The 69389-nt window shown below is 44.3% G+C and overlaps 3 protein-coding genes across 4 annotated transcripts in view; 1 reads left to right on the top strand and 2 right to left on the bottom strand.

Annotated features, from left to right (window-relative positions):
* Nucleotides 1–9586: 9586 nt before the first annotated feature.
* Nucleotides 9587–38812, bottom strand: si:ch211-204c21.1 (disabled homolog 2). 2 transcript variants are annotated; one of them, XM_062543313.1, is made up of 15 exons: nucleotides 38536–38812; nucleotides 26321–26570; nucleotides 20514–20662; nucleotides 20245–20343; nucleotides 19915–20046; nucleotides 19394–19477; nucleotides 18543–18566; nucleotides 18367–18411; nucleotides 16514–16576; nucleotides 14237–14941; nucleotides 13445–13589; nucleotides 12281–12814; nucleotides 11807–11892; nucleotides 11357–11462; nucleotides 9587–11032 (listed from the first exon to the last, which is right to left on the bottom strand). In XM_062543313.1, the coding sequence occupies exons 2-14, from the start codon at nucleotides 26409–26411 to the stop codon at nucleotides 11394–11396; spliced, it is 2226 nt and encodes a 741-aa protein (XP_062399297.1). In that variant the 5' UTR covers nucleotides 26412–26570; nucleotides 38536–38812; the 3' UTR covers nucleotides 9587–11032; nucleotides 11357–11393. The 2 variants fall into 2 exon arrangements, with proteins under 2 accessions (XP_062399297.1, XP_062399298.1); XM_062543314.1 differs by lacking the exon at nucleotides 38536–38812 and adding an exon at nucleotides 37820–37937.
* Nucleotides 38813–51626: 12814 nt separating this feature from the next.
* On the bottom strand, nucleotides 51627–55395 carry LOC134089611 (sialic acid-binding Ig-like lectin 15). The gene is made up of 5 exons (XM_062544069.1): nucleotides 55334–55395; nucleotides 54864–55229; nucleotides 52525–52914; nucleotides 52306–52378; nucleotides 51627–52214 (listed from the first exon to the last, which is right to left on the bottom strand). The coding sequence occupies exons 1-5, from the start codon at nucleotides 55386–55388 to the stop codon at nucleotides 52193–52195; spliced, it is 906 nt and encodes a 301-aa protein (XP_062400053.1). The 5' UTR covers nucleotides 55389–55395; the 3' UTR covers nucleotides 51627–52192.
* Nucleotides 55396–65774: 10379 nt separating this feature from the next.
* The window catches only part of tmem8b (transmembrane protein 8B), a 110161-nt gene continuing 106546 nt past the window's right edge, over nucleotides 65775–69389 (top strand). Inside the window, exon 1 of the mRNA XM_062544068.1 lies at nucleotides 65775–65886. Within this exon, the coding sequence (XP_062400052.1) occupies nucleotides 65802–65886 (85 nt within the window). The 5' untranslated portion in view covers nucleotides 65775–65801. The remainder of the gene's footprint in view (nucleotides 65887–69389) is intronic.

Raw genomic sequence — 69389 nt, 5'->3', positions numbered from 1 at the left:
GACATCCAAAACTCTCTGCTTCAGCTCTGCAAAGCGGTTTTTGACACAAAAGGCTGGTGGCCCATAGTGCGGCAGATGGTGAAGTGGTGTGTGTTGGTGTCGACTGAGAATTACAGTGTGCTACAACTGATTGACACTGAAGAGGACCCTTGTGTCACAGCCATGTTTGCAGCCACACAAGTCCATGCGGGGAAGAAACTGGCCATTTTGTTAAGCTCTGATGTTCACTCACACAAGCAAATTGAGGAGTGGTCTGACTTCTACAAGCACCTTGGAATTTCCATCAACACCAACACAAAGCAAATGGACACATCACAGAGGGATGCTTATGACTCAGACATTGTGTATGGTGCCATGGATGACTTTGTCTCTGATTACTTTCAGTTTGGCCTAGAAGTGATGGAGACAGGAAAACCTCACCTTAGTTGTGAATTTCTCATTGAAGAAAGATGTCTCAGTGTTTCCCATAAACTGGAATTTTCAAGGCTCAAGGAAAATAATTCCTTGTCATTTGCTGCAGAGATCCTGCAAAGCCTCATGGATCATGTCCATAGTGAGGATATAGAACTGAGACACAGTTTTATTAAGACTTTTTTTGAGGTGCTCCTCACCTACCTAAACAAAGATACAGGCCCTGACAGACTCTGTAGAATCATCTCCATATCTCAAAACCTTACTAGAAAAGAACTGCCTACAAATGAGGTCTTCATTCTGAGCTTCCTTGAGAATCTTGTTGAAATGGTGACAGAAATGGAGGGTATTTCATCCCCTGCAGCCAAATGTTGTTTGGAGGCTTTATTTACCTGTGCAAGCCAAATTCAAGCCTCAGAAAAACAATTCAGAGAACTCCTCCAGATGGTTTCAAATCTTGTAGCACAAAGACGTTGGACAGCGCTAGATGTCTTACACCTCCTTTTTACATTAAGTAACCGCAGCTATGATGAAGATTATATTTCCATCATGAAGATTTTACATTTGATGGAAACATATCAGGTGTCTTCTGACTGGACAGATGAAACAAACAAATCTCTCTTTCAGGTCTTATATTCGTCTGAGAGTGGGAATCCAATTGAATATTTAGAGAACAGATTCAGAGATGAGAAGGAAAAAAACACAGACAGTCTTTTTGATGAGCTAAGAAAGATGAAAAACATTGATGAACAAACATTGGAGAAATCAAAGGGCATCGTAAATTATGTAGTAAACCTGATTGAATCTGGTAGAATGGAAAACCACAAAGATGTACAGAAAGCTCGGAATTTGTGTCGTAGTACAGACACAGAAGATCTTGGAGAAATCCTGGCAGTCTTATGTAATGCTGTACACCTCTGCAAGTTTGAAGGGAAATGGTGGCCCAGAGCCACCCAGATGATAAGCTGGTGCCTCTTGGCCTTGTCTGACACGGGCAAGCTTCTGGAGATGGGAACTGGAGAAGGGAAGTCTTGCGTCATAGCAATGTTTGCAGTGCTGCGTGCACTTAGGGGTGAAAAAGTAGACGTAGTGTCCAGCTCTTCTGTGTTATGCGAAAGGGATGCAGAAGAATGGGACAAGTTCTACCGTCACTTTAACATCACAGTTGACACAAATACAAATAAAACAACAGATGATGATAGAAAAGAATGCTACAAGAAGGATGTGGTCTACGGAACAATTGAAGCCTTCGCTGCTGATCATCTTCGGCAGATATTTGAGATGAAGGATGTGAGGCCTGATCGTGGCTTTCAGTGCATTATAATCGATGAAGTGGACTCACTGCTGCTGGATCAGGGAGTGCAACTGACCTACCTGTCCAGTCCCATGGTCTCCATGCAACACCTGAACATTATTCTGGCCATGATCTGGGCCCAAGTTAGTGAGTATGGCTTTCTGTCATCAGGACACAAGACATTTGTTCAAGGTCCACCTTCTACATTCTTCAAAGCCATATTTGACACAATTGACACAGAAGGAACTGGAATTGAGGACCCCATGGATATCTTAGCTATTGCTGAAGACTCAAATACTTTGCCAAACGGATTTACACAGGATATCCATGAAATTGAAAAAGATCAAACAAACATGAAAGAGCACCTTCTCGGGAAACTTAAAACCGTAAGTCAGAAAGTGGTAGTAGATTTTTTCAGGGCAATGGAGCAATATGTCCCTTGTGATTTTACTGTTTATACTTTAGATGGAAATGGATTGCTCTCTCTTGAAAAGCCTAGCACTTACAACAATCCGGACATTCCAGAGCATACATTTCTTGTTTTGGAGGAAGGGTTCTGTTGTACTCTCTATGACTCTGAAGAAATTCTCATCAAGCCCATTGCAGAATTAATCTCAGAGAAAATTCAATACACTCCATGTGAAAACACAAAAGATAAAATCAGCATCCCTGGATTCCTAAAAAATCTGATTGAGAAGAAAGTGTTGGTTTGGGTTCAGAATGCCTTTCTGGCAATAAGACTGAGACAAGGATGTGAATATGTTGTTGAAAATGACAGTGTCTGTCCAGTGGATTTCAGATCCACTGGCATTGTAGAAGTGAATAAGAAATGGGGTGATGGCCTACAGCAGTTTGTTGAGATGAAACATCAAATTAAATTGAGCACAATTTCAACAGTGACAAACTATGTTTCTAATGTTTCCTTCTTTGAAAAATACCATGGGCAAATATATGGATCAACAGGAACACTTGGAAGTGAAACAGACTTGCTGTTTTTGAAGGAGCTATACCCAACTCTCTCTGCCTGTAAAACACCATCTTTTAATAGGAAAAAGTTGTTTGAGGTGAAAGGTATTCTGAAAACATCAGCTGAAGAGTGGAAGGCTGAAATTAAACATGCGGTTATGTCTCAAATTTCCCCAAATTCATACAGAGGTGGAAGAGCCGCCCTGGTGATCTGTGAAACTATCAATAAAGCCAAAGAGATCAATCATGAGCTGAAAAGCATCATGTCATCAGATAAAATCCTTCTGTACTATCGCAGTGACACAAATAGTTTGAGCAATATAGATAAGGAATTGCTTCCTGGTCATGTCATTGTTGCCACAAACCTTGCTGGGCGTGGTACAGACATAAAAGTATCCAAAGAGGTGAACAACAATGGAGGATTATTTGTGATTCTGTCCTTCCTCTCTGAGAACACAAGAGTCGAACTCCAGGCATTTGGCCGAACTGCACGCAAAGGTAAGCCTGGATCTGCTCAGGTAATCATGGCCACTGATCACCTGCCGGAATCATTCGGAACAGTGTCTTCTCTGGAGGAGGCAAAGAAAACAAGGGATAAACGCACAATAGAAAAGATAAGTGACATGATGAATGATATCAGTGAGATGAAACTGCGGGAGGACCTGTTTTCAGAATACTGCAAAACCCTTGAAGACATTTACCTTAAAAAAGATGGACATGAAGAAAAAGCTTTTGTTGCCATCATGAATGAATTCTGGGGAATATGGCTACAAATTAATTCAGATGAAATTGACCAGTTGAAAAGAGACAAATTGCTTAATAGCTTGAAAGATGATTTGTCTCGTGCAGAAAGTCAATGTCAAAGTCAGACCTCACCATGTTCTAGCATTTATCATTACATCAAGTTTGGGAATATTGCACTGGATGAAGGAAACTGGGATGTCAGCTCTAGACTATTTGAAAAGGCTATGGAACAAGATCCATGTTGGGCAGCCATAGCTTTTTACAGTCATGCATACTGCACTATAGTGGAGCAGAAGGGAGATTACCTAACAAAGGCGAGGGACGATCTAAACAAAGCGCAGAAGTCTCTGAAGTACCTCAGTGAAGAATGCATGGTCTGTCTGCAGTTTGTAAAAATGGCCTCTACTGATTCAGCCAACAGAAATGTAACCAGCCTCGAAAAGCAGTTAACAACAAAGTGCAACATGATCTGTTACTTTGATCAAAACATTAGTGAGGCTATCAAGAAGCTGGATGAGATAAACGAAAGTTCAAGTGAAGCAAAAGCCAATAAATCACCTGTAGTCTCTCTGGTGTCAAGTGCTGATGAAGACCTCATACAAGAGGCCTACAATATGTACAATCGAGGTTTGAAATATGTCTTTTCTGTGGAAAAGCAGCCTGAGTTCCCATGGGGCGCTCTGGCTGTGTTCCTTCTGGGAGTTGTGCAGATTGTGGCAGGGGCTCTGCTCACTGCATTTACGTTTGGAACATTTGCTCAAATCGGCATGGGGCTTATCACTGAAGGAATATCAGACTGCATCTACGGCGCTGAGTCCATGGTGACAGGAGAATTCAGTTGGAAAGCATGGGCTATAGATAAAGCCATTTCTATTGGTATATCTCTCATTGGATTTGGAGTTGGAAAGCTAATTGCAAAGGGAATCAAAGCAACTGGTAAGTTGATCAAGGGATTCGGCAGACAACTGAAGTCAATGCCCAAGTTTCTCTCCAGGCAGGCTAAAGATGGTCTAAGTGTTGTTGCAAGGACAAATATGAAGAATGTTGTGTCACACACTGCAAAGAAAATGGTAGGAGAACTCATCACCTTGGGCCTTGGGAAGGCAGAAGAAGAAATACTGTCAAAAATACTAGATTGCATAAAAGATGAGATGAAAAAAGGAATTGCTATTGACGTGAAATCCAACATGGAAAAAGAGACTTTGACTGCATTAGTAGACTCCATTATACTCTTGCATCTTGAGGATAAACAGCAATTCCCTGATCTCCTGCAGGACAAGATTAGAAAGAAAAACCTTCTGGACATTTTCAGATACTTGGGCAACTCTGCATTACAGCCATTCTATGCAGACCTTAGTTGGCAGAACAAGCTTAACTCATCCGTCTTCTCAGTTGTCGCTAAAGTTAAATCAGAGACCAAAGGCACAGCAAAGGCCATTCTGACTGCCATCCAATCCATTCACATGATGTCACTGGCAGCAGAAGCCACCAGTACAGTGCTCAGCCTCTCGAACAAGTTTTTCTCAAACCTTCATGAGGAACTGAACACATTTAAAAAAGAAAAGCATCCGATAGAGAAAGTCAATCAAAATGAACTGTCTGACTCACAAATTAAGATGCTGAAAGAATTCAAGAGAGATTTAGCTGACAGCATCAATGCTTTGTTAGCTGATGCTTTGGTAGACGTGTTTCACCAGAAATTCTCAAGTCACATGGTTTCTCTTGTCCAAAACAAAGTAAATGGCATTGTTGCCCATTACGTAGGAACTGGCTTAAAGAGCGACAGGACAATGGAAAGACTCAGAGCTGGACAAAACAATAGTTACATTGCACACATGCCAGCAGACCCAAATTCAAAAAGTGTGAAAAAGCCAGATAAACACTCTCAGTCACATGCTGAAAGGATTAGGGACTCCAAGACACCAGGTACCATTCTCGATATAAGAATCCTGTCAGAAACTTGTGGCTTCAATGTTGTCATCCAAACAGAGGACCGCCATGGAAAACGTGTTAAAATGCAGGAGCTGAACCCAGGAACTAAACCTGCCAGTGAAACGGTGACGCTGATCTACAGACCAAAGAGTGACCAATACCCAGATGGCCATTACGATGTGCTCATCAATAATCAGACAGTAAGTGTAAACACCAAAGACAAAAGCTGCCTGTTTTATGCTTTAGCAAAGGGCCTGAAACAAGGGGCCAGTGAAGACTCAGAGATAGACTCAGAAGCAGCCCGCCTAAGATCTGTGGAAGCCGAAGCTCTCCTAAAACACCCAGGCCAATGGGAGCCTTTCATCAAACGCAAAGAGTGGACCGAAACAATCAGAGGAGGGGACTGGTACATGCTAGAGGGAGCAGAAAAACGTCAAGAAAATAGAAGAAATAAAGTGAGAGAAACTACGGCAACTATTAGGAAGTACACTGGAAAAGTGCAAATATACAAAAAGTCCAAAAAGTTAGCAAAGAACATGCCAGGGATTGGGCAAATCATGCAAGCAGACCACCAACCGCCACTAGGCAGTATTTTTCAGGCAAGGAAATGGAATAACAACAGTACATTAGCTAATGCTATGTTTATGACATCCTCATCTCCACTGGGTGGATACCTTGCACAGCAAATATACAGGCATCGTGGACCTGAACTTCCAACTGTGTATGTACCAAGTGAGATTCATAAAGAGTTCCCCAGTACAAAATTCCCAAATTTCAGGAAATTATTGGCTGTAGCCATAGGCAAAGACGATGTTGTTGCCACTTTCAAACTGACCATCCTTGGTTCAATTCCCACAGTAATGCTAGTCCCTTCCAGGGCCCTCAACACATTTAAGAGAGAAAGGAGTCGTGATAAATTGAACGTTTTCCTGGACAGTTTTCCAGAACACTCTAAAAAAATAGTAAATGAGTGGTTCAGACGCCTGGAAAACAATTGTGGTCTCATGAAACCAGAGCATGAAGAAGAAATTCTTACTTGGATTGACCAGAAAAAATATAATGATCAAAATGATCCCTACAGGAAACGAGTCTGTGACACCCTACAGGAAAGGTAATATAATATATGGTTTATAATATAATACAGTAGGTTAAATGAATGTGGGCAATGTAGTCAGAGCAGTAGTAAAATATGTTCCCAATCACACAGAATGAGAAGATATGTATTGTATGTATGGCACTGTATATTTACTAATTTGTCGTTCTTACACAGGCGTGGGATGACTGAAGAGGAGCTGACCAAAATTTTGGAGAAGCTGACGTGATAATGGGAGATTTGATGTGACGAATTGGGGATATTTGAGACAAAAGCAACCAGAATTGAAAAGTGTAGAACTCCAACCTGTAGGAGGTTTGCAAGGCAGAGCTTGCTCAATAACTGAAATGACTGCTGCTAACATTAACGCATTCTGCTTGATGTTTTGAAATAATGATCTTGATGTTTCTGTTAGAATCTAGTTTGAATGATTAGTGCATTAGGTGCTGTGTCCACCAAATGCGTTTTTTACAGCCAGAGCGCCCAAAACCTCCTCCTCTCGGCGCTTCGATAAGTGTTTATTGTTGCTAAGTTACCAAAACCAGAGACGGTTTATAACGAGAAGTGCCATTGACGAGCCCGGCGCTGTTCTAAAAGTTGAACAGATTTCAACTTTGAGCGCTCTGAGCGCTGCGACAAAAAAACGTTTTTTTCAGCCGAGGGCGCTCAGCGCTGTGAGCGCTGAGCTACATAGACTTAACATTGAAAACTGTCGCCGTCGGCGCAAAAAACGCGTTTGGTGGACACGGCACCTTATTCTGCTGATTGCAATTTCAACACATTTGTAATTATTTTTTGGTTATTCAAGTCTATGCCTTAGTGACAAAGGGACAATCCAATGACAGTGGCAAGGATGAATGTTAACAGCTATCTTTCACTTGAACGTAGTTTCATGGAATATTTTTCATGGAATATATGAAATATGTATGAGAGTGTGGTTGAACCAGGCTTATTAATTATTACTGCAAGTGCATTTGTTACGTGTAATATTTTAAACAAAATCAACCAGAATTTAGAAGCCTATAACCTGTTTTAACAAAATGTTTGTTCAAATCCAGTAGAAAGGAATAACTGCTAACATTAACGCATGCTGTCTGATGTTTTGAAGTGATGATCTTATTGTTTCTATTAGAATCTAGTTTTAGAATGTTTCTTGAATGTTTATGAAAATGTACTTACTGTAGATTTGTTGCAGAAAGGCTATTCATTATTGTGAGTGACTGACAATCAATATGTATTCGTCATTTGTCTTTAAATCGACCCCACTCACCATATGTCCATGTTTATGAACAACATACTGTATTAAAGAACGCTTGTCAGAATTTTACTGTTCTAATTGCTTATCTATCAGGATGAGCTCCCTGAGAAGAACTGTGCAACAGGAAAAAGAAAAAATACCTTAGAAGCTAGCTGGGATTTGATTTAAATGCAGACAATTGAATGTGTAAACTGGTTTGTATTTACACCCAATTAACCTTATTTCTCAAAGGAAACTGAGCTGAGCTGAGCTTTTTATCCTCAAATTATGCTCCATATATCTTGTTCAGAGCTGCAGCTGCAGGCTGCAGGCAGTTGGATGTCTTAATTGTCCATCTCCATAAAATGAATTTATCTTTGTATCAGCACTGAGCATTTGAAGGCTATTTTAACAACCTTTAATACTTGAATGAAGTACAGAATGAGAACTGTTTAGAATAATCACAGTTAAGCCTGATTCAGACTACATCTCTGGCAACTGCGCGTCGGCTGCGTTACAGTACCTGTCCGTTTTCATTTTGGTGCCCATGTGAACAGAGCTTTCATACTGCCCGCGTGACATGGATGTCTCAGGCATAAAAGCAGGCATTCTTAACACCATTTTGGCCCTGTAAACAGGAAACAATCATAATGGTTTGGTCTGAGCCAAAAACTATTTCAGCCATTTAACATGTTGCATCAGCAGCACATAGAGGGGTGTCATGATTTGTTGCTCAACACCCTTTCACTGGAATCAAGGACTCTACCTTTAAATGTTAAATATCTGTCAGTGCTGACATATCAGTTAGGAGGTCAGTTGTACAGTAGGTAATGTGGTCTTCAAGTGTTACTGTAGGTAAAATATTGTAATTCTGAGTTCATAAATGTGCAACATCGTAATCACAAGTTGGAAATTAGTGGCCTATTAGCCTGCTTGATTTGCATTGAGCTCAATGAGCATCAAACAGGCTAATAGGCCTACTGGAAAAAACACCATGCCAATCTCTAGCTATGGTGAAGGGTATGTGATGATGTGGGGCTATTTTAATTCCAACGGCCAAGGGAACTTTATCAGGATGCATAATTTTTGGAATTGAGACATTAAGATCAAATGTCAAATGATGATTTTATATTCCTATTTTTAGCCAACTTTAGCATGGTATCAAATACATTTTCTCCCCACTGTACATGTTATTATGAGTAGTATGGGAGCACTCATGGTGTTTTAATACTCTGAGCAACACTTATTATTTGGACAGTACAAGGGCATCAAAGTTAGCCTGGCTATCCCTAGACCAAGCTCAATCTTTTGAGATTGATCATTTGTCTGGGGCGTCTGCACTGTATTTGTACTGCACAAGAGACATGATCAATGGGTAGTTCAAATGACTGTGCGCTTGCATAGTCCTTCAACCAATCAGACCAAAGATCCGGGTGCACCAAATGGATCAGCCAATTTGTGACAGAAACAAAAGAGATCAATGCGCCTGAGCTGCAGGGCGAAATCCAATCGCCAGCAGATCGGTCTGGGTTTACCTAGTGTACATCAAAGTTGGAATAACGACATCTCATCTAGGAAAATCAGATCTTTCGAGGAGCATGTGAAGCAGCATAACATACGCTACAACACTGGCCCCTGCTGTTACAATGCTGAATGCTTACAGTGTCAGGGCTGCTCATTTTGATTGACGCAGTGCATGCTACGTCGATGACTGCTGATGACTCAATGAGCAATGGTAGTAGTTACGGTATTGCCCAGCAGATGTCACTGTTGAAAAAGCAAAGCAGCAGTCTCTAGTATCTTGATAGTGATATGATTCACACAAGTAAAACTGTTCCGCTTATGATAATTAAAGCAATGGTAGGAATATAAATTACTTAGGTGAAAAGCCATAGAGTAGTCCAATATGTAAGGCAAAGCCAATGATACATTTAATGAATTCCATTACAGATCAAAAATGTCAAATTCATAGTCCATTCAACTAACTACAATTCCAGTTTATTGCAAGGACTATAGGACTTGATTCTCTTCAGTTACACAGCATCCAAAATAAAGGGTAGTGCACAACAGAGTAAATATATACTTTTATATATATATATATATAATATATACACACACGCACACACACACACACACACTGACATACACACACGCATACAAACATCTTCACTTACAAAATTAACTGCAAGAGAGAATACTTCATTTGTCAGTCAAGGCATCCATTTTCATTTTTTTTTTTCTTTTGAAATTTGCAACACCATGGTGAAAACATCTCATTTCCATGACAGCCAAACACGGCTCCCTATCGCTCTGCCGCACCTCTTTAACAATCGAGAATATGTAACATGGCGGCACAGGAGAGAGAAACGTGCAGTCTGGCTCTGCTCTCAGATGAACCCATCTCTTTAAGACCAACCGATTATTTCTACAGGATACATGGAATACAGTGAGTGGGATCGACTTAAAAATGAAGCAGAAGATATGAACGGAAAACACTGTGTGTGACACCACTGCTCCGTGTGAAGGGCTGTTTTGGTCAAACGAGACAAATGTGACAGAGGCCGAGGCAAGAGAGGCTCACAAGGCTGATAGAGATGGCCCTCGCTCACGCCGATTACCATCTCCATAGGAGTGATAACACCAGGCCCTTCCACTGTTTAAAACCACGAGCACCTGGGTGAACTATAGTAATGCGCTTTGTGTTGTGACATCATGGTCTTCCTCACACAGACTTACAATGTTACTCAAGAAATTTCCAGAATCACTCAAAGGCTTAAGCTAAAGATACACGTAATTGATAGAAGACTTGCTGAGAAAAACAAGTAAAAATAATACTGCATTTCAAAAGTTATTTTAGAAAAAAAAAAAAAAAAAATCTTTCACAACACATTGAATACTGGAACATGATTTTACACAAGTCCTCCTGAACAAACGATTTCCCATCTCCATCTTGGGTTTGTGCTTCATACTATGGCTAGTGGCAGTTGAATTCCATACCCGAAAAGTTCCTTTGATAACGATCACAGTCTCAGGTACTGCACTTTTCTTTCTTTCTTTTTTTTTTCGTCCAGTCTCGAGACAGGAATTTAAAGCAGTCTACCGGAGCTCATTTTTGGCCATGCTATTCCCAGGCGCAGTGCTAGTCCACCAGATCTCTGTAAAGCATACTGGAGCCTCTGCCAGGGGAGAGATGGACAGCATGGAGGCATGGGGGGGGGGGGGGGGGGGGGAGAGAGGTGTGCTGGGGAGTAAGGAGGGGTGGGGACTGAGATGGAGCCTGCTGGACATCAAAAGCCTGCTTTGAGGCAGGGGTGCACATCATGGGTGAACTCTGGACCTCTAGAGGGTGAAGCACCTGAAGGGATCATAAACATAAAAACAACAACACTGTCAGTAATCACTAAGGGCTACTATGCATCAGATTAATGGCACGTTATGTGCAATGATGGAGAATTTTATGAGGACGAATACAAAAAATGCATTTCGTTAAATGTTGCAGTTGGTAAGCAAGAGATGTACGTACGCTAGAACATTGATTCAATGTGCTGATACTGTACATGTACGGTATGAAATACCTATAAAAGGTGTATGTGCTGTATATGTATATGTATATGTATATGTATATGTATGTATCTGCATGTATATAAAGGCAAAGTTTCCTATACTGTACAGTACTTACAGTACTTGGGCTCTGTTGACCGGAGTTCAGGTGCTAGTCATGCAAAGGGATTTCCGAAGGGGTCTCTAAAGGCGTCTGGCCCTCCAGACTTGATGGCGGGTGCACTCTAACAACATCAGAAGGGGGAAATGTTAGTCACTAGCAATTGGGGAGCGCAGTGAGCCACACTGTGCCATTCAACATCGCTCTGTGTACTGATAAATTTGTCAAGTCACACACAGTCTCTCAATTTATAGCTGCCTCCCTACAAAGAGCTAGACCGATATTATATCTAGACTGACTGACTGACCAAATGATTCAAACGTCTTTTGATTGTCCTCATTAGGATTGTAATGTGACAACACTGAACTACAATTAGACACAGACATGGAATATTCCGTGACCTTCTCAGGTTTCCACATACTGTAAGCAAAGCAGAGAGCAAGAGAGAGCACACTGTTCTGTACTCACAGTCATGGGTGCAGAGGATCCAAAGAGACCAGCTCCAAAGGGATTGTCAAAAGGGGCCTGACCTATGGTCTGGGCTTTCATCGGTTCTGTCATAAGAAATATAAGAAACTCATTGAATTCCACATACGAAAATACTCTAATAACTTGACAAGGTTCTTGTGGAATGTCCTAAGATTCAAGGTGAATCGCGTTTAAGTGTTGGAACTGACATTACACTTGCACAGATGCATACACAGGTGCATATTTCGCATTTTAGAAATTTACAGTAAAGGAATTGCATTTTTCATTGCAATAACCAAAATCAAGGAATACGTACAACCTCATAAAACATGCACAGGGAACAACAAAATAATTTAAATCTTTAATTTATGGATGAATCTGTAGTTTACAAGACATCTTGCGTTAGCATGGTAAGGGCTCCAGATACTAGCCCTTCTGCAGAAGAAGCGCTGAGCTTAAAAGTTTCCCGCTCACCCTTCCTAGCAGGAACGGCAGGAGGCTTGGCCATCTGGAAGTCCTTGAACATGTCCTTCACGGGCACGTCTCTGTTCACTTTGTCCCCGAGAGGGTCCAAATCCAGGAAGGCTTTGCTGTCCACCTTGGGCGCTGCCCGCGGTGGCACCTCAGGGGGCGGGGGGCTGGAGGTGGGCGGCCCACTGCCCAGTCCTCCTAGGCCCGGGGAGGGCATGGGGAACACGGAGGACTGGAAGGGGTTCCCCACCGGGGCAGGCTGGGCCCAAGTCCCATTGGAGACCGGGGCGCTGGGCTGGACCCAGGATGGAGGGCTGCTTGCAGGGGGGAAGGTCGAGCCGAAGGCTGCTGGAGCAGCCCCCCAGGCGGGCACGGGGACAGGGGCCGGGGGGAAGGCAGCAGGCTGGGGGAAGGGGCTGTTGGCGAGGAGCTGGGGAACAGCGGGGCCAGCAGGCGGAAAGATGGTGGACAGAGGCTGGCTCCAGGGAGCTGAGCTTGGAACCGGAGCTGGAGGAGGGGGCCCGAGAGTCAACCCTCCTGAGAAGGAGAAACAGAAAAAGAAATGTAATGAAAATCAAATGTCTTCATGTGATCAACCCATTGACTTTTCACTGGATTCTGTCAAGTGACAGTTATTGACAACTACCATTACTCTGTCTTGTTACTTATGACCAGGGCATGAAGTTAACTTTTTTGGCCACCAGCCATTGTGGCGGGTGGATTTTGAAATCCACCAGCCACTGTGTTCTTTTACCAGCCAAATTTTTTTGTGTCCAAAATAAAAATGAACAAAATATACATAGCCTAAGCACAGCTCATTACTGGAGTAACGTGCAAAACCTCTTTTGAATGGCATCAGTGTAGACAGGCATATCAGTCAAGACAATCACCCGATCTTAGGCTACATGGTGTTACAGTGTATCTCTGTAAACATTGTTGCGAGTCTCGTTTTAACAGTGTTTTTCAGTGTTTCGTTGTTTTATTGGCTACCCGCCAATGTGGCAGGTAGGTTGAAAGTTTCACCTGCCAATCACAAAAGTTACCCGCATTTGGCTAGTTGGCGGGTGCCAATTTCATGCCCTGCTTATGACTATGAGTATTGTTTTACAACTTCTCTATTTCCATTAGACTGTGTTCAGTGGGAGTCTGAAGGTGTCGGAGCCTCACCAAGAGCAGCCATAGTGTCCGAGGTGCTCACTGGACTCTTGCTGAAGAGGGATGCAGGGAGCACTTCTGGCTGAGGCGGAGATGGCACCTCTGTGTGACTGGGTGATGCAAATGGATCTGTACCAGATTTTTCATTTGTAGGAGACTGCCCATGAAACAAAAACAGATTTATGAAAAACATATTAGAATACATGTAAAAATATATGAAGATTAAAAGTTCAAAATAGCTAATGGAATTGGCACAAATGCATTTTTTGTAAGCGTCAAAATGTAATTAAGTGACGTTATTAATAGTTTCCTGATAGAGCTAGAGAGAGCTAGCGTAATGAAGAAGTCGAGCACAGCCCCGGTCAACCCAAGCCTTACCTTTAGGAGATAAATCACTGAAGCAGTAAAGTGAGAGACAAAATGCATTAGCAAAGCATGACTGAGCACAGTGATTTCAGAAAGAAGAATGTTAGGGGACGCTGACCAAAGATGGAGGTCAAGTGCACATCAGCAGACTTGAGTAACGCTCTCATTTCATGCTGGACAGAGACAGACATACATTCTCCACACACTGAGAGGAGCTCATCCGCAGTGACATATGGAGTATTTGCATCTAGCTTAAACCAGACAGCGCCCCACACACACGTCATCCATTAAAACATAAATAAACACACACGGCTGAGCATAGACAGAGACTCAGATGCGCTCCCATCCTCTCTCTCTCTCTCTCTCTCTCTCTCTCTCTCTCTCTCTCTCTCTCTCTCTCTCTCTCTCTCTCTCTCTCTCTCTCTCTCTCATTCTCACCTTCACACTCCTCCTCCCCCGCCCACCCTTGGCATTCATCGGAGGAGGGCTGATGATGACCGAGTCCTTGGCTTGAGCGGTGTTGACGGCGGCGACAGCGGGCTCAGCTTTGACCCCGTTCGGCACGGGCTGCCCCTGGTCGGCCGCCTCCCCGAAGGGGTTGGGGACGGCCGCGGCGTGGTGACCGTTCTGCTCCGGCACGGGGATGGGGTGGCTCGCCACCTGGGTCCAGGCACCAGCCTCCGTCCCCGCCCTGCTGTCCAGCGGCCACTGCCCGTTGCTCAGCGGGGTCTGGACGGCCGTGCGGTGGGAGATCTGGTCGAACTGCTGGGCCAGGTAGTCCGAGTCGCCGTTCTTGCCGCCGGTGCCGTTGAAGAAGGTGGCCGAGGAGGGGCTCGGAGCTGCTGCTGCGGCGGCGATGGCGGCGGCGGAGGAGGAGGAGCACGACGACGAAGACGAGGAGGAGGAAGACAGGGAGACGGCGCGCAGGCCGTTCTGGGAGAAGGGGTCGTCGCTGAAGGGGTCCGGGCTGGGGGTGGGGAAGAAGCTGAGCTGCGAGGAGAAGGGGTTCTCAGGCGAGAGGCTGGGCGGGGGCCTGAGGACAGAGCAAGAGGAGGAGGAGGCCATGAAGGGGTTGCCCTTCACGCAGTTCTGGTTGCTGTCGATCTCAGTGGACAGATCCATCAGCAGGATGTCCTGCGGCTCCTGCAGTGGAGAGAGAGAGGGGGGAGGGGGGGGGGGCGCAGGGACAGATGGAGAAGCAGGGAATGCAAGAAGAGGAAAGAGGGAGCACGTGAGGAGTACAGAGGAGAGGAAGGAGAGAGAGAAATGACGAAACAACAAAAAAGTTAAACGGTAAAAAGGAAAAGTGAGAGAGAGAAAGAGGAAGCAGGAAGAAGAAAGAAAGGAAAGGGAGAACAAGAAAGACCGGAAGGAAGGGATGAGCGGATGGGGAAGGAAAGGTGACATTGAGAGAGGGAGGGAGAAATAGAAATTAGTTGGGATTCTCTCCTTCCTCTCGGGCTTACAATAAGCTACCCACATGACGCACAGGAATGGCATGTCACATGCAATGAAGTCGCAAAGCCCTGGTGGATATTATGTCTGACGTGTGATGCATGTCGTTTGCTGATGAGCGATGAGGTCCACAGCAGTCCAAATACAGGGTGCAGTCAATGACTTTGATTGGAACAGATGATGTGCTCACAGTACACGCACTGATGGATGATTGCACTTGTTTGTCAGTTAGTTTACCTGGGCGTGATTGCTCAGTCATTGCCATTCAAAGCAGGGGAGAGGTAGAATAACAGGATTACAAAACCATTTCAACGCAAAACAAAACCAGACATCTCTCTCTGTCTACAGTACAAACACTGATGCTCACTGTGGCTATCATGAAGAACTTGGCTAGGCTACTGATCAGCACTTATCGATACAAAATACAGACCACGACTATTTTATCCCTTTGAGATACTGAAAAATACAGAGTGGAGGCAAAACACGTCCCTTGGTAATGCAATGATAAAATACCAGGGTGTGCTCTGACACATTATTTTTTCCATGTCAGTGAGTAGAAAACAGGATATTCTAAGACACAGTCCCTCTACAGTCTCTCTTCTGCATAGGCTCTTGTTATACTAAAGTCATAGCATGGGGGGGGGGGGGGGGGTTCCTCACTTATGTCTCCAACAGCCTCCGCTGAATGTTGCCTCATAGAAACAACACATACAGTTTTGGTCTGTTGGCGTCTGTCCAAGTCTGTTACTCCCCTAGACCTCATTTCCTTGAGCCAGGCCCAGACTAGATGGCTTTGGCTCGGCACAGACACAACAAATGCACACACAGACACACACACACACACACACACACACACACACACTCAGAGACATCTGCTCACAGACTGGCAAGGGCTGCTTGCATTAACAGACTTTCCTGCACTGACGTCAAACCGTAACCACCCAACCAGCCACACATACAACTAAATCTCTAGCTTCAACAGGGCCTTGTTAACTGCAGTGGGAGGTTTAGCTTGACCCTGGTTAGCAGAAGCATTAATAGCATCCTACCACACACACATACCCAAGTATGTTATCATGGGTCAGATAGGGACACTTATACAGAGGTAGTGATGTGTCACGGTGACCTGAGCTAAGACTTGCTGTAGAACACACATTCATCTGAATCAGACTAGCATAGTGTATGTGTGCTTGTGTGTGTGTGTGTGTGTGTGTGTTTGTCTTCAGACTGTGTACTCTTATACTTGGCAACAGGACTCACTGAGGGGGAATGCAAATCTGGTGGGGTTGACATGTCTCCAAACAAGTCCAGTTGTTCCATGCCCTGAAAGAGAGAGAGAGAGAGAGAGAGAGAGAGAGAGAGAGAAAGAAAGAAAGAAAAACAGAAAGAGAGAGAGAAAGATGAGATGCCAGAGCTTTAACATCAAATAGTTGTACAAGCATTCCTAGCCCCTATAGCTCTGCCAAAGAATAATTCTGTTATTATTGATGTGGAATGTAATGTTTTTCTCATGAGTTTGGTCATCACATATTCTGTTTTCTCTCAGTTTGCCATCTGAAAGAGAGAAAGCAGGCAAAACAGAGAGAGAGAGAGAGAGAGAAAGAGAGAGATGGGGAGAAAGAGAGACAGACAGAGATGGAGAGGAAGAGAGAAAGAAAGAAAAAGAAACAGACATACACAGAGAGAGAGAGAGAACGTGTGTGTGTGTGTGAGAGAGAGAACGTGTGTGTGTGAGTGCGAGTGTGAGTGTGTGTGAGTGTGAGAGAGAGAGAACGTGTGTGTGTGTGTGTGTGTGTGTGTGAGTGAGTGTGAGTGTGTGTGTGAGAGAGAGAGAGAGAGTGTGTGAGTGAGAGAACCCTCTGTGCTGGTGTGCAGTGTAGCAGTAGGACACGGTCAGCGGGGGGGCTTGGCTATAGCGCTACGGCGAGCGGAGCGGAGCGGCGACATGGCCGATGGCTGCAGACGGTATGCGACTCGTCTCGCTCACTTCCTGTCTGCTAACCTCATTACTCTGCCCCCAGGGGTGGGGACGGGGGAAGTCGCTGACACAGCAGTGGACAAAATCACTATGGGGCACACAACCAACCGCCGCACCCAAATCCACACCAAGGACACAGTCCTCCTTATACACATCGGTATCTATCTTGTGATACTACTAAGGCACTCATCTAAGCATTAAACTGCACATTTAAAACTCCTCTCCAAACACCAGAGGGCACTGTAGGGTACTAAACAGCCAGTGTCGAAGCTGAACTCAAAGGGCAACAATTCAACTGATACGGTGTTGGTGAGGGGACATGTGTGCATGGTGAGTGTGAGAGAGTAACAGCACTACACAATATCTGCAGTGCCACATGGCTTGAAAGTGCTGTCGCAAACCTTGACCCATTGATACCAAGAAAACTTCAAAAAGGGTTTTAGGCTTTAGGAAGTTTTAAACATTCTGTCTGTCCATCTGCATGGTGTGGCATGACCGAACCGGTGACTCGGGCCAACAAAGACTGACCTCTCAGCTTGGAGTTGTTAAAGTGTACGGTTTCGCAGTGCTGAATCACAACGACCCTGACCTGTTTGGAGCTGACTGGACTGCTGACACAGTTGCACACAGGCTAGGGAGAGACTGTATGTTCATCACACATCAATGTTTCTATTTCTGATTTGTCAGAACCCCCCCCCCCCCTCCACCACAGTTGTCAGTCCAATGTTCAGCTAATACCAATACATGTTATGATATTCTCCCTGCTGGTTCTCCCTTCATGTTCTCCACTAGAGTTCTACCCCAGTGACATGAAACGAAGGCTGCTTTGTTGGTGATGTTGTTTCTGGTTGCTAAGGCTCTCTGGCTGGCCGCGCAGGTTGTTGTGCTTAACAGTTGTTGGTTACAGGCGGCCCATGCTACACTGCGGAGGAGAGTCTGGGCACAGCGTGTGGTGGCGCGCGCTGAGGCGCTCTTGAGCCAACTGAGCATGGCTGTGGTTACCGGCGTCATATTGTGTTGTATTGATTTATCTTCGTCGTGGATTGGCCACTGTGGAAAGTCCCCGCAAATAGCACAAAGAACCTTTCCTGTAAGTAGGCTAACTGAAATAATACACAAACAGGGAGACACCTACCTTCATCTTGTCACCTTGGTTGCCATTAGTTGAGTCAGTGCCATTCTGAGAAGACACACAAAGCAATATGTCTAATTAGTCAACCACTCCATGGAATTTGTTTCCACTGACAAATGATAATGTGTTTATTTTTAACTGATTGCAATAACAGTGACAATAACACGATTTATACATACCTCCACTACCTTATTTGTTTCATCCTGTAAATTAAAAAAACAAAGCAACATATTAAAACAGATTTCATCATCATCAAACATCTCAGGATTGAGCCTTATGCAACGAACAAACACTCCGGCTGGCTTTCTGTGCTTCATGAGAAGTGATGAGTCTCTAGATCTTTTCACTAAATTACAATGCGTTTGTGTGTGTCTGTGTGTGTGTGTGCGCGCGCATGTGTGTGTGTGTGTATATGTGTGTGTGTTTGACATAATAGCACATAAACAGACACTGGAGCCTAGCGAAGCCGACTCACCTTTGGTGACAGTGTTTATAAGATCTAATTACAGTGCACTGCAGGGCCTGGCAGACTAGCACCTCAGAGAGGCTGAGAGAGGGAGGGATGTCCCCGCACAGGGGCAGGGACTGAGCACGAGGGGGGATGCTGCGCTCCAGACCATAATTAACTCAATCTGATGAGAGCTGCTGCTTCCAGCACATACCCATTAATCAGGTGTGCATGGGACAAATTCAGCCCAGACACACACCCACAGGCAGACAGACGCGCACACACACACACACACACACACACAGGCAGACACAAACATAAACACAAATGCAGTCTTTCACAAAGATTAGAAGACTCTCTGTCTGTCTCTCACACTCTGAGATATTGAAACAAAACGGCAACTGGGTGAACTTTCGTGACCTGTGACTAGAATAACACAGCGTTCACAAGTACATTCACTCCCCCCCCCCCCCCCCCCCCCCACACCCCCCCCCCCCACACACACACACACACACACACCACACAGTTATTAACAGGAAGCCTCACCCACTATAGCTGTGGTTTAACCAAGATAATTCTCACCTTCTTTGAGCCCTCTGCTTCTTTTTTCTTCATGTTGAAGATTAACTGGAAGAGGTCCTTCAAGTCAATAACAAGAGGCTCCGCCTAGAGAGAGCACAGAAACCATCAGTGTACTTGTCAGGGAGTGGGATAAGATAAGGCCTTCATTGGCATGGCAATTCAGTCAATAAAGGCAGACAAATGGACAAAAAAGGCAGAGGGGCTAATAAGCAACATTTACAGTTTCCCAGATTCGTTAAGAAGCGAGAAGAAGTGCTAAAAACTTCTTAGGAACATTCTTAGAAAGCTCCTAAGAAGTTCTTAGCACTTAAGAGCTTCTTAACGAATCTGGGAAACACGGCCAAAGTCTGTATGAAGCCTGATGAAATATGTGGAAATAAAATGCCTTTTTCTTGCATGATATTTTACTGTTGTATATCTTTATTTGGGTAGAAAATGACCCAAATGATGTGTAAAATGAGTGTGAGTTGCAGCGGTCTTCAAACATGAATCCCCCCTAAGCAAACCAACAGTATCCTGACCTGCTGAGCCGTTTTAAGGGCGAAGAACTGATGCTGGCCCTCGGCACCACACACATATCCGAAGGCCCGGTTGTCCGTCACATCCCGCGCGATGAAGGAGATCTTATTGACAGCATGCTCCAGCACAGCCGCCTGGGGAGAACACACAAACAAGGTCAACCTCATGTCATCGCCCCATTTAAACAGACATTATGCTGATAATCATCAAAATCAGAGGCTGAATTGTGCCTTAAATGGCTGTCACGGACGCATGCACGCACGCACGCACGCACGTTTATTTAAGGTGACCCGAGGTGTGGATAGAGAGAGAGAGACTGAGCGCTTCCTTACCCCGGTCTTCTCGTCAGTGATGGTGATGCCCGCCAGGGAGATGTTGACCCACACTCGCTGCTTGTGTTTGCCCTGGGAGCGGGCCGCTGCGGCCTTACCCTGTCCACAGCGGGGCAGAGGACAAACACCGATCACTCTACGGTTCACACATATCTTACCATTCAAAGGGACTGGGGCTTTGTTTATTGAATATGCGCTTGTGTGTGAAAGTGCCTCAAAATGTATCAACTCCCTTACAGACAAGTGTGAGCCTTTGACCTTTGACCTACCTTCAGCTTCATCATGGAGTCCTGACTCATCTTGTCCCCTCTGGCTTCAGGTACATCGTCGACACCGATCAGCTTGGCCTTGTACCGCACCCCATCCCCTTTGAACCTGGCGAGAAGGTACTCATCCGTCTTCTCTGGACTGGCTACACCTGGAGAAACAGTCATGGAAGAGAAAGAGTGAGGGAACAAGAAGGAAAGGAGAGAAAGAGGGAGGAAAGGGTGGGAGAGAGGAAGAGAGAGAGATGAATAACTCAAACACTTGGTTTCCTAGAAGAAAACTTGGCACTAGCCCTCCTCTGACCACAACACATTAAACACCCCCCCACCCCACACACACACACACACACACACACACACACACACACGGCCAAGACAACTCTTTCCACATCCCAGCTACTTCCAATCTGGCCAAAAAAAATCTATGACTCATAGAGCAGTCAGCCCAATGAGCCGCTGCATGTTTTATGAATTCACCGATTCAAACAGTGTCAGTTTAAAAGTCCAACATGGATAACTAGTCTGTCCATTACAGTGGATAAACAGGAAATGTACGGCATAGGACAGCTGAAATCCACTGGGGGAAACAGGAAAGCTGGATTTAAACGCATTATTCGTCTTGACGCTGAACGCATTCTTCTTAGGAGCTTAGCTTCAGTCCAGACAAGCTCTCGCCGAGTGGCCCTGCGAGCTGGAGTGTTCAGGGTGGCCATGAAGGTGTAAATTCCGAGGCTGACCATTAAACCTAATGTTCCGCACCACAGCCTCTCCTGTTCGTTTCTATAGCAACAACCAAGATGAGTATTTGGTGCTCGATTCTTTTTTTATGGCCTCTTTTTTTTCCAGAGAGGAGAAAATAACAACAGAGTCCAAAACAAAAGCAGTCCATTACCAACCCTGCCTTCACTGTTATTGTGTTCAGACACATACACATAGACACACACACACACACACAAATATGAAAATAGGAGAGCACTCGTATCCAAGGAATCACAAACAACACCCTCTCTGAGGAGAGCTCAGTAAATGCAGCAAGGGGATGATGGACAAGAGTGGGCTTGAGTACTGGGAGGGGGGAAAAAAAACTCTTGCCATGGAGCAGTCTCTATGGCTCCACCGTAGTGGCCTACCTCTGGGTATTAGCCCCCCTGCCCCCCCCTCACACACACACACTCCAAGCACATGGTGTTCGGTTCAGGGGGAAATTACCCAATGACTGAAAATGTCACCGAGTTACACCATCCTGCAGTTGAGGTGGGGAGTATTGGGGGGGGGGGGGGGGCAGTTGGTGACGCATGGTGCCACAAGTAAGAAAAAAAAATGAACCAACTCCTCCCTCCATCCGAATCAACATTCATGAACATGAAAGCCCCATATTGAAGTAGGTGGGAGTCAGGCCATTCTTCAACACTTTTTATCCCTGCTTCCTCTTGCCATATATAACCCTTTCTATGACTTCACATTCTTTTCCTCCATCTCTCCCTCTCTACGTATGCATTTTCAATCCCCTGTGTCTGTCTCTTCCTTATCTCTCTCGCTCACCCTCTCCCTCCCTCCTTCCCTCCGTCCCTCGCACACTCACTCACTCCCTCTCTCTCTCCTCCTTTCATACGGCACTCGGCTCCAGGAGGCTGGCAGCAGCCATGCTCAGCTGACCGTGTGGCAGGGCTCCCTGCTCGGACACGGGCCCTGTGATCCCCTGGGCCCGGGCTGGATAGAGGAGGAGGAGAGAATGCGTATAGGGCTGGTACTGAGGGGGCTGGCAGGAGCCCAGGCCTGCAGGCCTGCTCTGGCTGAGGGATGCCATTGACATTCCCGACATGCACAAGTCCGAACAGGCTGGAGGTTCCCCCCACCCCACACCACCCCACACCACACCACACCACACCACCCACTCACCCACCCTCACTTACCCCTCCAACCCCCCCCCCCCCCCCACCCGACCACCCCACTCCCCATTGAGCCCCAGCAGACAACTGCAACCTCTCGGAGCCGCACACTTCCAAACACAGCCCCACTGCCTGGTTACCTCCCCAACAATCCCCACAACAAACAAACAAACACGCACACACACACACGCACACACACGCAATGGCCAAGGCACCAAATCAGCAACTGGCGTCTCCAACCATCATGACTTGTGGGCATCCTTAGCGGAGACGGAATTAACTCACTTTGTTGGGAGGTGTTAATGTCTCCGGCCGCTGGAACAGAGGACAGTGTCTGCTTTGTGTTTTCTCGCCTGGAATGTGGGAGAGGTAGTGTGTGTGTGACTTCGGGCACCATTCTACCTCCTACAAAAACACATAACTTGTTTTGAGACTAATTGGACCATCAGAGGGCAATTTGTTGAGTGTGGACTATTAAAATAGAGTTGGCCTCCCCGGGAATGAGATCATAAACCAGTCAGTGCCAAGCGTTGCCTGCATGACCTCAGCCAGCATGTCCTTAACAGCTTGACCCTTGACCTCCTTGCTCCTTCAGGAGAGTCCTATTCTGGGGGCCGGTCTCGGACGTCCTGGGAAGCAGACGATATGAGGTGTGCGTTGACACTCAACACCGACAGACACTTAAAAGAGCCAATCAGCTACAAACGAGCCCCCAGAGACACAAGTCAGAGAAACAAATTCTTATCCGCTGAGTAACCAGAGACGTCTTTGGAGATTAACGGTGGATTACGTCAAAGTGACAATAAAATATATATTGACGCGGTTTTACGGCCACCGCAGGAGATCCAAATGAGAGTTCTTTGTTCTCCCTCCTTTCACTTAAAGACTCAAGTGGTTGCCTTGATGTGCCAGGGCGGTCCAGTGAGAATGCACTGCCTCCGTTAGCGCTACTCTGGCTACGAGGCTAAACACGTATTGTTGTGAAAAAAGCCTTTTCACACGGGCTCCTTTCCCCCCCCCCACACACTGTTGTGTGTTCCTGCGGTTCGGCCAACCCCAGATGCACTCTGTCAGCAGAGGCGCAGTCGGGGTCGCGCGGCTCCGAGAGCGCGTGAGAGCCGGCACCTTTTCGCTTTTCCGTGCCAGCGAGGAGCGGGAATGATAAACAGAGTGTCTCGGGGCCCAGCTGGGAAGACGGCGCAGAGACCGGGGAAGCGGCCGTAATGGAACCGCGCTGGTACGGAGCGAGCCGCGGCAAGACAAACAATACCACTGTGCACTGGGCTCAGCTTAACATAATAAATCCAGAGAAGTATTGGGTCAAGGAGGCCCCCGGAATGCTGGATACGGCCCGTTTCCCCGCCTGTTCTGGGGGGGCGGGGGGGGGGGGGGGGAGAGCGTGACCTACTTTCGGGCAGACGTCAAATGGCGTAGCACGACGTCAAGAAAAAAGAAAAATACTGAGAAACTCTGAGTCGGCTCTATGACCCCCAACTCATACATCAAGACCCCCCCCCCCCGCCGGCCCCCCCTCGCCCATAACCCCAACTCCACCTCACCCTCTCAGTCCCCCAGCCCCCAAAAACATACACGAGCTCATGACACGTCAGCCACTTACTGGAATAGTTCAATAGCACGTACAGGCCACAGATGTGTGTTGAAAAGAAAGAGAAAAACATTCCCCGCTCGCCGCGATCATTTGAACATTCTCAACTGGCCTCGTTCAGTTTTGCTTCTCCAATGGTGCTTGATTTGAATTCTTTACAGGACTCTACGGACTGCCTCAGAGGCAATTTTCAGTTCTGACAAAAAAAAAAAAAAAAACTCTGAATGTTTGAGTCTTTCCCCAGGTAGACCCTCTGTAGTTTTAACAGCCGAACCGTATTTTTCTCCTTTCTTCAAATGGCTCCCTGATTACAGCTTTCAGCTTTCCTGGTGTGCTCGAGACCGTTTTAATACTACAAAAAAAATATTTTCTCGGCTGCTTAAATGGGACGGAAAGCAGCAACATATGCACAGCGGTACAAACATACACACACGCTGTTCACAACACTTATCTCGGTTCTTTTTACACACACAATTCAGCTGGCTGGTGCATCTGTTGAGGATTACAAGTGCACACTTTCATATGCTCCCTCGTAAGGGAGAATTTATGACATTTACTCACGTTTTACTGCCTGATGTAATACCCAACCCCCAAATTCCAATCATGTGAATATTTACACTGACTTCTAAGTGATCTTGTGAAACCAGGCAAAGGATGTTGTAAGTAGATCTTATCGACAAAGCAAAGGTCTCACCCCAAACAAGGATGAGATTTTCTCTTCCTCCCTCATGCAGAGAAAGAAAAAAAAAAAACTTTTGACAGTCAGTAAAAAAAAAAAGTTCATTTCTATGCAGAGCACTGAAACAATGTGTTCTTTCATCTGGAGCACAGCAGTGTAAGGGGAGGACTCTCTGAGTGATGTACAACGGGAGGATATCGGAATTTAATTCTCCTTAGCAGAATCGTCTAATGCGGGTCCAATGTGGCCGCTCTCTCTTTTTGTTGTTTGGCTGTGCGGCTTCCCAGCTCAGCTGGGGACGTGGCCTCTGGGCTCTTCTCCCGAAGTGACCGAGGCCTGGAGGGGAACGGCAGGTCTCCTCTCGCTCCCCTCCACGGGCGCTCCGCCGCACTCCTGCCCCGCCCCTCCCCTCCCCTCCCCTCCCCTCCCTGCCCCGACACGTTTCACCTCCCCACTAATGACACGCTGACTCGACTCCGCGCTCACGGCTCTGCCCCTGACAATGAGTGACTCCACGAAAATAGACAACGCGACTCCCCGCACACAAGAGCCGCCAGCACGACAACAAAAGAGAGAGAGAGAGAGAGAGTCAGCCACCGGGAAGACTACCCATTAAAAACACACACAATTATGTAGAAACACTCTCCCAGGCTCTCTCTCTCTCTCTCACACACACACACACACACACACAGATATACGCACTAGTGTGTGTAGTGTTGCATGGGAATACACCAGGGGAACATTCAACCCATTATGTGTGTGTCAGATACATGAGGCGAAGGCTGGTCTGTCTGGGCTGAGGTTTGGTTCCAGCAGCAGCAGCAGCAGCGGGGACAGAATGTAATGTGAAAAGTGTGAGCTGAACCGGCGCCGAGAACATGACGACGGGTCCGCTCGGCTGTGATGGGAGAGAGAAGCCATGTTTAAAAATAAATGCGCTGAAATCCCCACAGCACCGAAATAAGCGACGGCGTCACAGCCCACACGCTCCCTGATACCACTGCACAGAGTCTAGGGACAGTATCTATCACTCACACACACACACACACACACAGACACACACACACAGACACAGAGAGGGAGAATGTGGGAGCGATAACTCTCATGTGGGAGAGATAACACCCACATCCATTGGCCACCGGCCACACACACAATCATGTAACCAATCACACAGTCACTTTCTGCCACAAACCCAACATTTGCAAACTCTTACACAGTGCACACACCAATAGTCACACTAACACACACAGAGACACATACAACACAGAGACACACACAACACAGAGACACATACAACACAGAGACACACACAACACAGAGACACACACAACACAGAGACACACACAACACAGAGACACACACAACACAGAGACACACACAACACAGAGACACACACACACACACAGAGAAAGACACACACAGAGAGAAAGACACACACAGAGAGAAAGACACACACACAGAGACAGACACACACACAGAGACAGACACACACACAGAGACAGACACACACACAGAGACAGACACACACTCACACACACACACACACACAGAGAAAGACACACACACAGAGACACACACAGAGACAGACACACACACACACACACACACACACAAACCCCTTTCTCAACACACATACCTTTCTTCTTCTCCTTCTTGGAGGGCGTCTTGATGGGCGGCTGCTGCTCCGTTGGAGACGGTGCACTGCTGCTCTCCACGTCAGCGGACATGACGACCAGGGGCCAGGACTTACGCCGCACCACCACGAAGAGCAGGACTGGGAGGGAGGAGGAGGAGGAGGAGGAGGAAGAGGAAGAGGATCGGGGAAACTCTGATCACGGATGGCCTTCCACAGCCACGCTCAGCACTGACACATAGCCCAACGGCACCTGCAGGAGAGAGAGAGGGATAGAGAGGGAGAGAGGGAGAGAGAGAGGGAGAGAGGGAGAGAGGGAGAGAGAGGGAGGGGGGGATATAGAGAGACCAAATGAGGAGGAAAGAGGTAGGAGGAGAGTTAGAGATAAGAAAGTGAGGTGACACCCAGAGAGAGAGAGAGATAAACAGAGAGAGATGGAGAGATAGAGAGAGGTGTAGAGAGGGAGAGCAGGAAGGAATACAGAATACAGAGAGCGTAGGTGTGAGTGGGCAGAAAAGAACAAATGCAAGAATAGAGGATGAGTGTGAGAGAAAAATGAAATGATGAGATAGGGAATGGGAAAGAGAGAAAAAAACATCAATGGAATTCAGTTGCTTGTTTGGCATTGAAAAATCAACAGAGATATTGAATAAAAAAAAAACATAGGCTTAGATGAAGAATGTACAGACCATGATTGGATTGCTGTGTAACTGAAAAGGCCTCATCACTTAAAAGCAAATGTCTGCTCGTATTTTAAAAACACACAGCCTGTGATGGGTTTTATAGTTTAGCCTGTCTCTTTAGAATGTTTCAGCTTCTAACTGGTTAAAATGTTAAGTCTCTTAGTGAGACAAAGGAGTATATGTTGTTGCAGACACTGGCATTATAAGACTTTAGAGCATGTCTACAACAAACCAAAAAAAGTTACATATCACACTACAGGTTCAAAAAATACTGCAGACTATAAAAATCTCCCAACAGTTTGAGACTCAAATAGTTCAGAGCGGGGAGCATGGGCGTATTACTCTCGTTCAACACGGCGGGCTTCTATGCTGGGCCTTCCATATTCCCAACCCACTGCATGTTACATCAATGCGGGGCAAATGACTCAACGGCGGTAACAGGAATCAAACGGGGCACTGCTAAAAACAGAAGCTGTATAAACATCCTGCCCTGGCCTCAAGTGAGCGGACAGCATTGTGAAGGTCTACACACACACACACACACACTCAACAACACATTTTCTACAACACCCTCACACACCGGCACCTAACATTCCTGAACTAGACGATTAGAGTTCGTCCAGTTTTCGCTCTTCCTTCCCAGTAGAGGGACACATGTACACTTACAGTATGTGCATTTATAGACCCTTCGACTGCACAAACAAACAGGTCCTTTCCTACGGCATTTCTGGTGGCACAGAAAACAACATCGAGTTCATAGAAACTTGGAGGGAAAAAAAAAAGAGTCGACATTTTGTCGAGCATTGCACAAAAGTCCAACTCATTTTCATTTCAAAGTAGCTGTGTTGGTCTTGAACGATTCAACCGGAAACCCCTCCAGGAACAGATTGAAAGGTCTATAAGCTGGCACATGGTGCCCGTAGAGCACAGGGGCCTCTGCCACGAGCACAATACATCACAACCTCAAGGCCCCCAATCTCCCCAACCAGCAACTCCCTTATCAGGGCCTGTAAAGCTGGATGTCACTATCGGGCTTTAGTCCAGATGTGGGAACCAGACGTGTATTGCAACATCTATCAGGGAGGCAATGCTGTGGGCAGGCTTAAAAAAAAAAGAAAAAAAAAGAAAAAAAAAACCGCACAGTACTTTGTTTACTGCTGATTGAGGTGCAGTCCAACACTAACATTTAGACACGTTGTCCTCAGACACATGCTGTTGTCATAAATCGCTGACGTCATTGTCTGTCCCCGTGAGACCGCCACAGTCTGTACAGCAACCACCATGATCTGTCTGTCTACCCCGCCCCCCCCAACCCCTTGTTTGTTTTCAATCTGGGAGAGTGAAGCAACTTGGAGCGCGTCCCAAAGATAAATATTTGGGATGTTTGCCCTACAGCGCACAGGCGAAAAACTTTTCCAAGAGCTAAAATATTTCAGCCTTGAACTACTCCCTCTAAGAGTTGGTCTTCATTAAGACCACTTCCTCCCTTGAGGTCAAAATAAATCGTTAATCAAAGCAAGCGAGATCCCCCCCACACATACACATTTATGGATGATAATGTGTCATCAGTAAATATGAGGCAAAACGGTCTTGGACACAATATGTTGGGTGTGTAGCCTATGCATGTACTGTATGTGTTGTGTGTGCATGTGTGTGTGTGTGTGTGGGGGGGGGGGGCATGTGTTAAGAGGAGTCTTATGCTCCAAAAAGCTTGAGGAAGCGGCCAGATCTTTACCCTTTAAATCCCCTTCTAAACCTGAAAGCACACACACACACACACACACACACACACACACACACGCATGCACACACAATATTTACAAACAAACAACCAACCAACCAACCGCAAAGGGGAGCTTACTGGTTGTACAGCACCCAAATAAAAGGGGGCCTTGTCTCGGCAATGACAGCGATCCACTAGCCATTACTACCCTTAAGCAAGCTCTTTAGCTTCAAACTTCAGACAATAATGTGTCTGGACGCACTGGCTTGGATTCCTAAATGTTGCATTCTTGAACGAGTCTTATATTTCTTTTTTGCTGAGAGCCATCATCATCATCATCAGCCAATGTTTTTTTCAGGGTAGACTGAGCATCAAGGTCTTTTACAGCAACGTCCTGATGTTCCCAATCATACAACAGCAACAATTATTACAAAGAGCAACAAAACAACAATAGACCATGATGTGATACAAAAGTTAAATTAAAAAAGGTCAAAGCAAAAAGACTGTTCAACAGCCATATTGTCTATAAAACCCTTACATTTGTCTAATTTCAATACCTCGGATAAATTATTCCTGTGGTGAACTGTGTCAACTGTGTCAAGAATGTTTAGTGTGGAAGGGGCTGCTCTTGAAAGCACGGGTGTTTCACCAGATATTTGTAATCAATAACTTGCTCAATCTATGTCCAACTCAGGGTAAAAACCAAACAGGTACGGCTCCGAGTTCTGACTAAGTAAACCAGTTGAAAGTGCTGCCCCTACCAGCTGGTCACCTGACCTAAACACTTCCTCTCTCAGCCCCCCTCTAATCAGCTCACGCTCCTGCCTGCACTCGCGACCCCAGGACCACCCCGCGACCTTCACCGCGCTCCGCACGCACGTGTGCCTCTGCCTCTGCCCAGCCTGCTGCGGCTTCTATTATTACAGGAGCCCTCTCCCCCACCAACACCCCACCAACACCCCCCTGCGACTGACCCACCCCCCAAGCTCCCCAAGAGTCACAACAGCTGCCCGTCCTCGTGGCAACAGCTGTGCGCCGCCGGTCAGCAAAGAGTCGAAAGCCAGGCCGCCTGGCCGCCCCCACACACGAAATAAGCCCTCACGCGCGCCAACAACCCCCCACCCCCCCCCCTTCAGAATCATGTGACCCTGCCCAAAAAAGATCACAAACTGCTATTTTTATAGCGCCCAAAATGACCGAGTGAGGAAAAGAAAAGAAGAAGAATAGAAAGACGAGAAAGGGAGAGAGAGATGGAGGGAGGAAGGGAGGGAGGCAGGGGGAGGAAGGGAAGGGCGAGGCAGGCAGGGGCGATGTGCAGAATATTTATGCTCAGGGTGAGTTATTCTTCTGCTGCTCCACATTCTGACTGGAAGTCCGGGGGGAAATCAATCTGTCTGACACAGCTGATCCACCAAAGCTGCCCTGGTGACAGAGGAGGTAGTGGAGGAGGTGGAGGAGGAGGAGGAGGAGGAGGAGGAGGAGGAGGAGGAGGAGGAGGAGGAGGAGGAGGTAGAGGAGGAAACTGTGCTCTTTGTGCATTCCAGTCAGACTGGCACGTCTATTTATTGTCCGAACTACGCCTGGTAGCAGTTTGTGACAGGAATGTTCACAAACACACACACACACAGACACACACACACACAGCCCATATGTCTACTGTCAAATGTCAAGGTGTGTGCATACATCCCTTTAGGGCCAACCCAAAGCTTAATTGTGGAACTGCTGACAATTGCTGACAAGGACCACAACTCAACAAGGAACTCTACCCTATTGTACCTGTGGGTTGGCTCTCTGCCAGGTCCAGAAATGCTCCTCCCTCCCTAGTGGGATTTTTTCTTTCAGTAGGTCTTAGGAACGGTCAGCAGGAATCGCTCTATGGCTCTAAGGACACTTCGGAACTGTGAAATGGTTTCTTTACAAGAAAGACTAGAAGATTTGATTAGATGTCATTGACATGTTTTTTGTGTCAAGGCCCTTTAAATAATGTGTACATTACAGGTCCTAAGTACATAATACCCTTGTGACCGTTTGATAAGGCATCGCAAAGCTGCTTCCAGTCAAACCTCAACATGGCAAAACCGCAGTCTGATGGGAAACAGTAGGTTCATAAACAACAACCTTGGACTCCCGAGTGGAAGGGCAGCAGTAGGGGAGGGGTCAGTGTGGTCACCGTAACCGCACATGCCGGCCCTCACTTAGGTGTGTTTGTGAGATTTCAACTCTTAAAAACAAGGTGGGAGGAACAAGAAACTAACTTAAAAAAAAAAAAAAAAGTCAAGAATGTCTGGAGCAAATCAGAGCAAAACACATTCCAGGTACCCAAACCAGCATCGCACACCTCATAAATCCATCATGGAGACATGACTGGTCCTAAGCAGAGGATAAATAGGCTAAGTCAGATTTAGCCCGTGCCCGCTTCCGGTATCAGCAGCCCCCCACCCGCTTCAACATTCCTGGAATATACAGGACGTGGCAAGAATGGACAAGACGACAAATCTTGGACTTACAGTAAGCACAACCCTTCAATTCAGGGCTGGCTGCACAAATCAGCAGGCTGAAACACAGCACATGCTGCTCCTGGGTCAGTCAGTAAGTCCTCCCATGGACGTTACAGGCTTGACTGCAGAAACACAAGCTGTAACTGTTGCAAATCCTGCGGGTGTCCCTACTGTACGTGAGGAAGAATGGCTCCCCATCACAGAGATTCTGGACTGGAACGGAGCATAGGGGCAACTGTCTGTAACTTCCGTGTTCAAAATATCTTGAGCTTCAGGTCATAGAAAATATGGCCCTGTGGTAAACAAAAGGTTACTATGCATGTGAATGTAAGTGTGCCGTGTGCACGTGTTGGAACACTGAAAGTCTTACAATGGGTCTTTCCTGTTGGATGGCCGGAAAGGCCGGACATGTCAAGTTACCAACTGGCTATGCGGATGCATGGATTGTGTAGAAGGTGACGGGTTTATCACCTCTTCATTACGATCTGTACATGAACCACACAGAGTGGCCCCTGTAGCTTTAAGACTCACCAGGCTCTTTCAGAGAACTCCTGAAAACCCAGCCAAAACTCAGTGTGTGCGCATGCACACACACACACACACACACACACACCAAAAAAATAAAACAACATAAATATTTGCACACCGCCCCTGCCCTGACAGGACCTCTTGCACTCTCTCTCTCTCTTCGTCTCTCTCTCTCTCTCTCTCTCTCTCTCTCTGTGTCTCCTTCCCTCCCTTCCTCCGTAACTTAGTACTAGAGTGCAATGTAAGCAGAATTCCGGAGGAAGGGTCCCTGAGCGTATCTCCCCTCTGAGTGGCTGTGTTGGGGGAGAACAATGGGAGTGAAGAGGCTCTTTCCTGTGCCAAGTTCCTCCTGGCTCCGCTCGCTGTCCCCCAGCACTGACCACCATGAGGATTGAGTAAATAACAACATCAAAGGCAAATGAACTCCCCTTGGTGGGAAACCTGGGGCCCCTGCTCACCAGCGAAAACACTCCAAGAGAGAGACAGACAGACCGACCGACAGACAGACAGACAGACAGACAGATAGACAGATAGACAGAGAGACAGACAGATAGACAGATAGACAGAGACACACAGATAGATAGAAAAGAGAAGGAGGACTAGGGGGCAGGGAGATGGAGAGTGTGTGTTTGAGAAGGGCTGAGAGATGGATGGAAAACCAATAGAGAGCATTGTGTGTGTTGTCTGCCTGTTTGTCTGTAAGAGGGACAGAGGTATTTGCAGGGATTTAAGCCCCAAACAAAAAACCTGTGACAGGATCACTCACACAATCTCCTTCTATCTCCACTGTGTGTGTGTGTTTGTGTGAGCGTGTGTGTGTGTGCGCGTGTAAGGTGGAGGAGAGAGTGTGGGGCGGGGGGTCTCCAAAGGTCTTATTACAGTGCAGCCTTTTCAGCAGAGCCAAGTCGCTTGCCACAGGCAAGCCAGAGGAGCGGAGCGGAGCGCATGGGGTCTGTCTGCCTGCAGATGAAGAGCCACGGTGTGACAGCCAGCTGACATGATAATGGACACTTCCTAATGCTTTAATCCAGGATCACAGTGCTTGTCCGTTCATGCGAGAGTGAGAGGCCAGGCAAGGAGCGGCGGCGGCAAGCAGCATGCCGCCGCGATGAGAGACAGATAGAGGAGTCACACCCTCGGCCCTTCTCCTCGCACTCGCCTGCCGAGCCGTAAAGAGGCGCAGCGGCTAGCGCCAAAGGCTAATCTCGCCATCGCTGACAGATATACAAGGGCCAATCAGATTCAGAGACATGACTATATTCATGTGTGGGACTGGGAGGAAGAGAAGCAGTGTGATACAGCAATTTCTTTGAGGTCTCTCTTCTTTTCAATCAATTAAATGTATCAAATTAAATTAAACTAAATTAAATTGATCAAGAATCAATTTACAGCATTACCACAGTAGGATTTGTGTTCATAACCGCATGGTGTTGACAAGATGAATATGCCAACCAAATGATAGAGACAGTGCTCATTTAACTTCCAAAAGATGATAGTCCTTGGTACTGTGGTGTAAGAATGATAATGCAACAGTGAATTCCAATTATATACTCTTAATATGTGAAAATATGAAAAGCAGGAGATGCTTGAGATAAGAAATTCTGATTCTCAGTTTTGATCAAAGCACATACAATTCAGCCAATTGTAGTGCCAAGCAATCCAACCAATACAATAAAGACATTCTAATGGCAAATTGTAATTACAGTCACGCAATTAAAATTTAAAATAAAAAACAGTTAAAATTCCTTATGGAATTACCCTACCCTACCCTACCCTATGGGTAGCACATTTGCCACAGTAGCCAGTAATATGGCAGTAGGATAGTGCCAGGCAAGGAGGAAATATCCTGTTTCAGACAAAAAAACCCATGTGCGCATTGCCTTGATTCAAGATATTTCATCTCCTTTTTCGCAGAGCAGGCCTTGGCCATCATCCGTTTCTTTTTTTTCCCTTTCGGGGACAGGGTTGCCATGGCACCCAGGTGCCACGGAGAGACAGACAGGTGCTGAGAGCTGTGTGTGCTGTTCGCCCAAGCTTGTGTCTACGCTGCAGCCACTGTCTCGCTTTACACAGCAAACACACAATCCATCATCTGAAGCCCCTCATCAAACAGCCACAGACAACTCCGTACACAGAGAGAGAGAGAGAGAGAGAGAGAGAGAGAGAGAGAGAGAGAGACCGCATCACAGAGTTGCCTATCCATGGCAATAGACAAATGGCTTTATGCAAACACAACCCATAAATTGCCCGGAGAAGCGCATGGTTATGATGGCGGAAATAAGGACAAGCCGGATCTCACGCTCTCCCATCCGAGTGTGCCGACGTCACAACTACAAGTGTGCCTGGACGCCACGGCAACAAGGAAATCAGAGCGGACAGGGGAAAACACTTTTCCATACACAATGGTGCATTGATGTAATAAGGCTGAAATAATTAGTGGGTCGAAATTAGCTGCTAGGCCTGAATGTTCCAAAGCTCAAAATGAAGGCACAAAGCAACTTGGAAGTCAGACAATCAAAGAGAGAGACAAATCAGTGGAGCGAAATTTTGTCTTTGTCTATGCGTGTGTGCATGAGCCTGATTTGAGACAGAGCACGGTCCTACGAAAAAAAATAAACCCTCTTAAAGGAGAATTGTGGTCATTTTTCACGTAGATCTCCGTTTCTCGGGGTTACCGAGTACTGTTAGTATGATTAAAAACAAAAACAATCGACTTGCTGAGGCCAACAGCTAGAGCTGCCAGGAGGCTACAGAGCTACACTCTGGTGGCGTGTTCATTCTTTTCTTTTAATCAGTGAACCTTAAACACACATAACGACCATCTACTTGAAATAATTATAATGCTCTGTTCTTACCTACCCTTTTATGGTTAACACCATCTAATCTGACCAGACACTATCAGATGTTCAAGGTTTGAAGATAAATACAGGCAGTAAGACCTCCAATGATAGGTGGGGCAACACCACCCTGTTACCCTCTACCTACCCCATCATGTGTGGTCTAAGAGGTGTTTCGGTCATAGTCTTACACAAGCCTCCACAGTAAAATGTCTGCCGTACAACTATTAACAAGCCTCTTACACGTACTTCATTGGGTTTCTCAATGCAATGGCCTCCAGGTTCCTCGGGTAAGCCTGTAAAGTCCTCTGAATGCTCTGGCATGCATGCTCTGGCCCAGCATTAGCCTCCTCTTTACAACGTTCACCCCAACAGAGCTGTCATGCCATCCGCTGTTGTGAATTCATTGCGCGGGGCCCCCCTACACAAATCCTCAAGCAGATTTACTGACTGGCCACTCCTCGTATATTAGGGTCAGACTCTTTCTTCGTTATCACGAGCAAAGAGATTTAGGAAGTCAGGGAAGTCAGCCTAAAAGCATGAGGTGCAAGTACCTCCAGCTGCTTCCTGACGGTAGAAATATCTTCATGACTTTCATGACTTTCTTTACGGGGGGGGAGGAGGAGACTGCTTTGAAAGGGGTAGGATGGGGAGGAGGGGGGGGGTCTCAATAACATGGGCCAGTGACACACTCAACCCCAATGAGGGTGAAAGACTCCAGGAAGACTGCGAGGGTGGACGAAATCCACCACTTCCCGTCAGCACGCTAGCCGGGTAAGAGTGGGTTCAGCTGCCCAGATGTTTACTGTGCTCAGATCAGTTTTTACCAGAGTCAGGTAACCACAGCGGGAGGACTTCAAACACAGGGGGAGGCTGCCGCATTCACAACATTCCATCCCCAACCACATTAAGTGAGCCTGGGCCTTTTAAAAGCCCATTCTTGCTTTTATTTTTCTTTCCTCTGTGGAGCGGCGGGGTCAGGGGGCAACGTCCTTTATGGCCCTGAAGTAGGGAAACAAATGGTCACACATCTGGCTTCAGCCCGTCCCTCTCACCAACCCACTCCCGCTTAAAAAAAAAAAGAAAAACACACACACACACACACACACACACACACACTGTGACCCAGGCATGTATGTGAAGAGAAAGTGGGACACAAACATGCAGTTCAAAGGTCATTTACCTCAGCATGTGGTCCGTGCAGTCAGCTCCAGTCAGCAGTACTCACGACTGTGAATGACTTCCAATGCTGACCTATATACAGCACCGCCCCCCCCTCCCCTCGCACACACGCACACACACACACACACACACACACACACATATACATAAGCACAGAAAATACATCCCCTCGTACAGAAGAGGAACATCTGTAGAGGGGAACCCGTGCCACTGAGTCAGCGTGGTCTGGTCTTGGGGAGAAAAACGAGCCGCCTTCGCGGCCGTTATCAGCGGCTCGTCTGTCAGTGTCAGTGTCAGCCCCCCTGATCTTAATGAACATCTAAACACACACTGATGGATGGCTTCAGACAAGAGGTGGCTTAAGCCAGGAGCAGGCAGAGGAACACAGCAAAAGAATGAAAGGGAGAGGATGTGAGGGGCAGAGAGAGAGAGAGAGAGCGAGAGAAAGGAAGAGAGAGAAATGGAGGGAGAGGGAGAGAGAAAGGGAGAGAGAGAGATGTAGAGAGAGCGAGAGAGAGAGAAAGAGTGGAGGAGCCCAACGAGAGGAGGGAAATAGGTTTGAGTGCCAACATCTGCTTCCAATAAAATTGCACACGTTGTACCCAGAGGGAGGAAAAAAAGTGTCTTATACACACAGTCTGACTCGCCTCGAAACATTTCAAGATGAAAAATTCACTCTGAAACATCGTAAAAAGGGAGTCGAGAGGGCGGAGCAGCCATACTTTCTTTAGCTACAGGTATTAGGGTAGGAATGCGTCCACCTTGTCTGGAACAGGCGTGTATGTCTGGCAGGATTTGTGGGGCACATAAATGCCAGAAAGAGAGGTAGAAAGAGAGAGAGAGAGAGAGAGAGAGAGAGAGAGAGAGAGAGAGAGAGAGAGAGAGAACCCCCCCCCCCTTCCATCAGTCCTTGTAATGTTCAGCTTTATGACCGGAGAGCATTGGAGTGTCAACTTGGTTGGGAAGATGAAAGTGTCCCCTCAGTCTTATCTGGTCCTTTCAGAGCGGAGGGGAAGACGCATAAGTTTGCAGTGGCATTTCCTCATTTAAAAATGCCAGGGACAGAGGGAGGGGGGGGCACTGGAGAGGAGGAAAAAGAGGGGGGAGGATGCAGTCAACTGTGTTGCCAGCAACTCGCAGAGCTGAGGTTTTTCTCCCTTTCTTTCTTTCTTTCTTTCTTTCTATCTCAGTCTCACTCCCTCTTCTTCTGCCTTTCTTTTTTTCCCTTTCATTCCTTCTGACTTTCTCCCACGTACAGATGTACAAATGCAGACTCGCGCACGCAGCAGTCATTTTGCTTTTCATTCTACAGACCAGGCGGCCATCACGGTCGCCATGGTCTCTCCTGCGGTGCTCGGCATTCCCCCGGACTGAGCTCATACCTGCGGCACGTCTGGAGAAAGGGACCAGCGAAAGCGCACATCCGCTTTCGACAGCCTCTGCCCAGCACCGCCCTTCCCCTCTTCACCACCATCCACAAATGTCACCTATTGTGCTTGCCGAGAGATCCCCATTTAAGCCCCCTTGTCCAAACTAAGTGCACATCAGACAGCATTGGGGTGGGAGACTAGAAGCACCTACCCACAGCACCACCAGGGCTTCTATAAAAGATGGAGGTATTCCTGTTCAGTTACATCGCTTCACTTAACTTTTTCTCTATTCGTGCTGTAAAACATCTGAGGGTTTCTCCACTTCAAACTAGAAAGCCGGAGGGTTGAATAAGGAGGCTCTTTGGTCTTCTTCAGAGAAAGACAGCCCTGTCTGGTCCTATGTGGTCTTTCAGTGTCAAATGGAAGAACTGATATGTATGGAAAAGTGGTGGGTGTGAGTGCAGGTAGTTAAATGAGTACAAAACATTTGTGAATGTAGGTCAAAGCGAGCCTTGCCTTACAGTAGGCCTATAGAGGACTTCTAAGCCAAGTCGGTCAAGCAGTGGTCTCATTCTTAAAACATGTGAATGAATATTGTAGATGCTCAATATTGCAACATAATAAATGCGCATTGCAAAAATAATACATGTGCAGCTCAGACAGTTTCTGACATAGACCTACCCAATCACTGAGGCCTCATTCAGAAGCAGTAGACTACAGTACACTGGTTTTGGCAGAAGACCATCCGCTAACATCAATCATCTTTGCTAATTCTGTCTGCACAGACATTAACCAGCGCAGCACAGTCGGTGTCAGTATTTTCCCTGAGTCAAAAAGTGAAATCTCAGACGTCATGCTGTTAGAATGAAAGGACATGCCAAAATGCGCATCCGAGATGCGCTGTGGTCACCTAGCTGAAGTTAGCATACTAAAAAAACGACACGACACATCAGACACACACAAAAAAATAGCACAACAGGTATGCTTCCTCACAACATCAACAATGTGGGATAAATACCTAATGAACACAATACTGACGATAGACAAATAATCGTTCAGTTCTCTTTGAAACCCACAGCTTGGCCATAACGCGTATCATTTGCAGTGTGGATGGGGAATTAATGAGCGAACAAGTGATAATGAAGGGTATGGAGGACGTCAACGTAAAAGCCTTGAATTGTAGGGTTCGTCGACTTAAAAGGGGAGACACTACATGGTGCGTTAATGGTGTATCATTACGTTGAATTCGTTTTCCCACACTGTAAGCATATTAGGCGACACAGAATTAACCTACCCGAAACATTGATTTACGAAAATATTGCAGTATCCCTGACACAGCAGGAAATTAGTAAATAGAATTTAATAAAAGTAAAGGAGAATAGATTGCGTACACTCACCGATATCAAGCTAGGCAGCTGAATGTAGACTTGGCATACTCCAAAATGCTCTCTCCAGTCCAGCAGAGCGGCTGACAATTTAGGGTAACCTACTGTCGACGCGTTTCCCTGTATTACGGATCAAGTCAAGAAACCGGCCTCAGATATGGTTCTAATAAGATGTTGGCGGCTAAGAACTGCCCAGGAATGCGCCGTGATGTTACTGCAGTCTAAATCTCGGTAACTCCCCCACAAACTGCTGTTATAGCTGAAAATTTAACCCCATGTGCACCAGACTGTAAAAGTCACTGGGAAAACCTACTAGGTTGTGTGCTCACGACTCCACCATCAGTCGGAGAAGGAACATTCCATGACGCAAAGGTACCGCCTCGGAGCAGGCTACAAACAATCAGCGTCAGACGAGACTTTGATACGGTGAAGTTGTCCTTACGAAAACATGACTAAACGCATCAGTTTGGAACAACCGAATGTTGGACACGCAGGAACAAATCTGTCAAAAAGAAATACTGTTGACTATGTCTTTGTATATTATTTCACTATCCGTATGGATATACCCATCTATCTAGGCTGCTTAAATTGTTTAAAGTGTTTACACCGTTAATTAGAATTTATATAAGTTATCAGGACTCATATCCTGGAAGTGGGTCTGTGTGACTGCTGAAAACACAAAAGTCGCTCAGGATTGAAATGTTCCATTTTGGGTTTGAATAAGTAGAACCGTGAATGCATTATTGCACAACTCTACCAGTGTGGCCTTTTTGTTGTTTGTTTGACTAGTTGTACATAGTCAAATTCCTGGAAGACACATACTCCACGTCCATTCACAGGAATGACTCATCAGCATTTGGGACTTCAAGGCAGATGGAGGGGTGGAAAAACGCCTTCCGTGCCACACATTCCCGTTTTGCGCTCTATCTCTTTAAAAACAGCATGGAATACAGCTTTAGACACAGATGCTACCAATTACTGAGGACATAGCTGAACGACCCTGTCCCTTTGTTTTAATTCCTGCATATGGTGGAGAAATGGAAATACATGCTGAATACCACAAATTCAAGACCGTTGAACAAACAAGTGGCTTGTTATTTGTGTGACTAGACAAGACATAGTTACCTGGGTCAAGGTCTCTTTTATGTAAAACAGCCAATCTTTATAAGGTCACTTTTTGCTCTCCCCCAAAACCATCTCTTGCCATTTGCCACAGCTCATGCTGTGGATGTCACATACCATTTACATGTAATAAAAACACTTGGAATTATATTTGATCAAAAGATTTACAGAAGATTATGCCTTAAAAGACAACCCAACATGGACATGGTTTGTTGTTTGTTGACCAGACTAAAGCATGTCCTACACCTTCCTGAATAAACACCTATTTTGGTGTCACTGTCCCCTCTTGTAGTTACTAGGTCAGGGACATGAGTATGTACACATCCATATGTTTATTTGTGTCTGGCAGTATTCCGGGAGCCTTGCACGTAGCACACCAGTTACAATATGGAAGAGATTATGGAGCCTGGGACTTCTCCCCATAATCATCATTTGTTATTTCAACACGCAGGATTCAGCCTAGCATATGTGTTCATGACTCATGACTGATTAAGAAGCATGTGAAAATGGTACTGGTTCTGAATATCTCTCTCTCTCTCTCTCTCTCTCTCTCTACACCTCCCTCTATAAATACCCATCTGTACAGTATGTGAGTGTACAGACATATACTGTACATACATACATCAGTTGGAATATTATACTTCATGATTCCTCATAAGCACTCACTTGACCCATATTCAGAGAGAGAGAGAGAGAGAGAGAGAGAGAGAGCAGGAAACAGAATGACAGAAACTTTGCAAATTTGTCAGTGACGACAAAAAAAAAAAAAAAAAAAAGTTCATTGGTATTTTTGCATACACTGCAAGGTGAAGAGGATACATGAGGTCTGCCGAGTCTCCAGGGAGATGGAACCATGATGGGGGAAACAACCTCTTCCTTCCTCGCTCCTCGACCCGTGTCCCTGTTCTCTGCTGACGCTGCCAGCTGAAGAGGATGAGCAGCCTCTCTCATGTGCAAATCACTGAGTCACTGCTGAAATATGTTTGCGTTTGCATGTGACCGGTCCGTGGAACTCAAGTAGCTGAAGATAAGGTTGCTTTCCCTTGGATTTCAGATGATGAGTATGCTACACATGCCAGTATATCCAAGAAATACGCACAAACACAAACACACCCACACACTTACTGTATGTAGCGAGCAAGAGACAGCTTAGTCAGCCAAAGAACTTTATTCGACTGCTCAAGCAAAAACATTTATCTGAAACATCCTGATTTGCTCTATTTGTAGGTTGAATTATACAAATTATACAATTATATTATAATTATATTATAATTATAGGAACCTTGTGTACAAGAGCAACATAGACAGAAAAAGAGAGAGGTATAGTGTCATCACAGAGATCCAAGATTTATGAAGTGTGCAGATTTATAAATCGAAACAAACTCATAAAGAATAATAAAAAAAAACAGACACAGGGCCCGTTGTCACTCAAATGAGCCTGAAATCAGCTTAACACCGCGGCTAATCAGGTGCTCAAGATAACTGGCTCTTATCGAAACAACATGCAGTGGAAGTGTGGCACTTCCATTCATTCGTCGGCCATTAGCTCATTAGGCAGGAGAGTCCCAGCGGCAGATGTCTGTTTGGAAGGCCGCTTGCTGAGGATTGCAAAAGGTCGTCTGGATAAGAGGTGTTCCAGGGAGGGAGGTGGCTCAGCAGCAGTGGATTAATGCTCTGAAAGCTCAGGCCATCCTTATCACTGGCCCAGATGACATTGGCTCTGAGACTTGGAACCGAGTTCCTATTTGCTCTGATGGGGTGAGACAGAGAGAGAGAGAGAGAGAGAAAATGAGGGAAGTTAGGGTGAGAGACAAGGAGAGAGAGAGAGAGTCAGACACAGGGAAGATGGAGTGAGAGAGAGAAAGAGAGAGGGAAAGAGGTAAAGACAAACAGAGGAAATAGGGAAAGAGAGAGAGAGAGTATGTTATCTCTTTCCCAGCAGCTCAGTTTTTTTGGACAGGCATTCTCTCTCTCTCTCCCTCTCTTTCTCTCCCTCTCCCTCCCTAAGAGTTGGAAGGCTGGAGCCTCATGAGGAACTGCAAACAGCACAGCCTTCCCATCATCAATGACTGCAGCCAAACACACAGTTTGACTTGAGATAGGCAAGGTTGCCATGCTGATGGAGACATTACAAAATAAAACGCTTTGCATAGTCTTGAGTCAATGCCATCTACCCCCCTTACAGATCCTCCATCTTAAAGGGGCTGTGTTTTCATTACAAAACGTTCAAAAATGACCCAGAGCAAAATGTGAAGAAATAACCATATGACATAGGGTGCCTCTCATTTGTGTTTTATACATCCTCCCTTCCTTCCTCGGTCCTCGTCCTCACTGATCACTCAAGACCACTCAAATCTTACAGATATGTAGGCCTACACATAGCCCCTTTAATGTTAGTAAGGTTGCTATTTGAACCAGATGAGTGTGAAATACTTATCTATGTCAGCAGGAAACACAAATAACATCAGAATTGTGCATTCTTTACTCTTGTATTGTAACACCCATTACATGCACAGTGTCAGACATCATAACAGGGCTGAAACGCTAAATGAAAACCTACAAGGGAAGATATTTCAGTCATCTTAAGTGGTACAATCATACAGTTTTCTCTTTTTTTTCATTCTAAAACCACATATGGGGCTAGAAATAACTCACCCCTTGCTGTACACTAGCCTACATTAACAAGAATAGTTCATAGACAGTTTACTAGGCCACCAGCTCCCCAAAGAAGCAGTTTAAAGGCATCTGAATGTGAATCTTTTGACTGTGTTGATACTACAGGCAGCAGCCATCATTTGGAACAGTAAACCCACTATTACATTCTAAGCAGCTGAGCTAACGAGCTTATTTTCACCAGCATGTTGTAAAACTTCAAACTAAATATGTTTCTAGTAGGATTTCAGTCCAATGGAAATGTAACAGCTGATTTAGGATATGGTGCTACAGCCTCTGCCTTTTTAAAAAGTTCTAAGCCAAGGACAGAGAGGAAATTTGGATGGAAAGATCCGGGGACGAAAGGAAGGCATTTCCGAAATGGGGGACCTTTTTACCGAGCGCCTCACATTTCTTAGGGGTTCTCTCAGGGCCTCCTTTCTTCTGCATCTCCACAAAGGTCAAAGGTTGGATGATGTCACCGCTTTTTATTTCTGTTGATCAGTCACAGAAGCCTCTTGTACAGGAAGGCCCTTGACATAAAGACCACATTCATAGTGCGAATTTTGCTGGTGCATTTATGCAGTGGGGTCAATTGTAGGCATCCGCTATCACTGCCACTGTTGTGTCTCTGTTACAACACAGCATTACACTAAACGTGTGGTGAGGTAGATAAGTCAGCTAGCAAACACAGAAACCTCAGTTAAACTCTGTTTCTTTCGTTATCACGATTAATACATGGGAGTTATCCTAATAGATCATCAAGACACACTTATCAAGACACAGGATTAGAATAGATGTTATTGCTGCCTGTGTGTGTTTGGGTGAATGACATTTTTAGACTATGCCATTTGAGTTGGAATGTGACTTAGAGAAAAAAATGTTGCCGTGTTTATTTCTCTTTCATGATCATATACTGAGATCAACACATTCTGAATTTCATAGCAAATAATGATAAAAAAAGAAATCTCCCCAACTTCACGATCAAATAGTGATTCAAATGTTCGGCAGCCTCTGACATTGACCATAAAACATTCTGATGACAGGATTCTGGGAAGCAGCTGGGATTGATGGGAACTGTCTTTCTGTTTTTTTCTACTAAGGTTGAGTAACATTCCTCCGTCCCCACTCCTCCCAGCCCCCCACTCCAGACAAATACGAGCGGGAAATTGGGTAAGCACTTCCTATGGCAAAGACAGACAAGTCTAATATTTACTTCAGAATTCTATCTATCTATCTAGATAGATAGATACTTTATTGATCCCCAAGGGGAAATTCAAAATCTGCAAACAATTTGCATTTAGTCTTCAGACTAGAGGGAAGTCACAATGTCACTAGAGTTGCAGTTGCTGCAGCCTATATGGCATCGTTAGAATGTTCTTGTAACGGTCAATCAATCACAACAGCAACAACGTTTTCAGACACTGAAAAGCTTAGATTTGTGTCCTTGGGAGAAAAAGGAAACAAAAAGCTTCAACTTTGCGTCCTTGGAAAATAACATACAAACAGACAGAAGAAAGGCCATTGGTCATTGCAATAATGATGGTCATTGCAATAATTGTGACTCACTTTGGGTAAAAGTGTCAGCCCAATGAAAAAGTGTATAATGGAGAAGTAGATGACGTTGTACTGACTGTTGGTTCGTAGCCAGTAGTTTCTCTTGAACTGGGGTGTTTCAAACGGACGTGCGTAAGTGCCACATCAGCTTTTTAAGAAAACTAAATTATGGGAAGATGTGACTGAGGGCAGTGGGTGTGGCAGGGCAGTGAGTGTGTTTCTACATTATTGTATGTGTGTGTGTGTGTGTGTGTGTGTGTTTTAGGGAGTGATACCTCATCTAGTTTCACCTATAAGTTTTACTTGATGTTCTCTCTATTCTGGAGCAGACCAGCTATCACCTTCCTTATGCATTCCCATCCAACGTTCCCCGGTTCTGCTTACGGAAGTCCAAGGTCATGACACACTGTAGTGTGGCAAGCGTGTGCTCTCAGGAACAGGGGTGGCGCAACTCCGACACCTCAATTCTTTCACTTCCCCCCCGAGAAAAATGTCCCACCTCATTTTCACTGTTGCAAAACTCCTCCTTGGTGTGCTCCTGAATACATAGGCTACAGTTAAAAGATGTGTTGAAGAAACTCACAGCAGGTCATTCAAGAACAGAGCCATAAAACACAGACACACACAGACACACACAGACACACACACACACACACACACACACACACACACAAAGAGTTTGTCCTGTCACATAATCACTGGTTTCACTTACACCCAGAGACCTCTGGACAAGACTGACCACCGTACCTTTAAGCTTTTTACCGTTTTGAGAGAGTAAACTGTATCACATTACCAAACCATGAAAGCCCTCTCTCTTTTCAAGAGGCTAATAAACACACTTCCTATGGCAGTAAATCTGTTGCTCTGTTTGGAGACTGGCTTGTTTGAAGCCCACCACATCGATGAATCAAAAATTCGATGGGAAACTGCGAAACTCAGCAACTTTAGGTGGTGACTTCCAACTGTTTCCACATTGACAAATGACAGTAAAAGTGTTTGTTACATGTTACATATTCTTCTGTATTTATTTCTCCAATGTTCTCTGTTAAAGGAGAAATCCACCAATTTTTCACATGGATCTCTGTTTACTGAGGTCACTGACACTGAGTACTGGTGGTACGAAACAACAAAAACAATCGGTTTTACCCAGCTACATTTGACAGCTAAAGCAGCCAGACAGCTACAGCACACCTTGTTTGTGAGCCCTCTTGTTGATGCCCCCAGAGTGTAGCGCTGTAGCTGCCTAGCTACTTTAGCTGCTAATTGAAACTAGCAAGTTGAGCTCGGTAAAACCGATTGTTTTTGTTTTTTTTTCCAGAGCGACAGAACTCGGAGAAATGGAGATCTATGAGCAAAATCGTTGGATTTCTCCTTTGAGGTATGTTTTTGTGGTGTGGTTTTGGGTGTGGATTCCTGTGTGGACATTTATCTACAGTAGTTTGTTTCATATTATCTGTTTCTGTTGAAGTGAGCATGTATATGTGTGTGTGTGTGTGTGTGTGTGTGTGTGTGTGTTGTCTGTCAGTCTGTCTGTCTGTGTGTGTGTGTGTGTGTTTTCATACAGCACGTGTGGGTGTAGGCGTGTTCAGGTGTGACATCAGTGTGCCGGTCTGCTGTGGAAACGCCACCACAGAGGCTCCTCTGTCTGCGCCCCGGCAGACTGCTGCTCCCTCGGAGCTGCTGAGCCGCTGAGCCTCCTAAGGTGGGGTCTCTGTTTATTTAACCCACAGACCCATCCAAGGACAAGGAGACCACAGAATAGCCATAGCTCCATTTGAATTCCTGTACTTACAGTGCTTATATAAGGCATAATGTACACACACACACACACACACACACACACACAAATGCACACGCATACACACACACACACACACACACACACACACACACACACACACACACAGATGTATATAAACATACACAGTACAAATGTATACATTTGCTCACACTTTAAATGACTCACTTAAAAGCCGCTTATCCACCACTTTGTTGACAGTGCACACACTGCAGGCTGAACACCCAGGGGTCCATTGTGAATAAAAAAAAAAAAAAAAAAAGAGGGGCATTCTGGGAGGAGTGACCACAGGAAGTGTGCGTTTTTCCTTTGCTTATTCCAAGATGGGCACCTCGACTGCCGCCTCAGTGGTAGGCACAGCCTCACAAGTGTGCTGCACAATGCTGTCCTCTTGGAGCAACAAAACAGTCACTTTTCCACCTCACTGTTTTCATTCATGGCTCCCAACCCTCCAATGGTGTGTGTACTCCAGGGAGAGAGGCCAGTGGCACACAAGCGTCCCGGGTGATGGGAAGACTTTCATTAGGCTGCACAAAGACCTCTCAGCCTGTTAACATCCGGAGAGGTAATGTGTGTGTGTGTGTGTGTGTGTGTGTGTGTGTGTGTGTGTGTGTGTGTGTGTGTGTCTCAGAGAGAGCGAGAGTTTGTTTGTGTGTTTGTGTGTGAGAGAGAGAAAGAAAGAAAGAAAGAAAGAAAGAAAGAGACTTTGTGTGTGTTAGGGGGGAACATCTGTGTTTTTGAGAGAATAGATGCATATGCATGTAAGTGTTACTACACCTCTCTCTCTCTCTCTCTCTCTCTCTCTCTGTGTCTCTCTCTTTGTGTGTGAGTGTGTGCATGTGCGTGTGCTAACTCCAGTGTACCAACGCAGCACTGCCCAAAAAACACTGCTGTGTCCTGCTCTTATATTGCTGTCCCTTTCCTCTCCCTGCTGTCTTTTTTCACACTGGCCGGTGGCATATTAGGGTATTAGGTAGGAGAGCCTGGCCCTTTGCCCAGGATATAACAGTGGTGGCCTTGTAGACTGCTAAATGAGGTGTGTAGCCGTGTTCGGTCCTTTTCCCCTTCAATCCTTCAAAACATCTCTGTGCTGCTGAGCTGAAAAAAAAGAGTGCTCCAGCAGTCCACATATGGAAGCTGTTACTGTGTTTGGTGAAACAAAAACAGCTGAGGCCTAGGCAAAGTAATAACGGGGGTGAAGGCTGCTGCTGCCCGCGTACTGTTATGAAGAAGGCTGCTGGAGAGGTAAGGAATATAGCCACGGAACAATAGAGACTAGGCAGAGAAAAGCAGAAAAGGAGTCGTCGTGTGCTGATGATAAGAGAGTACTTAGGCGGGCTTTGAGAGTGTGCTCTTAAAGAGGTGGAAGAGCCTCCAACAGAGATACCCCACCATACACACACACCCTCTTAAACACACACGCACACACACACACACAGACACATACACACGCGCGCACTTAGACGCACACACACAGACACATGACACATACACACGCGCACACACACGCACGCACACATGCACACACACACACCCACACACACACAGTCATTAATTTTAAGACCACACATGAACCACAGAGTGCAAACACATTTATTTCCACATTTGACAAGCTCATGAACGCACAACATCAATGCCACTGAAAAAAAGGACGTGTTACTTGTCATTTGCGTCAGCATAAAACTGCAGAGCACCTCATCTTCCTCTGAGGTGTAAAAATTCTCTCCCCTCCGATGACAAAAACTCTCTGCCCACACCATTCAGAAGCTGCCAGCATTGTTTTATCTGAGGGAGCCGGCGTGAAATTATACAATGCACTGACAATAAGCTATTTCTGACTTGCCAAACACCAAATTATGGTAGCAGGAGAAGCTTTCAGGCAGGAAATGTTGTGAACTACCTGCTTATTTGGGAGTGCCGAGGTACTTACAAAGGATTACAATCAAAGTCTATTGTGGGTGAAAATAATGGCATTGATTCATTCATTTTTCTAGAGGGAATGCATCTCTTTTTGGATTATGGCTTGGACCTAACCGATTCAGTCTAACTGATGCCAGGTAATGGCTGAAGCTGTTACTTTATGTATAGTGTGCATTACACATTTCATCTTTTTGTATTCATATTTAAAGGACTGGGTCATGCGCAAAATATGTCAGAGGTGAGAACCTAAGCGGCTTCATATAGTTATTGGGCAGACATTTTAACCATATGTACTGTAGATACATTTATAGTGGTTGTAATTTGTCTTCAAGTTGTATTGATTGTTTTTTCATGGACAAAGACTGAGGCTTCTGATGATTGTTGACTGGTGCTGGTAAAGTGGACTGTGTTTCTGTCTGCCATCAAGAGACTTCTCTGGAACATTTGGTTTCATTCATGACTCTCTCTCTCTCTTTCTCCCTCCAGTTCACTCTCTCCAGTTCTCTCTCTCTCTCTCTCTCTTAGAGTTGGCATGAAAGCCTTGGACTGCCGAATGGAAGGAGGATTATTCCCCAGCTTGAATCGCAAGCACATGAGTCACTCATAAAAAGATCTGACTTCAACCTTTAAACGTCCCCCACCATACCCCCCACCAGATCGGCAGCACAGCAGTGCATTTCCCTTTTCCCCCGTTACCAACACATACTCATCACCATCCCACATTTCATTGCGCCACCATCTGCCTCAAGAACCGTCTGGCTTTTTTACACGCAGGACTCCAGGCCCCGTTTGCAGACAAGCACACAACTCTTAAGTCTTCTTTGTCCCACCTGAACTGTGAACAGGGCAGAGAACTGAAATAGAACCGTCTCTCACAGTCACAGTCGACGAGAGAGCTGTCCCGGCGTGTCCTTCTACAGGCTGTTTCTCTTCGGTGAAAGGGAAGTGGCTCGCCAAAAAAAAAAAAAAAAAAAAAAAACGATGACATCAGCACATACTGGAACCCCAGGAAGCCTTCCCCTCATCTGATCTGTGTCTGGGTTAGAGTTTCGCTCCGGCTCTTTGTCATCGGAGGGCATTGCGTGCACTTCTGGCTTGGCGAGCACAGATTTGTGCGAGAGAAAAGTGTTGTTTTATTATTCTATTTGATCTTTTTTTTTTTTTGCTAGCTTGCTTGTTTTGCAGGCGCGAAAAAACAAAGTGAGAGTTGTGTGAGAGTAAAATAAGACTTTTGGGGAGGCTCAGATGTCTCTTCCCGTTGCGTAAAAGCAAAACACAAAACAAAATTCCGATTGTCAAAGTCATTTTCTCCTTTTACTGAGCCGAATCACAAGCCACTGATACTTGTGATGTTTATGTCCATGCTAATGTGTGTGGTCAGGCTTAAGTGTATGTGTGTGCGTGTGTCTTTGAGTGTGGCGTGTTTGTGGGGTGTATTTGCATGTGGGCCCATGCCAGTACCCTTTCAGCTTGTGACCAATAACCCATACAGCCAGAACAATCCATGGAACAGTCCCCTGCCATGATTCATCATACTTGGCCCGCTCGGAAACTTCTAGCTCTGCTCCCTCACCCCCCCCCCCCCTCCCCCTCCCCCCGACGCAGCGCAAGTAGAGCCGAACAACGAAACTTTATCGAATAACAAAAAAACATAACATCGGCGTCGCTCACAAAATGGCCTGCTCTGAACCGCCATCCAGAAGCATGGGGGAGGACATGATGGCTCACAGATGTGTCCTTAGGATGCCTCGTGAAGGCCGCGTCATTTCCTGAGGTGATCTGCTCGCTCCAACTCTGCGTGTGCAATGCATCTTGCACTATTTTCATATCGCACGAGACATTTTTCACTCTGATGCTTAGCGCAGTTGGGTGAAATGAACACCATGATTTCACACATGGGGTTAGTTCTTGCAAATAGCCGGCCAGACAGATTGGATTAGCTTGCTATTAATCCCTCTCTCATGCTGTGCTTGTTCCATACTGATTATTTTCTTTCCTTTTTAAGTAAGGCACAATTAAACTGCCATGTACTTTATATACTGTAAAGGTGTTCAACACTGTCTGCATCTGCAAAGCATGTTTTTTAAATAAAAACATATTTTTGAATTTACAGTTTTTCTGTTGCAGAATCCAGTATTTACTGTACTGTATTCAGTACTTTGACCCCTTAATGTTTTTCCCATTTTGTGATTGTGTTGGCTTATACAAATACTGACATATCAAAAACAGAATTGGGAACATTCATTAAAAAGGAAACATTGATGGTGGTTAGACCATTGGTAAGAGAGGTGATCAAAAACAGCCACACTGGTTGAGCTCAAGAGATACTGTGCCTATACCCAGGTTTGAACCGGTGAACTTGTAGCACCTTGGATTGGGAGGCAGGTGCGTTTAAAAGACATTTGTCTTTTAAAGTGGTTAATCTTTTCAGAAATGTTGTGCCAATTCTCTGCTAGCCCGACATGTTAATTGATACAAGAGGCTTTATTATCCTCAAAGTCATGAAAGCCATGCGGGCGCTGGGCTTCTTGTGTTCTTTGGTCACATGAGTGCTCAGTCAGCAGGTCCCCCCCTTTCCTGTATCTCAGACACCGAGGTTTCCCAGAAAAGGAAGGACCCCCCTCACATCCCCGCGCCCCCCATTCTCCCCTTGACAACCACTGTCAGCACAACTACATTTATTCCTTTCATGTCGATAGGAGAGAGGAAAGTGGAAGATGACATTGAAAGACACAAAGTTAGGGAAGGGGAACTGGAGACAACCAGAGGGGACAGATCATGTAGAGTTGGAGCACGGATGGGAAGTGCGGCGATGAGGGAGAGAGTGTTAGAATAGGACAGGAAACGGGAGAGAGGGGGATAGAGAATAGAAAGTGGAAAAGGGAGGACGAGGAATAGAGGGGAAATAAAAGAAAGGAAGAGTGCTGGTGTGTCCAGCTGCTGGTTCAGCATTTGTGGAGAGTGTGGGTGGTCCTCATGCAGCCAGCTTTTGACTCAGAACCCCCCCCCCCCCCCCCCACACACACACACACCGCCACCGCTGCCTCGTGTTTTGCAGCACTTGGCCTCAGGCATGCCTGTACACAGGATAGATCTGGTCATGTTGCCCACTTGCACGTAAAGGTGCTCTAAGCGATGTTATGTGGTTTCTATAAAACATTTTTTTTTGTCATATACAGCAAACATCACCTGACCATCAGCTTGCTGCCTATGCCCTGAATACACTGTAAACAAAATGTGATCTCTGTGGACAGCCCAGGCTCCAAAAATGGCAACAAAAACAATCTGGTTCAGGCTGGACCTTAAAAACTTAACAAACTGTTCCAGCCAATCACCAACACGATGCGTGTTTAGGAGAGTTTCAATTGCAAGGGAAGGATGGGGAGGGAGTAGCGAGCTAGATCTCTGTTTTGTTAGAATGTCAACAGAAGTGACGTTATCGGATAGAGCACCTTTAAGGTGGTCAAGTACAGCTAGAGGACAGTATTCCAGGCTACCTTATCAGATCCATGGGGATATACATTTGTGAAATATTTCACTTTATGCTACATTGCTTTCCGATAATGACTGGCGGACAATACATAATCCCTCACTTGCTCAAAGCAAAAAAAAAAAGAAAAAAAAAGTTTTTTAGGCTCATTGTCCCTGAAAATTCTGTCAGTGTCAGAATTAATCACTGAATCTTGACAAAACAATTCAATGTCACAACCTCTATGCCTAACCTCAGGGTTTATATTCACTACTGAAAGTTTAACTTTAAATCTCTATATGATACAAGGATTTACATTTTCAACTCTGAGGTCTGTGTTAGAAACTAGAGCTACAGTATGAAACCACTGCCACCTAGTGAAAGTTACTGGAACTTACAATTTTGGAATTGCAGACATTCTTCAAAAGGTTACTTTCCAAGAAAGGTGCTTCAAGGTGCTGTTTTGAAAAAATATATATTTAAAGACAAGGACATATCCACATATCAGCATAGGATGTAATTGAATATAAAATGTTACAGACAATTGTCTTTTAAAAGTAACATACTGTAAGTGTGTGTGTGTGTGTGTGTGTGTGTGTGTGTGAGAGAGAGAGAGAGTGTGTGAGAGAGAGCGAGCGAGAGAGAGAGAGAGAGAGAGATAAAGAGAGATAGTGAGATACACAAAGACTACCAGTCTAAAGTTTGGGATCACTGATACATTTCCAATCCACTCCATTATAGACAGAAGCTGCGATCAGTTACATTGTTTTCTTAATCAGGGCGGTAGTTTTCAGATTACATGCATTATGTGCTTACATAATTGTAGACGGATTCTTGACTGTTGTAGAAAGAAATGGCTGATCTTTAATGCAGTATCTACATTGCCCATTATCAGCAACATTGGAGAAACCTTTTGCAATTAATTATATAAGCACATAATGTAATCTGAAAACTGCTGCCCTGATTAAAATAAACAATGCAAGACAGGTGGAATTGTGTCTATAATGGATAGGAATGGAAATGTATAAGTGACCTCAGACGTTTGACCTGTATGTGTACAAAAGAAAACAAATGTATCAAAATAATGATCATTTCAATCAAATATCAAAATGTCCTTTTCCCCAACTGGAAAAAAAAAATGACATGAATGGCTACTCTTTGTAGATGTTCATCCTGTAAAACACAAAGTACAGTATTTCACTTTAAGTGTCCATAAAAGTCCAACTGGCTTTTAATCAATCAATTAGAAATCATCTTACAATACCTCTGCTGTCTCCTTGGTGGTGGTAACACGTTACCATATGTGGGCTGCACTTCAATTTCTTCTTTTTTGCCTTCTGTAATGATTTAATCATGCGTGTCATTAGTGACAAACATTTATTGAATTTGTGTTTACATTTGATATTGACTAATACATATAATAACTTAATTTATTAATCAAGAAATGAGGAATATCCTCTGGAACATTTAATACAAAACTCACCTCTAGGACGCCTTAAGGCAAATGTAGCGACAGCAAGTCCGACAAGAATCAACACACACATCAGAATCAAGATCAAGATCAACTTCCAATCATATTGGTTGTTTGTCACGTTGTCACTTCGCATATTGTTGCATAAGCTTGTAGAGGAAATTGAGAGGTTTTGAATTCCTTTACTCGTACTGATCTGACAGGTGTATGTGACATTAAAAACCTGGACGGGAACTGAAGATAAAGTTGCATAGCTGCTCAATTGATCCACATCTGAGGCTGCTGTTAGATTTGGCTCTACCCACATCACAGAGGGAGGTGGGTCTCCAATGACGATGCACGTCACAAACGTTGTCCCATTTTCATCAATGCGGACAAAGATACTGTGAAGCTTTCGAGGCTCTGTTGGAATTAAAATGTATGCATACAGTACTGTATTTGAGGATTGATTGATTTATTGAGTCAGGTCATTTTACACAATGTATCTTTTAAAGACATGGCCTCTTGATTTGTGAAGGCACACAAATAGCAGGGTTTTGTGATTTTGTTTTGCAGCCACAAGTAGTTTCTAAAACACAGCCAACCTCAAATATCCACCTCAAATACAGTATATATATTTTTATTTTGTTTCATGTAATGTAAAAATTATATTGTGTTATTTTGATTTTTTATTGTTATATTGCTTCGTTTTTGTGGAAATAATGTAATTATAATCCACAATTAAATCCTACAGGAGCTGTTACACGATCATAAGACTGTGAAACTTTGGTGGGGCTGTTGCTACCAAGGCTCCATGACCACTTCTTGTAATGGCTTACTAACTTCGGGCCCTAATTTAAATGCTGCGCAAAGTGCAAAGTCTAATGTCTGAAGTCTAAAGTTAATAGCCTAACTAAAATCCTTTTGAAAAATGTTATGTAATACCATGAGAAAGATCATAAGCACCATCATCGATGGTTCAGCTAAAAGCTGTCTCACGCCGTCCTGGACAGATTATGAACAACTGGGCCCGTGGCCACAGACATTAAGGGGGTCACCCTCAGAAAGTTGGTACTGTAACTCAGCTAAGCAAGGGGGTTCAGGGACATGGCCCCCCCAGAAGAGAATATTGAAAAATACCCCCTTAAATCTGCGGTTCCCAAACGTTTCCCTCATGGACCCCTTTTAAATCCTGACTCTGCTCGCGTACCCCAACCATCCGACACATTAAAAAGTGACACATTCTATTAACGCATTCCAGGCATCATGTGTTAATACGCGGCCTTTTTAGAAATTATACGTAGCCTACTATAGAGTTTACAAAGGACTGCCTTTAATGTCATGTTTCTATATCATTATAACCCGATTCAACATGATTTAGTTATTCATGAATTTATTAAAGAACATTTGAAAAGTTAATTTTAACACCTTACCGACATAGCCCTTCTCATCTTGCGTACCCCAGCTTCGCGTTGGGCCGTTCTATGAATTAGAATGTGTATTAACTAATCGAACGGCGTGTCGTCCATTATCCCTTACTTAATAGTTTCAAGAGAAAAAGATGTAATTACAAAACATGATTATCACACAGCATGACCTGTGTTATATGACTGAGGGGCCCCATCTGGGGTGAACAACATAAACCATGTTATACAATTGAGGGCCCCTATTAAGACACATCACAGAATATATACATTGTTATTTGATTGAGGGCCCCCATTCAGATATTATGGATATGGGGAACATCGGCCTGTTAGTCCTGTTTAGTAATCCATCCATGGATGCCGTTAGTTTATGTATGAGAATTTCACTCATAAACTGACTTTGCACTTTGCTCAGCATTATTATAAGGGCCCTACATGTCTTATCCTTTGTCTCTTGCCTACAACTGATTAAATCATTTTGTTGCATTGTGAGCATGCGGAACCGATGTAACTTTGTAGTCCACTGTGTACAGTACATTCAGACAGTTTCTCATATATGGATTTTAATTTGGTCCTGGACTAAGATCAGTCCTCTCAATGGAGATCTCCTTATTTAGTTCAGGTCTTGGCTTTATCCATGCACAGCAAATTAGCCCATCATGTTTTAATAGTGCATACTGTACATTGCTTGACAGTAGAGGTGGTCTACTGTGTATGAGGTTCACTAATGTCCGACTAAGCAAGTTTCATTCTAAATAAAAGACATAGTACTTGTAGTTCTCTCTGAACATCAGATCTTAATTGGTTTGGGGAGAAAGATGAGAGAAAAATGAAAAAAAAGAGAGGATAGAACATGTCTTGTATGCGCACCCACAGCAACAACAAATCAAGAGAAATAAGCACCACATCATACCCTGATTAGAGATTATAAAAACATTTCTTTCTTACTTGTGACTTTGAGATTTAATCCTTCAGCAGTGTATTTGTCTGAACCAGTCAACTCCACACGACAAAAGTATGTGTCAGCATCACTCATCCTAGCATCCGTAATCAGGAGAGAGGCATTGTCATTCTCTATATTTCCCACCAATGAAAACCGACCAACTGACCTCGAACAGTTTCTACTGTTCTTTGAACATTGAAAAATTATTGGCCCTGTGTGTTTGTCCTCTGAACGCCAAATGACTGTTATGTCTCCTTCGTCTGTCTCCTTTTTTCCCTTGTCAAATCTGCAGTGGAGGAGGCCATCTTCTCCTTGTGCAACTTCAGCAGATTTGTTTGCATAGACTACTAATACGCCACTGGCACTCACACCTAATACAGAAAGACAGAGTATGCTCAGTATTCAGGTTTTACTTTAACATGATCACATTTCAAAATGTACATCATAAAGAATTATCTATACGAATAATGATTACCTCTGAGAGAGAAGATGAAGACTAAAAGGGAACTGCACAACATCATCACAGACATCACAGAATGAACCTGACAACAGTCTCTCAGAATGACTTTCACATCCCCGTTCTCACATGTCAAGCTGACCTCTGTTTTTTTGTCAACTATTTCCTGCACTTCCGTCTAACAGCTTTTCTTATTGTCATTTCCTACATATATAGAGCTAATGTTCATGATTTATAAGCCTTTGCACCTACAATTGAATGGACATAATTACACTGTAGTCCAGCATAGCATTTACTGTAATAATGCAAAAAAATCATGTTGGTTGGAAAACTGAGAAATGTTTCTTGTTGCACTAAATGAGTTAGTTTCCAGTGTTTATCAGAAGACAATCATTGCTCTCCATTGAATTTCACTATGTAAAAACCCTTCAAGTCCTATCTTGCCAACAAGAGAACCTTTGGTAGAGGGTTTGAAAAGATCAAATTGAGTGTGTCGGCGTCGATGCTGGACAGCTGCAGTTCTAGGTACTGTAGGGTGTGTCTTTCTCAGAATCGGCTCTGAACACTTGTGGTAGGAGTGTGCCGTTGTGGTATTACTGTAATGTGAAATAAATAAAATTAATAATAAATTAACAGAATTCAATAGACTGTCAGGAAGGCCCATAGTTGTGCCTCGTCACAGCACACGGCTCTTCATTCACGGGAGTGTAAGTTGTAGGGTGGGCCCTGTCATACTGTTTCAGGGGATAGTCCCCATATTTGGTTGCCTTTCCCCAGGAAAATACAGACAAACTACTACCTATGTCCACATTTCTGGGATTATGTCCCCGGTTTTGGTCTCGGACATCTGGTCACCTTATGTCACACAGGCATATACTGTAGGCATATAAGGATTTCATGTTAAGATTTGTGGACATGTGTGATTGGGATGGCCTTGCGGCAATGGACACTAGGGTGACAGTCGCCCTGGTTTCAGGGGACAGTCCCCGTTTTGGTTGCCTGTCCCCAGGAAAATACAGACACACTGCCCCTGTAAAAATGTCCCCGTTTTTTTTTTAAATAAAACTTGTATGTATTTCAACCATTTTTCCACATTTCTGGGATTATGTCCCCGGTTTTGGTCTCGGACATCTGGTCACCTTATGTCACACAGGCATATAGGCATACTGTATGTATGAGGATTTCATGTTAACAAGATTTGTGGACGAGTGTGATTGGGATGGCCTTGTGGCAATGGAAAGACTGGAGACATTGTTGGTGTTTGTCAAAATGGCAACGTTTTATTTACACCTTGGACGCTGAGCACATACCAGTCTGGAGAACTAAGAGAAACAAAAGAAAAACAACAATAATTCCAAGTCAATCACTAACATTTCTTGGCAGGGTGAACCCTGCCTGACCTGCCGAATTTGAATTTCGCCCGGCAGCTCAGGCTGGAAACCTGCACATCTGTCTCCCCTGCTTCCTGTCCACAATCTTTGGGTCCAATCACAAACTAGCTTGTCCAAAAGACGCACCGGATCGTTGGTCTGATTGGTTGACGGGCTATCCAAGCATACAGAGTCATTTGAACGATGCCCACAGTTTCATAACAAGGCAATCCTGTGATATAACTAGATGTACTGTACCACAAACCGATACACAATATGACCGCCGCTCAGTCCTGCACATTCAAATATCGATCACGCTTTTGCTTCCATCACCTACTACTCCATCCCCTACTGCAACTTTTATGTATGTAAATGAGTGTGTGCATGTGTGCGCTTGCTTTTGTGTATGAGTGCTTCGCTGTCTATAAGTGTGCTTTTGGGTGTGTCTGCTTGCCTGCTTGTTTTATGTGTCTGGATGTGTATAATGTTCACTGTGTGTGTGTGTGTGTGTGTGTGTGTGTGTGTGTGTGTGTGTGTGTGTGTGTGTGTGTATGACCGTAGCATCCAGCACCCATGTCAACCCATCCCATAACCACTCATATCATGTATAGTGCCACCTAGTGAAAAATGAGAAAGCATAGTCAAAACTGCACAAGATTGGAAGTGTAGGATCATTATATCTGGAATTATGACTCTGAATGTATGCCAAGGTTTGTGTAATTTGGTTCATGGTTGACAGACACACAAACACACACACATACACACACACACAGTAGACAGGCAGGCATAAGTACGCACACACGCACCTGCATGCACACACACATAAACACATACATGCAAACATGCACAAACACACCCACACACATGCACCCCCCCACACAGACACAAACATGCACATACACACATACACACACACACACACACACACACACACACACACACACACACCATTACCCCAACCAACTCACAGACAGAGAAGCACACATACACAAAAGCAAGTACGCACACACACACACTAATTTACATACATGAAAGTTGCAGTAGTAGGGGATGGAGTAGGAGATGGAAACAAATTGACAAGCGTGATTTATTTTTGCGGAGAGAATATGCAGGACTGCCCGGTGGTCATATTTTGTATCGCTTTGCAATACATCTACAGTAGTTTCATAACCTAATACACAGCATAAATGACCAGAACCCCAAACTTTTGACTTTGTTTCAGGGACTGATGCATACAAATGTAGGGCATCCAAGTTATACTCACACACATGGTCAGCTAGCAATGCTTTTGCGGCGTTCAGTCACATGAATCATCAGACTCTTCTGGGATGATTATTTGTATTATTTTTGTAGAAATGCTGCCTTGCAGAGTTGGCCAAAAAGTTCTAATGATAAACAAGACTGACCATACCAACCAACATTTACTTTATCATTGAATTCAAGTAATCTGCCTCCAGAAGTCTCCAAGGTCTCCTCTCCAAAGTTTAGGTGCAGCTGTACTTACTGGCCAATTGAGCAAACGACAGTATACTGTATACCCACATGATGGCATTGGTCCGCATGACAGTGTGACGGAGTGCTGTCACTATACGGTTGAGCATGTGCTCTGACTGTCATGCCAATGAGCCTGGCTATTGGCATGATGGTGGGGTTTTGGCCTGGTGTGGGGTTTTGCTGTCTTGAAATTAACATAGCCTAGCTGTGAGGTAAAACATTCGAAAGGTCTGCAACTGTGATCTGAGATGCTGAGCGTCATGTCTCTTTTCTCCGCTTGTCACCAGCGCGGTGTCTCCGGGTTTTTTCGCGTTTTTCCGGCATGAGCCGAACCTGCTTCTTATTAGGGCGGTCTTATGTTGCCCCCTTGCGGTTGCAGTTTTAATTACAAATCCGCACCTGCGGCATTCCCGATGTGCGGCAAAGAAAGGAGCATTCTCAACCCGTACCATCTGTATAATGAAGAGCTTGTTGGTAAAAAGTTGTGTCATTTTACTGTAATTGCGTACTTCAGGATTGCATTGTGTTGTTTTGACACAGTTAAACTGAAATTACTTGGAAATGAAAAAAAAAAAAAAAAAAAACATAACAGCACCCACTGCAATTTTTCAGCTGACATTAGTATGTTCATTCAGTGTAGCCCAACTCAACCAGCTAAATTTAAGCTTTGACTAATTGATCTGTATCGGTGTGATCTCTGCCTTGCTGTGTTTAAAAATAGCATTGTTGTCTTCTGCTCATGCCTCGTTCAGACCTTGTTTACGTCTCACACCACTGCAGGACCTACCCAGTAGTTTTAGGGCTACACATATATTATAATAACTAATATATAACGTATATATAACGTACAGTATTTGCATTCATAATAATGCAGGCCAGGCTGTTTTTAGTGAACCAACAGAGCCTGGTGAGCTCCTAGCTGGACTGTGATTGCTGCATAGCTGCATAGCTGCCACATACATAAAATGGCGGTAAAACACACAGGCACAGATCTGGTGGAGAGATATACAGGCTACACCAGAGCTGAAAACTGACGAACCTCAAACACATCAGAAAGAAGAAAGGGAAGTGTACCATTCAGATAATACACACACACACACACACACACACACACACACATACTGTATACACACACACACACACACACACATACTGTATACACACACACACAAACACACACACACACACACACACACACACACACACACCACAAAGGCCAACCACTGAAACTGTTAGAGTGCATAGATCGGAAATGGCTGGTCTGTTTATGCATCATGAATAGAAAAAGCAGTAATAGTTTTTCTCAAATGCTAAAACACAAAAGCCAATCCTCTAAACCAAATTACCAGTTGTCTAAACACATTTACTAAATCTAGACATATTTTTTCAATACCATAAACACATTTCACATGAAGACACAATTCACAAAACACAATCCTCCGTTCTCATAAATCTAAGCACATTTTTCCTTGCTAAAACACATGTTGCAAAACATATTCTCAAATGAAAGCTCATGTGATGCAAAATGCTTGTCACAGTCAGCAATAACTGAACACAATGAACACACCCGGCGTCATTTATTACACACAACGACTCAAAATTCAAGACACTTGTTGCTAATACGCACAGTAGGGTGCATCAAATTTGAATGGGAAATTTTAATTTCAAAATATTAATTAGGCTGGCATTGCATTTTGTAATAATTTATTATCATAAATGACTTTTGCAAAGTTTTGAGGAATTCCATTGAGATTTAGGGGTGCCACCCAGCACATGAACTTTGGCAAAATGTCGACAAAAGTGCAATTTTTCGTCTAATTGCTACAAGGTTGACCTGGAAATGTTGAGTACAGTGCACTTTTATGTAGTAACATGTTCTATAGGGTTATCAAAGTAAATGTTGTTAGTTTGCCCTTTGGGAAACTTGGGCATTTCTCAGAATTCAACTTTCAAGATGCCCCATTCATTTGTCCTATAGGCAAAATTAATGGAGGTCAATGGGACCTGTTCACATGGCCTTACCCTGAATTTTGAGTAGCAGTGATGGATGTCGGACACACATATCAAGTTTAACTGACTTTATTGTTAAAACACTAGGGGTGACACTTAAAAGAACAAACTCTCTCTAGTGGCTCACTGCTCCACTGAGCAACATCACCAGGGAGAAAGGGAGAGGAAATTTGCAAGAGTAACTGTCCTCTTCAGGGATTAGCCTGCGTTTGCAGATGCGAAGGTTTGGCTGTTGGTTGCGGTCATGCTCATCTGCCTGCAGAACATTCTGCAGGTGCTGCTCGTTCCGTGCCACTGCGACGAAGTCGGATGTGAGCTTGACACCCCGCTCAGCACAGTCATTGATCACATTCACTGCTCGTACATTGACCTCACTTTTTTTGAACGCAGCATTGGTCGCCCATTCCTTCACATCAAGAGACAGAAATTCTGGATCAATGTGTAGCTGGTGCATCCCAAATCTGAAAGATTGGACTCTTGGGAATCCAAAATGTTAGTTCTTTACATTGTCAGATTAATCAAGTCTCAATTAAATTTAATCAAAAATGCCTCCTCCCCCTCCTCCGCTTTTGGGGCCACCCTGACATCTGGCTGCAGTGTAGCTGCACTACAACAAGTAGATGCAACACATTGGGTACTGAAATATTCACAAGAATCCATAGAAATGTAATCTTCATGTTGTTTTATGCAATATTAGTTGTGCAGATTCCATCTTATACATAATCAACAAAGTAAATGCAAAAATAGACAATTTTGTATAGATACTCCATATTTTGTGCAGTCATTCTATATCAGAACACCTGACATACAATCTAAAGAAACCTCAGAGTGTTACCTTTCATTTAATACCAAGATTATGCCTCTACACAAAGGGGTTCATGTGCAGTAAGCATTTGATTGTCAGGGTGCATTTTGGATAGCGAAAACTCCTATGGGGATTTTCCATCAGGGCATTTTTAAAACGCATGAACATACCTTGGCAAATAATGGTCTACAGTACTCATATTTCATGCTATATTGCTCTACTTTTGCACACAGCTTCACAAGACCTGGTGCTTGGGCTCTGTCCTCATATGAAACTCACAACTCTAAATGAAGAGCTCTTTTCCAAAATGCTATAAATCCATTTTTTAAAACATTACTGTACTGTAACAAATCATGTTACTGTATTTACAGTAATTGTGTGTTTCAGGTAATATCAATAAAAATGCAGTTGTTTTGTTTTTATTGAGTAAAGATAAATTACTGTAACTAAACATAACCCAACACAGTTTCACTGAGATTACTTGAAAAACAAAATGTAAAAAATATATTTACGAAAATTCATTAGTACAGTAATATGACTAACATGCGTATTTTATAATGTATTTCTTTTTCATGTTTATGACTGGGTGTATTCAAATCCAAACACATAGACACACTCCATAAGTTGCCCAACATAATAGCTCATTATACAATCGAGTCTACGAATTAGGTAAACACCTACAATTCTTATCTAAATAAACTGTACTGTAAAATATCTTAAGAAAGACACATTAGGGTGTTAATGATTCTTTGGTCCTCTTGAAGCAATTGTATGGATTAAGAGCTATTCCATCACAACTGAATGGAAAAGTTCTAGGACAAAGTAACTATACGAATAGGAAGGGTGCTTTTGTGTTTTTTTACTGGCTCCTTATAATCTTATGTATAAATTGTCATTGTGTGAGCATCCAATAGAAACGTCCAGAAAAAATCTGAGACTTTCTGAAATCTGGTTCCTCTGTGATATACTCTATATAATGGTATACATATCACAGAGGAACCATATATCCAACTCTGAACAGTAACATTTGAGGATATTAGGGTAGAGTGGGGGAAAATGCCCCCGTGAGGTAAAACGCCCCCCGCCTGTTTCTCCCATAATAATCACTAGATGCAGTCAAGTTATATTTTTACTGTTGCCCTGCATCCCATTGACTACGGGGACACACATATATCCACTGTGAAGGTTACGCTCGCGACATAGTTGAAGGAAGACTGATTTCATGGTAAAATGTCGTAATTTTCCGTGGTCAGTTAAGGAGTGTAGGCTATGTTAGTTTAGGTAAGGTGTACTTGGCTGCTGGTAAGCCTAATCTATGAATTAAATATAGTATCTTACAATTCATTTATTGCTTAACAGCTTGCCTGTTGATTTGGCTATTAATGTATGAAGCAAATAGTTTTTTTAGGAGGGGGCATTTTACCCCACCCATGGGGGGCATTTTGCCCCACTGCTGGGGTAAAACGCCCGCTTTGTATACATTTTATTTTTGTTAAAAATCTAAAGAAATATAAAGTCTAGGAAGTTTTCATAGTTGGTTTGTAATTAATGTCTTTGCCACTTATAACCATGATAATAATTCAGAACACATCTAGCTTTTGTTTTCACAGTAAGGCCACATTTTCCTTAAGGGGAGCGTTTTCCCCCACTCTACCCTAAACCTAAAAGGATTTCAAATGCTAAATGATATCTGGTTCATAATACAAAACTGAACAGCAACATTTGAGGAAATGCAACCTGAAAGAGTTACATTTACAGTTTTTCTCGATTGTTAACACACATTTTTTTAAAACATGCCTCATATTCTTAGCCTGGCTAACGCCTCCCACTTCTCAAATGAGACGTGGTCTGGCAACCAGACGTTCACTTTCTCGTATTTGAAAAAATGCCCAGATCCGTTCATTGGGCGCCACGGATGTCTATCAAATGCGCATAGCTCACCCAACTCGTTCGTATGCAACGCTAAGGGCTGCCGTAAATCCTTTGGCGTCGAATGTAGACGCAAGAAGGCAACGGAAACTTCTCGGATGTTCTGTGATTGGTTCGCCAACATCAGGCGAACATTGGGCGTTAGTTTCCAGACTGGCTTAGCAGCGGGATTGAAATCACCGCGCAAGGCAGTATGGGAAAACCCAGGCTATCATATTCTCAGAACTCTACACACAAATCCAAAACAACATACACAATGGGCAAAACTCCACAATTCTCCTGCAAAATGACACTTTACCTTCAAAACAATGTCATTTCTCCTCAAAATGCTCTTTTGTTCTCAAAAGACACACACAAACCATCATATATCAAGACATTTATACGGACCAGTTGAACAATGATGTGCTCAGTGTAAAACACTGCGATGAATTGAAAACACTTCTTCTCCATTCGTCATAATGACTTGGGCCTTTTTTTGTTCAGTGTTAAATACTGTCATACACTGATACAGTAAGTTGATATGCTTACCCTATCAATATTTTGAAATATCTCTTTGTTTTCTATTATTTTTCTTTGTATTTGCCGTAATGTTATGCCGTTTTTTCTAGGACAATGCTCATGATTTCAGTTTCCTGTTCAGGAGACAGAGGCCCTTGTGTTGGTAATCTTTTGGCTGCCAAACAAATAGTAAAATACTGTAAACTGTGTAGGAATACAAAGTAGGATTACTTTCCCCAAATACTTGAAACATACTTTATTTTTACAGTCCTACAGAACAGCCCACAGGCAATACTGTACTACTGTGCTCATTGAGCTGTATTGCACTGTCCTGTCCTGTCCGGTACTGTACTGTATTGATAGCACTGCAATGTTCTAGTGGCTCAGATCTCATCAGAGATTACGATCCTTGGCCTCCCCATCCTCCTCCTCTTACTCTCACTCCTCTGGCTCTGCCTCTGCCTGTACTACTACTGTACTACTAAAGCTCTGATTGCTAATTGTAAGACTGTGTGACAGGAGTTTGCCCATCTGATGAGTCAGTGTGCATGGTAGGGCAGTTAGCTTTAGAATGTGTTCTTTGAGAAAACAAGAGATTTTCTTCATGAAAATTGCACAGAATTGTGTGTAGTGTTTTAGAACTGCAATTTGAGTGTAAAACAGAAATTGTGCTTATAGTTCAGCAGAATCGGTTGAGGAGGTTGGTGCATGAGCTACATATTATGGGAATTGTGTCTCAAGTACCAGAAATTGTGTGTAAACAATTGAGAAAAACTGTAAATGTCATAGCACCACCTGCTGGGACAGTCATAGAAAGACTGTGTGTAATGTATCAATCCATCCATGTCCATTGCATGGCATGCTGTCAGTATTTACTGTAAACATAAACTTGTTTTTTCGAATGTTAGGCCTACTTGTAGACTAAAGTTATCTAGTGAGAATATTTTCGTGAGATTTGCATGAAGCCATAATCTTGTTTTGTACTTGATACTTTGACTGAGTTTCTCAGTAAACTCCAATACTGTATGTACTTATTATGTAACTGTGGAGTAGCTTATGACTAAACTTCATAACTGAATGTATCTTAAAACTCTAAAATTGTGAATCGGCATTGGTAAATGGACATTTTACAGTAACGTTACAGAAACTTTACTTGTCTTGTCAAAAAGTCTAATTGAATAGGCAACACCCATGTATTCAGCCCTTTCTCTATCACAGACACGTGTCTGCTAGTTGCATGTGTCTGTCATCCTCCATACATCAATCTACATCCATAGCCTACAATCTAGGCTACCGTGTTACAAGATGGCAGATAGTAAAGGTACGATTTCAGCCTTCCAGTATCCGTCTTTCACATGTGCTGGATAACACTGTCACATTTATTCAATCTGTGAAATATGATGAAGTCATGTCTGTATGACAACCAAACCTCTCGAAAAACAAATGGTGATTTCTCACTATGGCATACATCTAGGCTGGTCGTGTATTTATTTATTTAAATTAAAACTTGCTTTTGTTTTCCACTGTGTGATAATCAAAAATGGTCTTTGTGAGATTTTATCTTATCAGCTGACCTGATTTGTCAGAGCAGCTGAGCGACTAATCTTTCCATTTTTAACCTCTCGACTGAGCAGTGGGGGGCGCCAGTAGCCTCCTTGGCTCACCAAACAACTGTAGGCCTATATGCTAATGTTACCTCACTAGTGTAACTGTAGGCTATGGCAGATTTCCTTCGCACATGTTTAATCATCTTTACAAACTGGCAAAGAACGAGCAAGCTCGACAAAAGAAGGTAGGCGGCACAGACGCCGACAACGCATACTTTGCAGTGTCACTGTTTAGTGCAACTAGATTGACTCAATATAATTGGGCTAGTCAATTTACTTCCAGTGTCAGTTTAACGTGCATTTAGTGGTTATACCAGGGTATGTGGAAAATTACCCTGGACTTAGGTTACTTGTCTTAGTATACATTCTTGGAGTCATATTGCTTTCAGCCCACTGCTCAGTCTACAACCGACACAATTTCTCACATTAAGAGTTCCATTAAAGTCAGATAGTCGTTTAATTCACTTTTCCTTGAAGCCCTAAGAGAGGGTCATCACGATGGCTTTTCTATGAAACCTTTAGGCTACTTTCAGGGGAAAGAGGGCTAAATCTACATCTCTCCTAAAATGACAGCTAAAGCCTCCAATAACGTGTGCTCAAGCAGTCAGAATGTCCAATCACAGAAGAGCAAGGAGGGGTCTTCTCGGAACAGTCCCTCAAAATGACGTCATGCGCGAACAGCTGGTCCTTTGCAATAACTGAAAATGTGGGCAAGCATAGTGATATAAAATCACTTCCGTGCTCTCCGGAGGTAAACATTTCATATTATCACGATGTGGCGGCTGGAAGGTTTGCTGTCGCGGATGGGCCGCCTGCCGCTCCTGTTGCTTGTGTACACCTATCTGTGGTCTTTCGGAGGTGAGTCATTTAAACTGAGAGGTTAGAATGAAATGCCGATCGAGTCTTGATGCAGTGGAGCTGTTCTTTGTGGTGGTGCTGAAATACTTCGGACCACTCCAGTAGCCTAGACGGAATGCAAGACATCACTCCCGTATCATTCCAGTTCTGTTTCCGTAACCGCAAATGCTATAAAAGGCTGGTTGTCCTGTTTGACAACCATGTATCGTTTCAGCAAGGTCTTTTGATGGTGAATGCATATAAAGCTTGTCTAAAACACGAGAATTTACGCTGTAACTGGCCAGTCTGTGGATGAACTAGGCTGCTGATTCTTGATCTTAATCTTTGATTGATAACGACCGCCTTAAACAATTTAAAATAAACATCACAGTCGTTTATAGCCTACGCCATGGTAAGAAACCGTGACTAGTTTTCACAGAAGTAGCCTACAATGTTGCTGGAAAGTAAAACTGCTGTTTTGGAACGTGTATCCATCCGTATTCGTTAAATACTGTGTGTCCTGGAGTATAACTTGCCAAATGTCATTCGATGATAATGTTCAAAAGCTTGACACATACAACTGCATTCAGGTTAGCCTACTCTTGACTTATCTCGCATACAGTTACCGGTAGCCTATGTTTTCGTAGGAACGTGTCGTTCGCAGAAAAACACGATACTGTGTTTGACCCTTCTCACCTGTAAGTTTCTATAGTATCTACAGTATCATAGACTGGCTTGCGTGCAGTATTAAACTTCACCCAGTAGCTGATTAACACTCTCTATTCTTTACTCTTCAGAACAGTATGTTCACTGTTTGTTTATTTCCCACGCTACTAAATATATGTCAAACGACATTGTCCACATTTTATTCTCAGTTTTAGAGAAAAAAATGGATGTCTGTTCATACGAAGAATATCATTCCTGTCTCAGACAAAAGCACACTTCAAGTATCCTAACTGGTTTGACAGGAGACCGATGTTGACTGATGGATAGCGCATGTATTGCGCTGTAGATCCTCATTGCATCAAGATCGCTTGTCATTTGGCTTAGCCTATACATGATGTGGACGTGAGATACCATCAAGTTTATTCAATAAGAACACTAAAGGAAGTCTATCCATAATAAATCAAAGAGCGTCAATAAGATACGTCACTAGTAGCCAAACGTCGAATAAAATGGTTATGTGCGCCTGTATTTTGAGCTCGTTTATAGGGATTAGTTGACCATCAAAGATCAATACAATTATTTTTTCTATTTCTTGTTCATTTGAGGCTTCCAATATGTTTTTGTTTTTAGTCAAGGAAGCATTATATGTGTACTGTCTGCACTGAAACAGACATTCCCTGTATCTCCCTGTTAGAACATGTCAAGAGTATGACTGCCCTGGTTATACAGCTATGGTTCATTTATGGTGGCTTTGATAGAGGCACTGTTGTGGTCAAATAGGTAACCTACAATTGTTCTCCAGAGTGAAACAATGGTGTGAGTGGAGAATGATTCAAATGTCCTATAGGAAGGTGGAAGGGACAGGGTTCTAAAAGTACTTCAGTCCTTGAAGTTCTTTTAATCTACAGTTTTCTATACGTCAGATCTAAGTGGAGCCGTTGTTGGGAAGGGTCTCATGGTGATGACGAATGAATGATAATGAAGGTTGCAGTGCCTTTTGTTCAGCCTTCGCCTCTGAACGTGAAGATGCGAACGCCGGCAGCATTATGAATGCGGTGTTACCGGAGAAGCGGCGGGTGAGAGAAAACAAAGCCACCCAGTCACACATCACCCAGCCACATCCAATTGTCATTATTGATCACTGTATTGATAAGGGGCACATGCATGGAGATCCTCAGAGAGCAGAGACACCGTAGATAGATAGAGCTCTGGGGCCTCCAAAGGAAGTGTCATGCTGGCCACAGTTCAATGATGTGATCAAAACACCAAGAATCTGCTGTTTGTCTTGCATTCTTTTTTTTTTTACTGTCTCTTCCATTCACTCTCTCTGCTTGTCTTAGAGGGGCTGACATAGTGGAAGGAGCAGGACTCTTGGTGTAGCCTATAGGTGTGTTATTACCAGAAATCACTGCCTGCTATTGGCCTTCATGTGTAATCAGTTAGGTGGTTGTGTTGTGATAATCTGGAAGGGTTATTCTTCATGATGCTTATTATGACCACATTGTTTTTTTGTGTGTGTTTATGCAAGAGAGATGCAATAGCTCCTGCATTCTGTGCAAAGGGGTTGTAGATGTGTCTGTGTTTACACTCTCTGTGCTGATTTGTTTTGGAGTCGTTGAGCTGACCTGGGATCAGCTGGCAGTGTGACGCTTTGCTTTGTTCTTTGTTGCAATCTTTTGCCAGTTCAGAAAAGGGAAGAGCAGTTGAGAGAAAATATATGTTTTTTTTTTTTGTTTGCACAAAGCACTCAGTGCTGCTTGTATGAATCATTTTGCCGTGACATGAAATCGTCCGTGAAGAGATGCTTAGCACTAATCTGTGGCACATTGCATGACAGTCACGTCCTGTGTGTTCGGTTAATTTGCGAAAAGATGCCATTGCAATTCATTTACATGAGGGGAAGAACAGTGACAATCACAAAAAAACACCCACCTTAAGTACTCTCAAGCAATTAAACTCCTTCATTTCTTAAGCTGGTCTAAATGTTTTCCCCTGACTATCTCCAGCAGAAATGCAGACAAATGTATATTTAAAAAAACCTTGAGAGGAACTGTTTGTATTGAGTTCTCTAAGCACAAGAAAATACTTGAGATACAAAGGGAGGATTAGAAAGGTGGAGAATGAGTGTTCTCAGGGTGACAGATGTAAAACGCAAAGAAATGTTGAATGGCCTTGTTAGCCTTTGCTTACATATGGAAGATCACCTAGAGTGTCTGTGAAATAATAGTGAAATAGTGAGCCACATCTGAACTATTTCTCCCATGTCTCTGTTAAAGAGCTAACATGTCTTGAACGAATGTCAGGCTTAATACACTTTTAACCTTTTGTCTATAGCCGGCAGTGCTCGCAAAACAGAGTCCAAAATGAATCCCAGGGAACATATTCTAATGGATACTAATTCCTCCGAGCAAGGCTTAGTCACAGACCTCCCCCTCTCTCATATGTCCCCGTCAAGCTGTTCATCAGTGGGCTACAGTAGATGCAGCCTCCCTGAAGGACCATCATGCCCGATCCTTTCTTTTCTGTAGAATGCAGAGGTAGAGGCAGTTAGTGGCCAAAGTCAGCAGGCTGCTTTACTGGTGTTTTATGTATTCGTTCAGCCATGGTGACCTCTTGCCCGGCGTCCGATATATCCGGTGTGGGAGTGTGACGGTAAAGCGAATCTCACCATCCCCTAAAGTCGAATATTCTCCCATGACATCTAACGTTGATCCGTTCAGATGCAGAGCTGTGGCAGAAAGCCTTGGCGCGGCCGTAACCCCATCTCTGCAAGGCAATGAGATTTTGATCTAAATCACCAGAGTGTGAGATGAGAGTTTGGGAAAAGTGCTGCAGCTCACTTTACATGCTGATATGAA

Source organism: Sardina pilchardus, chromosome 8, assembly GCF_963854185.1.
Source record: "Sardina pilchardus chromosome 8, fSarPil1.1, whole genome shotgun sequence".
Classification (NCBI taxonomy): domain Eukaryota; kingdom Metazoa; phylum Chordata; class Actinopteri; order Clupeiformes; family Clupeidae; genus Sardina; species Sardina pilchardus.
This window is presented reverse-complemented; position numbering and strand designations above follow the sequence as displayed.

Bases quoted from the DNA above. Each gene is read 5' to 3' on its own strand.
- LOC134089611 (XM_062544069.1), bottom strand. From the start codon at position 55,388: ATGTCTGTGATGATGTTGTGCAGTTCCCTTTTAGTCTTCATCTTCTCT. The intron at 55,230-55,333 runs GTAATCATTATT...TTTCTGTATTAG, and splicing joins CTTCATCTTCTCTCTCAGAG to GTGTGAGTGCCAGTGGCGTA. The intron at 52,915-54,863 runs GTAAGAAAGAAA...TAATTCCAACAG, and splicing joins ATTAAATCTCAAAGTCACAA to AGCCTCGAAAGCTTCACAGT.
- si:ch211-204c21.1 (XM_062543313.1), bottom strand. From the start codon at position 26,411: ATGTCCGCTGACGTGGAGAGCAGCAGTGCACCGTCTCCAACGGAGCAG. The intron at 20,663-26,320 runs GTATGTGTGTTG...CTGTTTCTCCAG, and splicing joins CAAGAAGGAGAAGAAGAAAG to GTGTAGCCAGTCCAGAGAAG. The intron at 11,463-11,806 runs GTGAGTACAGAA...TGATGTTGTTAG, and splicing joins GATCCTCTGCACCCATGACT to AGTGCACCCGCCATCAAGTC.